Raw genomic sequence first — 60,948 nt, 5'->3', positions numbered from 1 at the left:
TTGTATACGTACGATTAACTTTTTTCATCTCACTGGATAATTAATGGCAGAGATACGGCTAGCTAGTACCCCTCTGCCTCCTCTTGCATATATTTGGTCAATACGAATCAGATATGTACGGTAAGTTTGTCGTCTACATATATATACGTAACAACAGCTATATAGTATTTGGCAGATATATCATGTGCATGCCAAAAGTAGTCGGTAACTCTTGCCTTCTCCACACACTGACGGACTGACTGACTGACTGACTGACTATAGCTTCAAACCGAAAGTAAGCCATTGTCGAATTGCGTACACAATTTATACTAGTCAACACTAGTCACTATAGTATAAATCCACGCGTCCAATCCAAGCAAAGCACCAATGTTGTCTAAAAGAAGAGGAGCCCTGGAAGGTCATCGTGGTGGGTGGGAGGGACGGATACGTTTTACTTTCAGATATCAGATTGCTGCCTCTCTCCCACAGCCAACTGGAGACTTAGAGTGAGGTCAAGATTTAAGTCAGGCAAACAGCAGCTTTTTTTGCTCATTATAACACCTGTTTGAAGTTGATTACCACCGTTAATACTCATGGAATCCGAGACGTCCACCTCATCATTATGATTAGGCGCACGCTTCTGATCCGTCCTCGTCGCAGGTGGCCTAAATAATATTGGATTTCTAGCATCAGGCTGCAATAGTAGTGGTACCTTGTTGTCGCGGTGATGGGATTTTTTCTGATCAAGAGCCGTACTAGTAGTAGTAGTGGTACCCATCTTTACTAGCTTTTTCCTTATATGGGAGTTCCAGTAATTCTTCACCTCGTTGTCTGTCCTTCCTGGCAGTCTTCCTGCTATCAATGACCACCTAAATTCATCCAATATCATAATTATATACATCCATGTTAGTAAAGTTCCTTTTATTAGATTCAGTTTCCATAATCACTTAAAGCCAATCGTTTTTTCATGGTATTACCTAAATTAACTTACTATTTATAACAATAAATAGTTATATGTAAAGAATGCTAGTTTTTTTTCTTTTTTTTTCTTTTTCATTCAGTTTGTGCCTCACACATAAAATCTATGTATTTAATGCAAAGTAACGATATTTTGCTTGTAATAAAGAGAATAAAGTGTTTTGAACACATTAAATACGGGTGTTGCTATTTAGACGATATTTACTGAAAATATTGATGACCACATCTCTAATATAGGTGGGTTCCACATACACTGATGAAGTGGAATACACGTAGCTAATATTCCTCAACCATCAAGTAACATTTTCCCATATACGATTAGTGTAATTACATATACATGTGCAGATTTTCTCTTATGCAGAAATTCAAATGTTATTACTGTGCGGATGCTATGTATTTTCTACTACCCTTCATACTTTCCTCCATGTTTACAATGGCGTATGCACAATAATAACGTCCTGAAAGGGGAAGAATTGTGTATATATATATATATATGATAGTAGGCATATATTTATACACATGTATTTGTAATGTTGTGTTACTGTAGCTGGCTAGGTATATTGAAAAGCAAATTAAGTATGATTGTTTCGTAAATCGATTAAATTACACCATAAAACTCTCTATATAGCTAGGTTGCTTAGGCAATCGTGTTATTGGGGAGTTAATTTTGGGGAAGGGGTTATGGATTGAGATTAGAGTAGTTTCATGTATATATACCGGTTCCCGAGGAGTGCATGAAGCCTGATGATGAGGTCCTCTTCATCTTCTCCAAAGCTTCCGCGTTTAAGATCTGGTCTCAGATAGTTTATCCATCTCAGTCGACAACTTTTACCGCAGCGTCGCAAGCCTGACCATAATCAACAATATTTTTCAATATATATATATATATATATATGTATATGTTTATGTATGTACATATTACAACTGTAGAAAGAAGGAAAAAGAAAAAGGAATCTACTACCAACATGTATCACCTCTTTTTCCTCGATTGAATTCATTCATCCGACAATAATGATCAATTGTCAATTTCATACATATATATCAGTAATTAATTGTTGATATCTTATACTTTTGCATATGTAATTATGCATACAGTTTCAAAGATAATACAACCTAAACTCTGATCGAGTAGTAGTAATCGAAGAAATTGATGATTAAGAAGATATATATATGTAGTAGTCGTAGTAAATTACCTGCAGCCTTAGGAAGGGAATTCCAACAACCTTCCCCATGTTTTTGGATGTAATCAATGAGTTTCTGATCTTCTTGCTTAGACCATGCTCCTTTAGTTATCTCTGTCTTCTCACAGCAAGGCTTCCTCATTGGGTACAAACCCTAGCTGAGCTTGTTATAGAACAATAGTAATCGGATGATGCAATTGCATGCAGCAGTAGAGTTAATTAGGATCGATATATGAAAATTAGTTATGGATGATATTCAGAGAGAGAGAGAGAGAGAGAGAGAGAGAGAGAGAGAGAGAGAGAGAGAGAGAGATTGTCTAAGCAAGGCCCCATGAATCCAGGATATCGGTAGAGCAACAGGAATATATAATGATATTTTATAAAGGAATTTGGGTGTGGGTGAAGAAGGTCAGGGGGAAGGGGGATTATATTATAATCTGTAGTGTTGAAGATGGTCAAGTTGTCTCCAAGTTGACATGGACTGGTTGTTTTTGAATTTTAGCCATGTTTTGATGTGTCTCCTGTGAATGGCAAAAATGTGCATGGTTTGGTGAGGTGAGAAATTGAGAATGTGCACCACTTACCTTTGACCTTTGTTTCCACCAGCTAACCCAATTGAGTGGGTAGGCCCCAACATTTTAAGTTCTCCAACGTCAGCATTAAAATCACACCTCTTTGGTTTCTTTAATTTAACAAGTCTTTTCACTACTGCTGGTGCTTTCTGGTTTGTCGTTGTACTAGTAACTAGACGGGAGACAGGCAATGACCAAATTTCAAGGATTTGTACGTAATTTATTTCCTTTGTCAGGAAAATCGACCCATATACATGTAGAGCTCAGTCTACTAGTCGGGACAATACTTTACGACTTCACTACCAAATAATTTATTTCAGTTTACAATTACAATTAGCCACGCACGAGTTTCAGTTAATTAACACACAAAGCAATGCAAGTCATGTTTACGAATCACTTCATGTCGGCCTTATAATTAGCTCTTAATTAAATAGAAAAGTTGCTAGTTTTAGGGTTTTCTCTTTAAATAGACTATATATTAGGGGTAGATATCGAGACTTAAAAATTAGAATATCTCGTCGCACCAGATAAAAAAAATCGTATTGACTAAAAAGTCATCAAATTGACACCGATTCAAACCGGTTTTAATTTCACACTTTATAAAATTAGTCTAGACCAATTGCCTATTTTTTATTTTTTTTTAAATTATTTAAGTCCAACGTTAAATTTCTAATCCCATAATTAATATTTCCCCAAACCCAACTTTAAAGCACATTTCTTTTCTAGGCTCAATCATCTATCTTTGTATGAAATGGGATCATTTGTGAAGTTTTAAGCCCAAAAAATAAAATTTTAGTTTGAATTTGTAAAAAAAAATAAAAAATAATATATGGTCTAAAATCGAAAAAAAGAGAAACTGCAGCCGAACTGATTTAAACCGAACCAACCAATATCGTAGATTTTTTTTCCAAAATCGGACCGAACTGCACAAATTAAATAGTACTAGTGTGAGGTGAAAATGAGACCGGACCGAACTGCTCCCACCCCTACTTTATATGAATATTTATATAATATGTCATGCTAAAATAAGCTTATTTATAAAAACCTGTTGTAGTTTTTACAAGAAGAAATTCAATTTGGTAACTCAAAAATAAATCTCAATCCTTCTAATTACAGTTTTATTATTTTTGTGCGAAAAACAAAACAAAGAAAAATATAATATTTTTTTTAAAAAAAGAGAGTTGGGGGCTTGCGTGGGTATGGTTTCACAGTCGTCTCATACCAAACAAGACTTGGACTCGACAATCAGGCCCTGTTACCGGGTTGGGCCAGGTCTGGACAGTTTTATTGGGTCTGGCTTGATCATGCAAGCACGCACGTATAAAGGATTAAAAAAATAAAAGTAAAAGGGAGGAGACAGAGACAATCTTTCTTCTTGGATCTTACGTCTCACACACTGACACGTGTCCTTGTCTACTTTTCCTTTTGAACATTTCCAAAACTCGCACTGAGCACTGGCCTTGATCAGGAGTTGCTGACCACGATCGCTTCTCTCATCAGTCTCTTGACACACAACACAAACCCCACCACCTATAAAAGCCGCGAGCTTTCAAATCCGCCTTCTCGCTTTTCCCAAAATCCCCAAAATGACCCAACTCACCGAGGCCTACGCCTGCGTACCGTCAACGGAGCGAGGCCGTGGGATTCTGATCTCCGGCGATCCCAAATCCGACAGGCTCCTCTATACCAATGGCAGATCCGTAATTATCATGAATCTTCAGAATCCTCTCGACGTCGCCGTTTACGCCGAGCACGCATACCCCGCCACCGTCGCCAGGTTCTCGCCCAACGGCGAGTGGATCGCGTCGGCCGATGTCTCCGGCACTGTCAGGATTTGGGGGACCCACAACGACTTCGTTCTGAAGAACGAGTTCAAGGTCCTCTCGGGTCGGATCGACGACCTCCAGTGGTCCCCTGACGGAATGAGGATCGTTGCTTCTGGTGAAGGAAAAGGAAAATCCTTAGTTCGCGCATTCATGTAAGCGTCATCCTTCTCATTTTTCATATTTTAAACTATAAATCGGGTTTCTCTTTTTGGTGGATTTTCTGGCCTTTTGTGTTTGGTTAGTGAGAAGTTGCTGGAATTTGAATGATTGAATAGGTGGGATTCGGGCTCGACTGTGGGGGATTTTGATGGGCACTCGAAGCGAGTTTTAAGCTGTGCGTTTAAGCCAACAAGACCCTTTCGCATTGTCACTTGTGGAGAGGATTTCTTGGTCAATTTCTACGAAGGACCGCCCTTTAAATTCAAGCTGTCTCACAGGTTTCTTCATTATTTATCATAGCAACTACTTGAGGCCTCGATGTTTGTGTTACCGTACTGACTCGAAGTTTTTCCCTTTTTTGTTGTTGTTGTTGTTTGTATGTTAGGGATCATTCAAACTTTGTGAATTGTGTGAGATTCTCTCCAGATGGAAGTAAGTTTATCACTGTAAGCTCAGATAAAAGTGGTATTATTTATGATGCAAAGACCGCGGAGAAGATTGGAGGGTTTTCCTCTGAAGATGGCCACAAAGGCAGTATTTATGCTCTTAGCTGGAGTCCTGATGGTAAACAGGTAAAGTTGAGATTGTTATTTTCTACCCAAAGATTTTGTTAATTTAATTGCTTATTGGACATTATTTAGATACAGGGGATTTCATGTAGGCCTAACCAAGTGTTATCTGCTGAACTGAACTCTATTATAAGGATCGCTGCTTTTTATATTTTATTTTCTCTGTATTGTAACATCTTTCATCACTGCTTGAATGTGCTGATCAGTTCCAATTAAAATATTAGGTTCTGACTGTGTCTGCTGACAAATCAGCAAAAGTATGGGAGATATCCGAGGATAATAATGGGAAGGTGAAAAGAACATTGCCTCCTCCTGGATCAGGTGGAGTGGATGACATGCTAGTTGGGTGTTTATGGCAGAATGATCATCTTGTTACTGTTTCACTTGGAGGCACCATTAGTATATTCTCAGCAAGTGACCTTGATAAAGCCCCGCTGTTGATATCTGGACACATGAAAAATATTACGTCGTTAGCTGTTCTAAATAGTGTCCCAAAAGTTATATTGTCTAGCAGCTATGATGGTCTAATTGTTAAATGGATTCAAGGCGTTGGATATGGTGGAAAATTACGAAGGAAGGAAAATTCTCAAATAAAATGTTTAGCAGCTGTTGAAGAAGAAATCGTTTCATGTGGATTTGACAACAAGGTGACTAGAATTTTATATTCTTTTAGTCTCATGCAATTTGATGGTTTCTACTTTACATTTTTATTTCGTAGGAATTTTTTTATAGTAAATTTAGATTTCACTTTATCTCAGTTTCTTTCCTCATGCATATTTCTCATAACTACCCAGGTTTGGAGAGTTCCTGTCCACAGTGATCAATGTGGAGATGCAGAGCCTATTGATATTGGCAGTCAGCCAAAGGACATAAGCCTTGCCCTTCAATCTCCTGAACTTGCTTTGGTTTCAACTGACACAGGAGTTGTCATGCTCCGTGGCACAAAAGTAGTGTCAACTATTAACCTTGGGTTTACTGTGACTGCATGTACTATTGCACCAGATGGAAATGAAGCCATCGTTGGTGGGCAGGACGGTAAACTGCATATGTATTCTATAACGGGTGATACACTTAAAGAAGAGGCTGTCTTAGAGAAACATCGGGGGTCTATTTCTGTCATACGCTACTCTCCTGATGTTTCAATGTTTGCATCTGGAGATTTGAACCGAGAAGCTGTCATCTGGGATTGTGTCTCGCGAGAGGTAGTGTGCTCATTGTCCTCAGCTACTGTTTATCATCTCATCATTCTAACACCATTGTTCTGGTATTATTGTCATTTGCGGTTTGAAAAGGATAGAAAAAAATTGTCTTTTTCTCCTAGTCATGTGTTTATGTGTGTCCATGCATGTGTGTGTAGAATCTGTAGATGTGTGCATCAGTCCATTATCAGCTGCTGTTCTTTGTTTAACCAAATTTAGTCAAAACGCATGAATAGACAATCATGTGAGGCAGTAAGTTGTTGGTTCTTTATATAAGTGTGCCTTATTTTAATTCGATGATTACAAAATCTCTCATGTAAATGGAGAGCTTCAGTAACATGTTTCTAGAGGCCTGGTTGTGATTGTTGCCTTCTTATTAATGTTGAACACCTTGCATTTTGACACATTCTATCCCAGGTCAAGCTTAAGAACATGTTGTACCATACTGCCCGGATAAACTGCCTTGCTTGGTCTCCTGATAGCAGCATGGTTGCAACTGGGTCTCTTGACACGTGTGTCATTATATATGAAGTTGACAAGCCTGCATCAAGCCGTATAACCATTAAGAATGCTCACTTGGGTGGGGTGTACGGCTTAGCTTTCACGGATGAGCACACTGTGGTAAGCTCTGGCGAGGATGCATTTGTTCGTGCTTGGAGGTTGACTCCGCAATGAAGAGATATGGAGGCCTTCGCGGGCATATGAAGGCGACAATAAGAAAGTTGGAGTTCTTGCTCGGTTTTATGGGTTTATATTTTTGTGAGCTTGCCATCTGATAGAAGGATGAGAGGGCTATTTTCCATGAATTGAAAAGTATCAAGAAGGTAAACCAACCGTTTCTGTTGTCTGGTGTGTTACAAACGGCAACTCATAAGCTATTGTCTTATTCCATGACTCATGACCTTGCAGCTTGGAGTAGGTGGTGATTACGTGTGATGTTTTTCTTATATGTCTAGTTTGGCCATTTGAATTTTGCAAAGGTTGAACCAGATATCTTTGCTTTGTAAACTTCCAGAGTTTTGAACCATAGAAATCATGGCGAGGTAGCCGCAGGCACAACAATCTTGATCGTGGACATGACTATCAATGCAGAACCAGAAGATCAAACTGAATTTCAGCTGTTTTTTTTTAATGAAACCTTTCTTTACTAGCTTTTTATGTGAGGAAAGTCCCAAGTCTCAAGTATTTCTTTGTTTTGTAATTACTTTTATATATGGTATTTATATTTTATTATTTCTTCTGTTTGCCAATTTGTTACACATGGTGAAATTTGTTTTTGTTGTCATTGTTTGCTTTTGTGAACAATGGGTTTGGACAGTTGGTGTTAAGGTATATTGTAAGCAGAAGAACAAAGGAGTGTTGTACGATATTCTTCGTCTCCAATATGAAAACAAGTTGTACATAATTAACAATGCTGGCTCCTGTAAACCAACATGGAAATATGACGGCCAAAAAATTTGAGATAGTAATAGCATACAGCCCTCTGTGCTAATGAATTGTGAAGCACAAACCATGGGAAAAGCAAGGAAACAAACAATTAAACGAAGCTACACTTTCAGAGTTCATCGTGCATCAATCTTTCTAGAGGTTCCTCTACTTTATGAACTGCATTGTCATAGACCTGGGCATGATTTAAGACATCTTCAACAGCTCCAGGTCTGAGTTCTGCTCGCCCACCCATACCAGCCTTAATGGCAGCTGTGACCTGCCTCTGCAACGCCAGTAGACCAACACGCTTTGAACCCACATAAAGAACCGCACAAGAAAACAGGAAAATTCCTAATACAAGTATCACCCTGTCCAGATACAAGTCAACATGAGACTCTGCATATATACATAATAGTTATACTACAATGGAAATCTTCTCTTCTAAACCTGTCAATGACATCTTGTCGTTGCATAGTGGAGAGTAGGTTTCTGGTTCGCATCAACAATGAACGGTGTCCCTTATATTCACTTTCAGCCTTCCGTAGTACTCCAGTAGAGTCCTCTGCATAATCCAACATATATAGAGTTAGTCTGGCTCAGGAAAATATCCTTTTCAAATCAAATGTAAGACGAACATTCATGTTTCAAATATCGCATACAATCATACTTTGCAAGTAATGTGTCAGAAAGATAGTCCTAAAACGGAGCTAGATCAATGTCATATACCAGATGTGTCTTCATTGACAACTTCTAAGACACATTGTGAATAGCTAAACCAGAATAAAGTAACATGAGAACGCTCAGAGAACTTTGGAACATGGGTAGTACGCTAGATCAGATGAGGTACGGTGCCTTGAGTACATTGATGTTCTCTCTCAAGAGCAGTGGGCAAGGCTATGAACTATTAGCAAGAGACATAAGGTGCTGAGAGCTAATCATAAGCAGCTCAACATATTACATCATTCTCATAGAACAAAATGTCTGCCAGATTCCAATGTTGAAACAATTTCATAGAGCAGAGGAAGTTAGAGCTGAGCTGTTATCCATGATTCTAATTGATCTAAAACCTTAGATTTCCATGGTCAATCTGTATAACTATTAACTAGAGGGCCCCAAGACAACAAACGAATTCTGATGATTGGAGTAGGTCGAATTCTCCATAAATATCTATATTTAATTTTTTTCTCCTTTTATTTCTATGACGTACCGCTTTAAAACACAATCCAGTATGAAAGTCAAACTCAGTGTTACAAGATAAGCTGTTCAAGAAAAGTCATAAAAATTGCAGTGACACGGTCTCAGCAAGGGAAAGATTGATTTGATGTGTAACGAAGGGAACTCACCAAAAGTCATGAGTGTGCCTGCAGTTCTTTCCACCTCCTACACAAATAAACAAGAACACCAAATGTTGCATCCCATCAAAAAAGAAATTCATGCTACCATCGCATAAAGATGTATTAATTAGAATAAATGGAAAATACAATGTAGAGCGACTAACCTGAACCATCAGCTGACGAGTGCGGCGAAGGCTCTCTGTGATGCTTTCTGCGGCAGATGTCATTCCAGCCTTTGTTCTAGAACCAAATGATAAATTAAATTCTCTAAATAAAAAATTCATGTAAAAGTATGAGAATACCGTATTCATGCTCATAAAGATTTTTCCCCAAGTTAAAGATGATATGTAAACCAATAAAAGCATACATAAACATGAATACTATTTTACCGAAAGCCGTTTAGAATAATTGATACATACTGTAAGTTCCGTCGACGAACTGTGGACTCTTCTCCACCTCCCAAAAGAAGTTCTCTCTGCAACAAACACAGCCAAATCAATCACAATTTGCTCCAAATATTTTTTTTTTCTTTCTCAATAACACATTACATAAATAAATTTCTAGACGGAACTTCTTAAGCTTATTATCATTAAGAAGGAAATTACAGCAACTATCTTATTTAGCTTATTATCATATAAATAGTTGAGCATGAAGATAATATGAATTAGTGAACAACCCTGATTTCACAATGCTAATGAGAAGCAGCAATGTGGAAGACAATAAACTAACCCAAATTAGTGCAAAAAGGAATTAATTACCTCTTTCTGAGCAGCTTTCCTCATGTTATCCTTTGCTTGCAAATTGGCATTCCTCATACTCAACCGCAAACTGATCAGGAAGACCACAAAACCCAGCGTTACCAAAAAATTTAAATATTAAATTCAAGTCAGCTTTAATTGGTTGCAACATATTGCAATATAACTAAATTAAGAACATTCAAAATTAGAATATATTGCTCTTTAATTCGTGATGAAGTTTCACGATTTCAACAATTTCCTGATTTCTGCTCTACGTTTTCAAAAAATTTCTCGGCAACCAAATAGACAGGGCTGGGAGCATAAAATTGAAATACCTTTGGGATCGGTTCTTCCAGGACTCAAGCAAGTTCTTGGCTGACTGGACCTGATCGTCGGTGGGCAACTGAGGGGCAAACAGATCGAGCTTGAACTGCAATGAATTAAGCAACGCCAAGCCGTCTTGGGCGAGCCCGTTCATTCTAGGCAGCGAGTCTCTCTGCGTCTCCGCAATTGTAACTCTAGGTGATTTACCATACTCCTCTATTGCCTTTATTTGCTCTACCACCTTACCGTACGTTTCGTCCCACTCCTTCTTCACCTTCTCCACTTCCTCCTCTACCTTGTCCATCTACACTTTACAATCTGTTTCACCGGAATCCTTATGGAAAATCGGGGAGGGCGATCACCGTTTGGTTTCTGAGAAAATGTCGGAAATATGAGATTTATTTATTTATTCTAGTGTTGCCCGCCTCTTTTTATTTTTTTTGGGGTCTGATTTGGGCCGAACGCTGAGATCAACAGAAGTCAGATGACCCATGAATTATGATTCATGTGCAGGGTACTATGAGCCCAATACATTACGAATCTAACTATTGGGCCTTTCTACTCACACACAAAGTACGATAGAGATGTCTTATACACTAATTTTGAACAGCGTAATGTGACTTTTTAGTCATAGCAATTTTCCAGTTTTATTATTTTTGGTCTTATTGATGTAGTTTTAAATTCAATCAATTCAATGACATGTTACAAATTCAGTCAAATTCTTTTGAATTCCGTTAGGTTTTGAGCTTGACGTTTGACATATATAATTAAGAGTAATTTGACAGAATTTATGACCTTATAGTCGAATTTAAAATTACATTGATAAAATTAAATTTTTTGAAATTATGAGAAGCAAAATAATAAAAAGAGCTAACTACCGGAATAAAAAATGACTTTTTGGAACCCCACAATAAGCAAATAATTGAGCAAAGACTATTTATTATCTTATTGTTATTTCGTCGGATTTCTTGGGTCGCAAAGACTTGGGAATTTGATAGTGAATTATTGAAGTATCAAGTAGCAGGCTCGATAAGTTGTCTGTTACAATCCAAAATTCAAGTTCACGTGACAAAGACATAATTCACGTACTTTTCAACAACAATTGGGTCTGCCTGCGTGCTTTCAAAATGGACCACCGTAACATCACCGATGTAAGAACCTGTGTGGCCCAAATCCTGGACTTTGTCATTGACTTGGCAACACCAACACCAACACCAAGTCCATAGATTAATCTACATGATGCCCTGTTAGATAAATTCAACGGAAACCATAAAAATCCAGAAAATTAAAATAATGTGAAATCCAAAGGAGAGAATGAAATATTGCATACAAGAGACACGGACAGAGGGACCATAACTTTATGTAGCTTTCAAGAATAAAATAAGAAAGAAGAGAGAAGGGATAGATGGTTCATTCCATTGGTCTAATCCCAATGAGATATTGTCATACAATGGATGGAGCATGGATCAACCCTACCTAATTAGTGGTTACTTGGGAAAACCAATGAAATTATTATTTTTCCCAAATCGAAGGCAAAATAATTATAATTACTATTTTAATATAAAAATGCATTATTATTTGTTGTGAATAAATGAGATCTGAAATGACAAAAAAAATATAATAAAGGAAGCATTTGTCACGTCAATTAGGTTCTCAAAGTTTATGTAATAATGAAATTGAGATCTCTAAAGGGGTGCTGCCTGCCACATGACGAAATGATGAATATCGACTTTTGACTAAATCATTTGTTTAGTAGAAAATCTTGACGAAAATGAATATTTTGAAGCTACTCTACTCTAATATCCTTCTATGAGATTTCATGATTTCAGATCGTTATAGAATGACAAGAACACATAGCTCCAGAATAAATTGTGCGGTTGCTGCTGCCGACGCATGAGAAAAAGACATTCCAACTTGCCCAATTTACCCAGCCTTTTTTTATTAGTAAATGAATGACAAATCGTGTGCATAATATTTTATTGTTGCCCTTAATCAATCACTGTCAATATATTGAGAGTGGGCAAACTCAGAGCCATCCGATCTCTTCCTATCAGTGCCAAATAGGTCGTAGGAGAAAAACAGGTCTCAGAGCCGGTTACAATGGTGGACAATCTAAAGACAGAAGGCGGAGACGGAACGCACTCTCGCCCAAAGACTCCATAAGCTGACGACTGTGAAGTGCTCGGATTATGTTCTAATTAAACCAGATATATTACGCATGAATTTGTCTGTCATGCGCAAAGATAAAAACTTATCTGAATACTGTATAGATAAAATTCACACGTGGAACTTACTTGTACGGATAACTTTTACGTGAATTATTTTCCATCTGTGAAATTACCACATATGGAACCTAACATGTATATTTTACATCTGTGAAATTACCACATATGGAACTTAACATGTATATTTTTTACAGTAATAATCAACTAAACTTTGCAGATGCCCTTTTCTTGTTGGATGGTCCCATCCCATCCCACGTAGGGGTGGTGTAGAGGTACCCCCAGCCCCAGCCTCAGGCAAGGACCAGGTGTGCGTGACTTGTGATGTGATACCACTCCATTTCCATTTCCAATTTTTTGTACGTTTCTTTTAGGAAACTCGTAAAAAATTATATTATTATTCTGCTCACTGCCCACTCTTCTTTATCTATAAAAACACCACTCTCCTCTCCACTTTTCATATCCACACTGCACTGTGCTCTCTCTCTCTCTCTCTCTCTCTCTCTCTCTCAGTTTCCTTTTTACCTTGTGCTGCTTTGTGTTTAAGATGAGAGCCCCATTGTTGTTGCTTAGTCTTCTTCTTGTTATCCAGTGCATCGCGCATGCAACTGAGCACAATGAAGCTCCAGTCCTTGATCCAGAGAGTCTCAATTTGGACACCGGTGGGCTGAGCAGAGCCAGCTTCCCCAAGGGCTTTGTCTTCGGAACGGCGACTTCCGCTTATCAAGTCGAAGGCATGGCCCACAAGGAGGGTCGTGGCCCCAGCATTTGGGATGAGTTTATTAAAATTCCCGGTACTCAATTTTAATTAATTCCACTTCTTTTATTTTTACCAGTTAATTATAATTCAATTTATTTATATTTGTATCTGAGATTTTATTTTTTATGGATATAGGAATTGTTGCCAATAATGGTACAGGAGAAGTCGCTGTGGACCAGTATCACCGGTACAAAGTAAGTTTTTTTTTTTTTTTTTTTTTCAATTCTCAGGAAAAAAAAAAAAAAAAGTTTGGTTTTTTCAAAGAAGATAGAGGACCGTGAGCCAACAAGTGCCACACATGCACAGACATAGACAGACAATCTACAAACACTTTATTATTTCTGGTTAAAAATATGAAAATGAAAAACTTTTATTGTTGTTACAGCAAGATGTTGATCTCATGGCAAATCTAAATTTCGATGCCTATCGGTTCTCAATATCATGGTCCAGAATTTTCCCAGGTAAATCATCCACTCTCTTTTTAATTATGTCACTTTTATTTTTAATTTGTTGATTTAATTCTTAATCTATGTATGTATAATGTAGATGGTACTGGGAAAGTCAACTGGAAAGGAGTTGCATACTACAACCGGTTAATTAACTACTTGATCAAAAGAGGTAATTAAATTATGTAAATCAAAACTTATGCAACTAATTAATTCATATCATTTTGTGATTTGATTCTTTTATGTGTTTTGTTTTTGCAGGCATTACTCCCTATGCAAACTTATACCATTATGATCTTCCCCTTGCACTCGAGAAGAAGTACTTGGGATTGTTAAATGACGAAGTAGTGTAAGTGCTATGACACTATAACTCAGAAAATCCATATCATATTTTCTGCTGCCCTCAGAGAATTAAATGGTCTGAGATGTGCTTCTAAACTTGGCAGGAAAGATTTTGCTGACTATGCAGAGTTTTGTTTCAAGACATTTGGAGACAGAGTGAAGAACTGGATGACCTTTAATGAGCCTAGAGTGGTGGCTGCTCTTGGCTATGATAATGGTTTCTTTGCTCCGGCACGGTGTTCCAAAGCATATGGAAACTGCACAGCTGGAAATTCATCCACCGAGCCTTATATCGCTGCTCATCATTTGATTTTATCACATGGAGCTGCAGTTCAGAGATACCGTGAGAAGTATCAGGTCAGAGAAACATTGACCTCAACTTGATTCTTGAAATTAGTTTTGTTCTTAAATTTGCTGCTTTATGTTTTCAGAAGGTACAAAAAGGAAGAATTGGTATTCTCTTGGATTTTGTTTGGTATGAGCCTCTTACCAGATCAAAGGCTGACAACTATGCGGCTCAGAGGGCCAGAGACTTTCATGTTGGATGGTAAGAAAACTTAATTAACATGGCAAGCACATGCTTACACGTTCGTTTTATGTTAACGAATTCGATGCATTCTTATCCTATTAACGAATTTTATCAGATAAAATTCACAACTGACATTGTGAGATTGGCTTTTAACTAACAGGTTCATCCATCCCATTGTGTATGGAGAGTATCCAAGAACAATCCAAGAAATAGTTGGTGATAGGCTACCTAAGTTCACCAAAGAGGAGGTTAAAATGGTGAAGGGCTCAATGGATTTTGTTGGCATCAACCAATATACTGCTTACTACATGTACGACCCACATCAATCAAAACCAAAGGTCTTGGGGTACCAGCAGGACTGGAATGCAGGATTTGCTTGTAAGATAAAGATACATACATACATACAGTCTTTACCTATAGATATGTTGTGATACAAATAATACATAAAAATGCTCATCTTATTTTCTTAACCATTCTGTATCTCTCATGCAATTTTCAGATAAGAAGAATGGAGTGCCTATTGGTCCTAGGGTAATTTACCATCCAATCCAAACACACGTTACTTCCATTCACTTAAAAAGCATTATTATGAACTCACTGGTTTAATTTGACATGAGATGAGCTGAACATCTGCAGGCATATTCTAGTTGGCTCTACCAAGTACCGTGGGGTTTGTACAAAGCTTTAACGTACATAAAAGAACATTATGGAAACCCACCAGTGATTTTATCTGAAAATGGTAGAGGATCTTCTCATTTCTTCTTTTTTTCGTTTTGTTTTGTTAGAAGATGATCAATTGATTTGTTGTGATTTTGCAGGCATGGATAATCCTGGCAATTGGACACGTGCAGAGGTATTGCACGACACCACAAGGATCAAGTTCTACAAGAGCTATATGATTCAGCTGAAGAAGGCAGTTGATGAAGGAGCCAATGTGCTGGGCTACTTCGCGTGGTCATTGCTCGACAACTTTGAATGGAGGTTGGGATACACTTCAAGATTTGGCATAGTCTATGTTGATTTCAAAACCCTCGAGAGATACCCAAAAATGTCCGCCTACTGGTTCAAGAAGCTACTCACCAAAACCAAGCACTAGCTTCTAGTCTAGTATTGTTGGTGGGGAATAATAACAAATGGAAACCCCTCGCCTTATGCTTCTTGTCTGGTATTGTTGATGAACAAAATGTAATCTTTTTCTGTCAATTTAATTAACTAAGAACCTCTTGTTTTGCCAAGTATAGATAATAAGGCCTCGTTTGGGAGAGTCGGATTGGTTTAAAAGATAATCCTACTTTTAGTGATGGTGCGATTTCTTTAATTTTTAAATCAAAGAAACAAGGCCTTAGATTTTTAAATTAAAGACACAGTCACACAAGGTTGAACTAGAGAGTTGAAAGGGGCCGCGCGAACGCAGGCCCCCACTAACACAAATTATGACGTTGGCTCTCCCACTTGGGGAGACCATAGGAGAGCACCCCTCCAAAGTGCAATGGAGGTCACCAACCTAGGCTATGGGCCTTCTTGATCGCCCATTGACCCCGTCCAGGTAAGTGAGAAATCAGGTTGCTTTCCTTGGCTTTTATATCTTCTACTTCCTGCTTCCCTTGCGTGCTTCTTCGATGTGGGATTTAAAAAACACATCCGAAGACACCGCGCTCATGATTTACTCGTAGATTAGCCTTTCAAATATAACAACAGCTCAACAAAAGTGGCCAAAAGTGCCCAAAATTAAAACAAGAGAATAGAAACAATAATTTATAGAGAAATAAAGTAATCATACACGAGAAAAGAAATTCAAGATACTGCTATTTTTATTCCCTGAACTCTTGAAGCTGCTTCTCTTCAACTTCTCATTTTTCACTATCCTTTTTCCCTTGGGAAGCTTAGAGTTTACACTTCCCTGGGACTCTGGAGTTACACACAATATGTCTGAAGACTCTATCTCTGTCACCACTGAAACCTCTTCCCCAATGCTTTCTACATGCTCTAAGATAATATCATTTTTCCTTTTTCTGGAAGGAACATTGTTAACAACTTTAGTTTTGATGTTACTGGGAGAGACATTCAAGGTGTCCGAAATTTCCACCTCAGCTTCACTTGAAACTTGTTTAGTTTTGCTCCCTATTTGATCTGAGTGAACATCATCTTTCCGTTTCTTGAATGGATTGTTGTGGCGAACCTTTAACGGGATGGTGTTGGGTGCTATTGTGCTCTCCACTGTTACATTATTTGTCGATGGCACAATTAGCTTTGCAAGTGCTGCAGATTCATTCAAATACTTATTTTCATTTGAAACAGGATTCTGCCTTTCTGTAGAACAAAAGTTTGGAATTTGAGTCAAAAACAGTAGATTTCATTGTGTTAAACAACATATAAGAAAGCGCAGGTGTGTTAAGTGGGGAAGAATTAAAGAAACTTGCCTGTAGGCCCTGTACTATCTTTCCTTCGGCTTTTATGGGAGGAAAAGCTTACAAAACAGCTATCTTCTGCAGCTACCACAGCAGTCTCAGGTCTCTGAATTTGACCAATATTTTGGCTCTTAATAGGTTCTTGATGATGTCTAGAAGCTGGGAAATGATCAAATGCCTTCATATTTATGGGGTCCAAGTTTCCTTCAGCAATTGCAGTAGCTACTGATGGAGGCATTTCTCTAGTGCAATTTGTAATTGGTCAAGGAAAATAAATGCAGATATGGGGCAAGAACTATTTAACATCGAAATAATAAGAGATTAGGAACAAAAAGATACGGTCCGAGGAAATCAAGTTCTCCATCTAGAGACTGCACAAGCTTTTCTGGAATGGCTTTCATATGTTTGACCTTTTTCTTTTCGGCATCAAATCTACATGGAAGTATAAAAAGGCCAGCAGGAGTCACTACTGTAAACAAATAGAAAAGGCCAGTATATTTGTTACTCAGTATGCTACTTTCATATTACTCACATTTGAGCATGCTGAAAAACTGCAAGTGCTTCTTTGAAACATTTGGGGTAATCTTCAGGCATTTGATTGCCCTTCTGCGATTTCAAAACTGATAGAGCCTGCAAGCGTGCCACCAAGAAATGAAGCATAAGGCATCATAAACAGTTCTAAAATAATAGGAAAATAAATTATAAACATAAGATATTGAGAAAACATGTATGTATACAATTAATAATTATGTTGACATTTTAAGAAGCTGTACTGCGCACTTACACGATCTAAGTTACGATACTTAGAAACCAAGGCATAAGCTTTTGCAATCCCAATACCATGAACAGATGGAAGGAAATCACAGCCTGCCAAGACACACATACCTGTAAAAATGCAAGATTATAAGCTGGTTCATGCCGTGGAAATGCTTATTAGAGCCATTGAGATATGTTCTATCCTCATGACAATAGAAACATGTTTTCAAGACTGTAGCAAGCCTAAAAGAAAATTTTGGTTGGAAAAAAGGGATGGCCCTGTATCAAGGGAACAATACTCAATATCAGTGTGAGGTGCAGAAGTTGCTTATACAAAAGTAATTTATGTTGTGCACATTTTGTTACTGTTTCAGATGATGGTTTATGGATGACGCAGCTACATAGATGTTTTCATTTAAAACATACGCATATAAAAGAGCTCCAGTGTCAGATTGAACTAACCCGTGAATAATTCCTGATCAAAATTTTGGAAGGAAGGTGTACGGCCCACTGGATTAAAAACATTCTCCAGCACCATCTCTTCACCGTTACCATATTGGTCCATCTTAAAGACAACCTGTTTGCAACCAATGCAAATCAAAACAAAAAAACAGCAGCAAATTCAATGATACATGATCAAAATGAAGTCATCAGGAGAGGATTTGACCTCTATCTGCATCATATCAAAATTTCATGGAGATTCTTACAGCTTGGCAACCATATGCCACTAGATCACTATCCTCTGTAATAACTGCAGCAATTCCACCCTTCTCTGCTTCGAGATTGGACAGGAATGCTAGCTGTGCATCAGCCTCATATGGAGCCACTACAAATTCAATATTCTCTGATCTCAGAATCTGAAAGGCCAATAGTGCACAAAATTACTCAGGACTCAGGGTTGGGTTTGAATCCAAGAATAAAAAAAGAAATGAAAAGGCTCTGGTATCATAATTGAATTAGAACTTTGCAGGAAAACAGAACATGCATCAAGTAAAGTACCTGTATTAGTTGATGTGCCATAGATGGAGTTACACTCACTGCCCTCTACAAGTGAAGAAACAAACACAGTAGATACTTCAGATATATACAACATTTAAGAACAAGAAAAACTGATGTCAAAGATGAATTAGTACTCAACATAATGCGGAGAAATTATGATCTCGTAATAGAACCCCAATTTAACTCTGAACACTTTCTATGCCTACCATGTTTTCTGAACTTCCCATAGAATCTTGAGTTAATAGTTTGGAGGAATGATAAATCACGTTAGCTAGTCACGATAATTGTAAGTTTCAAAACTAAGCAATGAGTAAAAGAAGACAAAGTAATACATAAGTCCTAGTGATGTCTTGGGCTCAAAGTTTATGCAGCTCACTATATCCAAGATTCTAAATAACACAAACCCAATTCATTTCTGAAAATGAACTGGCCAGAAGAAGAGCACAAACAACAGTAAATGATTTACGATATAGGATCTAGATATGCAACACACTTGGTGAACAAAATTAAATAAATACCTGGAAGAGCTCAGTGGCAGCTCTAATATCCCCTTCCTTAAATTTTGCCATTGCCAAATCATGATTAGTCTTTCTTCTCCTGAATCAGTAACAGTTTGTGCATTAATAACATGAACACGTTTAAAAAGAAAAATAATAACAAGATGGAGAAAAAAAAGGGGTATTGTGGAAACGTGCCTGTGGCGCTCCTCTGCAGTGGCAGCCTTACATGGTACATTGCCACCATCAAAGACGACTACTGGGGTTATCTTATGGTGACGAAGCAGATTTATTCGGTGCATAAAATAATCTATGTATTTCAATTTCCTTTCGCTATTTGAATTCATACAAAGCTCCAAACTACATGAATATGCTGCAGAAAAAAATAATAACATTAATAAATAGATAAACCAATGAAATCACATCATCCAACTGACCCAAAAGGAAATCGAAGCAGCATGTTTACCTCCTTTGTGAATCCATGAATAGGCGTCGATACCCACCTGCAAATAAATTTACAAAACACTCACATTTCAGTTTGAGAAATAAAATGGAATGATTATAAGAGAGACCCAATTCAGAATCAAACTGAGAAAATCGAAAACTAAAACATGGGATTGCTACTTACGCGCTTGCCGGCATATTTCTTGATATGAATGGGTGAAATATAAGGTTTCATGAATCTGAGAAGATCTTTGATACCCATTTGGTTGTTGCTCCTTCACCTCTGGGTTTAGGGTTTTTCCTTTTTCTATTTTTAGGTTTTCTGGGTCCTCTGATTATTTTTATTATTTTAAATTATAAATTTTTGCTTTGTAAGAAATGAAGAAACGAAGAGCTTAATGTTGAGAGAAAACGGCGGGAAGAGGAGCAAATGGCGAAGTGAGGAGGCAACGACACAAAATTGCAAATTTGATACTGAGAGCTAAACCCAACAGGTCTGTTGGTAAATGCTTCACACAAACCAATGAGAGATGGCCACGTTGGCATGAGGATCAAGAAAAGTTTCTTCAAGTTGAAGTGGCGGAATAGGATTGGTTCGGTGATTTTGGACGGCTTTCGGCTATTCTTCTTTTACCGCTAAATTTGGTTGAAAACTCCCGCGCTTTCTTTTGAAAAATGTTTCGTGTATGAGTTATGCCGAAGCCCAACAATGGAACGACGCAAAAGCCCAATAATCTCCAGGACCCCAAGCGTCCTGTGTGGGGTACTGGGTCGCGTATGAGCTACACAACAACACACCAAAAGTTTTGACCAATAACCGAAGCCCAAATTTACTTTGTTCTTTAAGATTTTGATCCCTTTTTTTTATTTTTTTTTTATTTTAATAAAAACAATAATTTAAACGAGCCCTAAGAGGATGGAGATTCAAACTTGGGTACAAGAGGACATACTCACTGCCTAATCAACTGGCCTAACCATCGTCTGTCCCGAATAAATTTACTTTTATAATTGATTCAAATTTCGGAAGCAATTCAAATTTACAAGAGTTTTAACGGTTAGAAACATGTGATATTATGTGATTAGATAGATTCATCAAAACACACAAGTTGAATAAGATAGACAACAAACTATCTGAGACTGGTATTATTTATTGAGGATATAAACGCCACATGCTTCCTATCCTTCCTATATATACAGATCGGTTTGAGCTCCCATATATTACACAAAACTATCTTGCTTCTTATATATAGCGAAATTGCACTATATATCACAAGATTTCCAAACTCCAGGAACCTTCATGACAAACATAATTATGGAGCTGGTCTCAAATATAAGGGTATATAGCTTTCTGGGTTTGGCTCCCAATCCCATACTGAAAAGGCACTTGAACACTTCATCCATCTTCTTGTCATATCAGGGAAATGCCTATCAATCACATCCTTCAAAGTCTCTGTCTTGTTAACCCATTCAAGGCCTTTCTCTGTGTATGTTTTGGAGTTGAAATTGGTTGTGAAGAAACGATCAGCTTCTAGCCTCCTAAAAGTACATCACCAAATATTCAGACACAAAAACAAAAGAAATGCAGGCATTTTGTTTAATTTGTAAGGTGAGGTTTTGAGCATGTATTATATACCTTGATGCAATAAGTAGAAAGATGAAGAAAGCTGTCTCACTAATGGCAAAGCCCTTTATCTTCTTCTCTGCATGTAGACCCACTTGCAAATCAAGCTTCTCCACATCATCTCCATACACCTCCTTCAGAGCCTCAACAACTTCTTTATCATCTGTCAAATCTTCCCACTTGTTAATAGGAATCATCAGCAGGTTCCTTTTGAACTCGTTGTACCGGGCAACTCCTCTCTCTCTGTCTCTATAAACTAATAACCATTCATGATTCAAGAGTTATGAGACAAATATTCAAACCTCTTAATAAACCGTGTTCTAAAATTAAGGCAAAAGGAGAATTGAAAGCAAGAAATATAGTTTACTTTCTAATGCAGCCATATCAACTGGATCGGCTCTATCTTCTCCATTAACATCATGTGCAATGAGGTTCCTCATCCATGATGGATAATTCCATAATGTGATAGCTCCACATGCCTGGTGACCCATCGATACGAGCATCTGCTCCATTCCAATTGTCGACAGTCTTCGTTCTCCCTCCTTACCCGCCATATCTCTCATAAGCACCCTGTAACATATCAGCAGCCAGTCATGCATATGCTTTCATTGTGGCCTTGCGACATTTAATGAGTACTCTACAATGCAGCACCAAGGAACAAAGTATTAACAGGACATATCAATTCTAAATGCCTATTTTGATATTTGCTTTGCATGAAATGCTAAAGCTAGGTCTTTAAACAGAAACACAAAAGAAAAAGACTGAGAAAACTTCACCCTCATGCTGCCTTATGGAAATACAGAGTGAATTAAGATGGGAAAGACAGATATATACTCTTCAAGTATTGGAGGACATTTGTCTTCAGAAGCTGTAGACTCAATGTCCCTAAGGATGAGTTTATCTGGTAGCAGGGCATGCATTCTGTACACACTTACAAACTCTTCAGTCAGCGAATAGGGAACTCCATGATCTCTGGGCTTCTTTAGGCCAACCAATCCATTAAGTATTGGTCCTAATATATGTCCATGTAAATCTTTAAATCTCTTCCCCAAAAATCCATACCTGCAACAGAAACAATCAATCAAAATCTGATTTTCAATGAATGCTGGGCTGGAAAGAAATAAACAGAAAAATTTGACTGCCCTGCACATCCATGTTGTAACTTAAGCTCTTTCAACAAGAGAAGGCAAGGCAGCCTACTTTAACATTGTTGCTTCCAAATATGATTCATTAAATTGGTTAGATTATATATCTTAATCAATTTCATTATTCACCAGTTGATCCTCATCCCTGCCAGAAGAGTATCAGTCTTTAAGAGCTCTACAGTCCAATCAATTGTGTGGATTTTAGCAATGACAGCTGAAGTGACCAGTCTTGCATGCCTGTACAGCTTCTCATCATCCAAATCTGGGTAATGTACCTAAACAATTTTACAACACATATGATTTACATTGATCAAATCCTGCTAGCAAATGTGTTTTGCAAAGCCAACAGACAAAACAAAATTTTGGGATAGACTCTTTTAGTTATATATATTGACATAAAAATAAGGAAAAAATAAAAGAGAATAATTAAATTAAGATGAACTTACTTTTAGCATATCACATACAGCATTATGTTCTTTGGCAAATAATGCTTGCAGGAGGGAGAAGCCAGCCCAGCAATTTCGAACATCACCGGAGATAGGAATACCATCCTCATCATGCTCTAGAAGGCCATCTCCTGAAATCTTCAACTTTCCATCTTTGAATGTCCTTACTCTTTGCATGCCCTCCATGTTATTCCCATAAATTACACTCCCATCCCTGTTCACCACAGAAATCAAATGCAGAAATTGAACGTTGGACTTAATTAGAGTTACAAAACAAAAAACAAACAGATCAATACTTACCACCAGGGAGTCCTTGCATTCAAGCAATCCGAGTCTGAAGAAGTTGAAGCCGTGGGAACTTTCTTGGTCTTATAAAACTTGAATGATTTCAGAGGGCACCCTGTTGCGATTTCTTCAGGAGCTTTAATTTCCACCTGTACTTCCACAACCAACCATAAAATGAGAATATTCTCTAGCAAGAAATTAATCAATCAATCAAAAAATTGTTCATATATATACCTGCTCAGTGTCCTCCAAATGATCAACCCAATCATGAATCATGAATTGTATCCATGAACAGGCTATCATGTTGAACTGCTTCCCATTGTCTACGAATTTCTTCCTGGCCAAAAGCTTGGAGGCTACAATTGCAGGGTGAGGCTCCAGCAACTGTGCAAAATTAGGACAATTATTTACCACTTAAAATAGAAAAACGGGAGAAGGCCAAACTAACAGAAGAAGCATGCATTAATTCAAAATATGAAGAGAAGAGAGTAGATGTAGTGAAGAGTTAGCCTTTACCCCATAGGGTGAGGTTGAGGGAGGCATGTTGCGACCGAAACAGGTTCCTTGGCTCCCGACCAGATGATCATGAGGGTGATTGCATGTCCCGTCAGCCGTTCGATAGGACAGTCTTTCGGTATCGTATTTCTGACCGTTGATTCTCCCTACATGCAAAAGATTGTAACGCTGGTGCAAGTGCCTTCTGATACCCAAGTAAGCAAGTCCCATGAAAACTGGTAGTCTGTGCCATATTCCCAGCTTGTCCACAAAATGAATAACCTGATTCAAATATATTCATCATGACTTCATTCATATATATATATAAGAGAGAGAGAGAGAGAGAGAGAGAGAGAGAGAGAGAGAGAATAGATTACATAGAAGAACAAGGTGTCAAGGAGAGTCATTTTGGCTACAATAGGCTGGAGTTGGGGATGAACGAAGTTAGAAGAAGAAGAGAGAAAGAAGGCCATATTTGCTGTTTCTATGTATGGAAATGGAATTAATAATATGGTTCTTATTAATTCTTTCTTCTTCTTTTCTTTCTCTGAAAAAAAAAAAAAAGATGCAGAGATGGAGTACTATTATTACTATATGGTGAAAGGTATGTATCAAAGAATTTAAAAGAGACGGGTTCTTGATTGCTGCATGCGCCAACCAACCAGTTACAGCTTACAGCTTATGATCCATCCCCTTTCTTGTCAATGTTCAGAAACTACTCTTCTCTATCTTGTCACTATCTGTATCCTTATATGGAAATGAAAATGAGAAAAGTTGAGAAGTTGAAGCTCTCTCTCTCTGTGATCACCTACTAGTCTACGCCATATCAGAAAGAAATGAAAATAAAATGATTTAAGTTTATGGAATTTCTTACTCAAATTATTTTTGAGATTAGATCATGTGTTACGACTCGTTTATCTAGTATCATGCTATTCATGCCTTATTCTCCCATTCACACACATATATATATATATAGTTGTGCCGTATTTATTCATCTCATTCGCTTACATAATAATAAATTAGGGCATTCTGAGATCGCATCTCATCATCATGTCTGTAAACTATGTAACTCAATAAATTCCACATGATCTTCTTGGCAATAATAAAATTCAATTCTACATAAAATCGAAATCAAATGTACAAAATAAAAATAAATAAATAAATAAATAAATAAATATGCCCCTCGTAACGTATGTAACGTTTCATAAATGCTCATACCTAACTGTATCTGTATGTTTGGTGCATTGCACACGGCTTTGGTCATCTCTCTGTTTCTCTGGGGAATAAATATAAAGAAAATCAGTTTCAGTTGAACTTGAGCATCAGCTTACAATCTTATTACGTGTGTATATTGTTGATGGTGCCAAATCTCATGACTGTTTGACATCACTACACTACGTGCCCTAATAATAAGTAATAGGAGTGGCAAAATATATTTTATTTTTTTCTTTTACCAAAAGGAAAATGTGTTCATCTTCCCCACCGACTAGCTATCTTGTTTGTTCTTTTTGAAATTTGGGCTCCATCTCTATTAAAAATGTGGCACACAATGTGGTATAAAATTGTGGTAAGTTTAGCATTGTTCTTAGAATAACTTAAACTTTATTTTCAATTGTCACAACTAAATTTAATTTGGGCTTCTTAGATCTAAGTCCAAAACGATTAGTTGTCATTCTATGTATCACAAAAATCAAAAGATTTTCATAAAATATTAAAAATAAAATAATAATAAAAAGATTTGGGCTTCTTAGATCTAGATACAAAAATGATTTTAAAAATAAAATAATAAAAAGATTACATCATAAAATATTTAAAAGAGAATGTAATTCTATGTGGCACAAAAATCAAAAGACTTAGATCAAAGTCACCAAATTCGAAGATTAAATCCAATCCTTAATAGAAATTTGAATCTATATCAACTTTTATAATTTAATTTTCCATTGCATAAAAAAGCGAAACAGTTGGTTGGTGTATATCTGCTTCCGCGCGGTTTGATGTTATATTCATGTCCCAATCCCATTAATCTTTAATTGGGTTCTTTTATTGTATTACCCTCATATAATAAATGGTTCTATTTCTAAATTATTTTTATTAACATAAAGAACGAAATTTTATTTTTTTGGATAATAGAATTTTATTTTTATCACTGGTTTGGTTTGGGCAGAGGAAGAATCCAAGATGAGGTTCGATTGCATCCTACAAACACAAGGCCCCAAATTAACAAAAAAAATAAACAGAAACTCAAAAGCCCATATTTAAACCCAGCATTTGTTGGGCCACAAACTCCAACTTGGAAAGCCGTCGCGTCTTTATATAACCCACAATTTAACTCGCAAAATAATCATTCGTTAGTCGTTATTACGCGGAACGCCCCCGCCTCTCAGACTCGCAATGTCTCCTCTCACCGGAAGCGAAGAGGACCAGTTTTCCGGCAGCGATAGAGAAGAAGAAGAAGAAGATGACGACGAAGATTTCGACGAGGACATGGAAGCCATAAGGCGTGCCTGTATGCTCACCGGCACGAACCCCGACGACCTCAACCCCAACAACAACAACAACAACCACGGCGGCGGCGACCCCCGCCACGCCTCCGGTTCAGGGTCCGAATCCGACTCCGACGAAGGCGACGATGACATTGAGTTGCTCCGGAAAATAAGGAGTCGATTCTCGAATATTTCCGATTTTTGCGAGCCTCTGTCTCTGAAGCCTTTGAGTTCATTGCCGCCTGCTGTCTCCGACGACGAAGAGGACGATTTCCAAACGCTTCTTTCCGTTCAGAAACGTTTCGCAGCCTACCAAAACGGTACTTGAAATTCAATGTATACGCATTTGTTTTGTTGTCTTTGTGTGCGTCAATTTTGCTGTTGTCATATTTTTGCAAGTTTTCATCTGCTCGTCGTCCACAATTTTATTGCACCTCAGAAAACTTGATTGTTTTTGGATTTTCAGATACTTGCAAACCAGTGAAGGAAACTTGCAATGAAATTGCTCATGAAAGTTCTCAGGGTACTGAAGATGTATGTGAGGCCATCCATCCACTGAGTGACAATGCTGAGGGACAGCCTTCCGCTTCGATTGAGTTGCAACAATCTGATTCTTGCAGGCCATCTACGTTGCCAGCCAAATACTCAACCTTCCCAAAGTCTGCTCAGGTGTTTATGGATGCCATTAAGAAGAATAGGTCCAGTCAGAAGTTTCTCCGGAGTAAGTTGGTCCAAATTGAAGCAAAAATTGAGGAGAACAGAAAACTGAAGGAACGTGTCAAAATCCTTAAAGACTTTCAAGTTTCTTGCAAAAAACGAACAGGGGAGGCATTGTCCCAAAAGAAGGATCCTCGTGTCCAGTTAATTTTGGTGAACAGGCCAAGGAAGTTTAGGGATTTAAAGGTTAGTTGCTTATTTGTTTACTAGCTTTCCCAATCAGTTATTAAGTTGTTTTTCTTTTTCTTTTTTGGTATATATGAACTAGTTATCTACTTTAGATTGAGAGGTAGCTGGTAGGTAAGTATTCTAAAGCTGCACATAATTCCTTCGGGATGAACAGAGGGAAAGGAAATACCTGCATTGGCTAGATTACTAGCTTTTCTCTATAGGATTTACTTCTTTGAGCGGACTTTTATAGGATTGCATGGGCATTTGCAATAGTGTTCTGATTGGTTTCTGCAAAACTTTTGCCTTGTACTATTCATATTTTTGGGCTTCCTTCTAATGCCGGGGTCACCTATTATTTCTGCAGGCTCATGACAAAAAGATCTCAGCTATGTTTTATGGCCCAGAAGAGAATTCACATGTTGCTAACTACAGAATGACATTGACGAAATTTCTGCATTCATTAGATCGAAAAAAATGGTCAAAGGCAGAAAAGAAAGCCCTTGAAAAGGGAATAAGACAACAATTTCAAGAAATGGTGCTTCAGTTTTCTGTACATGAATCGAGGTTTGTTCTGTCTTATTTCATCATTTTTTATGGCATGTTTCATTAATTTTTTAAGTGCTCTGTCAAACTTATTTGATTGATTATGGTTTATAGGAGAGTGGAAATGTAGAATACTTTTGTTTGACTTGCTCCTTCTTGGCTGAATAAGAAAGGAGATTTCTTTTTTTCTTTTGGGAAAAGAAAACATGACTATCTTGACTGCATTGTTGTATTTTTTATTTAATGAAACTTCACATTGTTTCTTAAACATGCCTTCCCTAACTGCATATAATCCTTGACAGTTGTTCTGAGGGACCTTATGGAGACTCTAATCATATCGATGACATTTTGGCTTCAATCAAAGATCTTGAAATTACCCCAGAAAAAATTAGAGAATTCCTGCCTAAGGTTAACTGGGAGCAGTTGGCTTCCATGTATATCGTTGGTCGTTCTGGTGGAGAATGTGAAGCAAGGTATGAGCTTTTGTAATGGTACATTTTTGTTATGCCATTAAACTTTCTAATTAATCTATTCACTTCATTTTTCAAGTCACGCAAGAGAATGTAAAATTAGTTTATTTGTGTCATCATGTTGACATACGTAAATACATAAATAGATAATATGTTTCTGAATCTCTTGTATGTTTCAAAGTTCCGATCAATATCGACACCTTATTGGCCAACACTTCTTTTTCCGTTTTTTATTTTTAAGAATAGTTATGATTTCAATTTTTTTTTTCAACCTTGGGAAGAGACCTTATGTCTAGGGGCTGGGCGGAGTATATGATTTGTCACACTTATAAACGTTGTGTTTACAATTTCACAAAAATTAGTCGGTAATCTATACTGAATCGAAATAATAATGTTCGTTTGATGAACGACTAAGATTGAGTGAGCAACTGAGTTCAAGGGGTTTGTCACTCCTATGCGGTTCATCTTCATTTTGTTTCACGTCTCAACCTGTGCGGTTCTTGACTAGCGTTTTTGTCTGTATTGATTTTCCTGAAGCATTCGTATACTTCAATGAAGCGAGTTTTGGCAGACGTCTATGGGGTCACCATCGCAGACACGTTTATCATTGTTGGATTTGATAAAAAATGCAAGGTCAGCATAGGTCATAAAAGGTGGGACCCATACATGACATGTGCTTTACTCAAAACAGTGGTGTTGATCACGTCTGTGATGATTGCCATCACAGATTTCTGTGACGCTATCAGTAACTTGTATTTATCTGACCACAATAACGATTATCACATGGTCATCTTTTCTTTAGTTTCTTTTAGCTTGATTTATCTGATTAATCCTTGCAGGTGGTTGAACTGGGAGGATCCTTTAATCAATCACAAATCATGGACCGCGAAGGAGGACAAGAATCTTCTGCATCTTGTCCAGGAGAAGGGGATTGATAATTGGTTTAATATTGCAGTATTGTTGGGGACAAACAGGACTCCGTTTCAGTGCTTGGCACGCTATCAAAGGAGCCTAAATGCTTCCATACTGAAACGGGAGTGGACCAAAGATGAGGATGCAAGACTTCGCTCAGCTGTAGAAGCTTTGGGTGAAGGTGATTGGCAATCTGTTGCTTCTGCTTTGGAAGGACGGACTGGTTCCCAATGCTCTAATAGGTTAGTTTTCTATGAATGTTTCTTATTCAAATTTTGAAGCTGTCTATTGCTGACTTGGGAAGTTCATTACATATTATTCTTTTGATATTGAAGAAAGAGCATGGTAATTCCCGTTGAGGAGATATGCAAGTTGAGTTACTTTCTGAATAGACATTGAATATTCTGTAATATAGATGGCTAAATGTTTTGGTGTTAGGTTGAAGTTTTATTGTTGCACCACCAAGGATTATATACTTCACTTGATAGTTCATGCTCTATTCTTTTTTCTGACACAAGTTTTCTGAGATGGAAAAGTTTATGTTTGGTAGATTTAAAAAATTTACTTTGTAGAACATTATTTTCTATATTATATTTTGCTTATGGCTTCAACTCAACACAAACACTGGAAAAGTCTTCTTGTCTTTCCTCCTGGAATATCTTATAAAATTAATCCATTCTTTGCATTCTTAATTTCCCTCAATTAGAATCTGGTTTTTATTCTGGCAGCATTTTCTGAGCCTCATTAATGGTAATGATAATTTTTCGTACTGTACAGATGGAAGAAATCTCTTCATCCAACCAGGAAAAGAGAAGGTAGGTGGACTCCAGAGGAAGACAAACGTCTGAAAGTGGCTCAAATGCTCTTTGGCCCCAAAAATTGGAATAAAACAGCTCAATTTGTGCCTGGTCGAACTCAGGCACAGTGTAGAGATAGGTACAGCACCACATTCTGAAGTTAAGCGTAGAAGCTACCAATTTGAGAAAATTGTTAATTTTCAATTTATGTTGCAGATATGTCAACTCTTTAGAACCTTCTTTGAAGTGGGGTGAATGGACTGAAGAAGAGGACTCAAGATTGAGAGAAGCCATTGCAGAATATGGATATTGCTGGTCCAAAGTTGCTGCATGTGTGCCTAGACGTACTGATAATATGTGCTGGAGGTACGAGGTCCTGATTATGTCAAATTGTTTTATTCATTTATTTTGTTGCCTGCACTTATTTGTTCTGACTTTCATTTTGAGCAGGAGATGGAAGGTGTTATTTCCAGATGACGTGTGCTTGCTCAAAGAAGAGAAAAGAATAAGAAAGGCGGCTCTTATGTGCAACTTTGTTGATCGGGAGACAGAACGTCCAGCCCTTGGCCCTAATGATTTTCATCCGCCAATTGTTACTTCAACCAAAACTTTAACTTATTCTAGGAAGCAGAAAGGAAAATTAAGGTATAATGTTCAAATACCCAGAAAATTATGTTTACCCAGTAAATTTTTACAATTTTCCCCTACCTATTTTATGGTGAAGCAAACACAACATATTTCCACGAGTTTCCTTAGAATTTTATATTTCTTGTATTAACAAGTGGAGAATGCATACAATATTGCCCCATTTCACTCCTGCTTTATTCATGCTTACCATATATACCTTTTGTGCAATGCAGCAAAGTTTCGAAGAAGATTAGATCCAGGAGGCAAAAAAAGGGTCAAAGTTGTTCCAAGGTATCTGAGATAGATAATTTTGATAAGGTTGAGACATGTGATGGACATGATGCCTCAAATACAAAGAATAAAGTTCGTAAACAGCGACGAATAAGGCACAAAGGTACTCATTGTGAGCAGGATACACACAAAGAACCTAGGGAAATGTCTTGTTCAGATCAGATTGTAGGAACATCAGATGGAGACGATACTACACTTGCTTGCTTTCTACGCAATAAATCAAAGAAGAGAAAGCTTGGCCCTGTCCCCTCAATCAATGGAAAAAAGAAGAGAAAGCTTGTAGCTTCTGATTCTGCTGTTCAGGAGTGCCCCGCAAACAGTATAGAGAAGGGATCTGAAGTGCATCCTGAAATGAATAAAGTTTGCGATGGAAATCAAATAGTCTCTTTCCGGAAAGATGATGAGTTTATGGTCCATTGTGATGATAGAATTTCAGAAAGAATGCCACCTTGCAGCGTGCAGTCTAGTCATTTGAATGGTAACATCATGGCTAGTGACAAGGAGCCTGATGGACTAAAGTTAGTCAGTGGGCGGAAGGCTGGCTTACAAGAACCTGTGAGGAAAGTGGTGGGCATTGATCCAGAAAGTGATGGTGATATTGATGATGTTGTTCTTGCTTCCTGGAGGAAAAAGAAATTGAAGAAGAGGCACCCTCAAACTGCCAAAAGCGGTCCTCACGCTTGCCCTCCCTCAGGTGTAACGACAAGATCAGAGCCGCTTCCAAAAAGAGTAGATCAGTCTAATGATCGAAGCCAAGTGCCCTTTGTGGCTGTTGGTAATGAGCCTGGTGCAGTAGATATAGGAAAACAACATAGGGTTGATCATTGTGGAACTGTGAGGGAAATAGTGAACATTGGCGCAGAAGGTGATCATGAGGCTGGTGATACAACACTTGCTTGCTTTCTGCGAAATAAATCAAAGAACAGGCAGCGTCAGTCTCGCAGAGGTGATAACCAGAAGCCAAGGTGATATTTGAAGTTTTCATCTCTGCATATGAAAAAGGGCCTTGATAGTAACCATATAAAAGCTAGTACAACTGTAGAATACGGAAGTCAAAAAACCGGTTATGCAATGTTTGGGACCATTTTATTGCAGGCAGGCAAATCATTGAAAAGGATTTCTAATCATCTTTGCTGGTGACAATGAGCCAGCTAAGTCAGTTTTGTTGAAGTTATCACCAGCTCGTGAGGACATAGAAAAAAAGGTGAAGTGTACAGTAGCATATACAGAGGATTTGGAACTGGGATTCTTGTGTTAGTGATGCTACTACGGCGCTTGTGTTAACCTCGATTGCTCTTTCGTCACATTAGCCAAAAATTAAAAAAAAATTGGAGCTTTTGTAGGATTCTATTTATCTGAGAAGTCTTGTAAGATGTACGTATAATTTTCTTTGGTTGCCTTGAGCAACCAATTTTGATGAGTTACAGCTGTATAGCGACTATTCATTGAAAATATAAATTTTCTTACAATTTGAAGAATGGTGCCATATTTGATGTTAGTAAATGCTTTAAGTTTTGCGTAGCAGTCTAACGGTGTGAATTTCGTTTGTTTGTCTCTTGAATGCGAAGAGAAAAAAGGAAAAGAATTCAAACTCAATTTTCAGCTTTTTAACCCTTTTTTATTTTTTTCCACTTACATCCCTTTTATTTTTTATTACTTTTTACTATAACAAAAAAGTTAATGTAAGTGAACAAAAGATACTTTTTACTATAACAAAAAAGTTAATGTAAGTGAACAAAAGAGGAGTGAATATATAATTTCTAACAAAGGAGTGTGAATGAACCAAAGAAAAGTGGGTAAATCAGCTCTCTTTCTTATTTAAGAGTTTTACCTCAGTGCTGAAACGTTCACTTTACATAAGCAGTATGGGGTTATTTTGGTTCAATTTCATTTTAAGTCTCTCACAATACGATCAGCAGCATATCATATGAGATCAGGTTAGTGTGTATTGTAGTGATGTTAAAATCGAGAATTCGCATCACCCCAATCTCCAAATGGAAACGTTGGCAGGCAGGGCATCGAAATATGTTACAGTGAATTAACTCTAAAAATAACTGACAATACATGCGCTAAAATGGAACAATTATTATGTTCTCGATCAGTTTAGCAAATAAGCTCAAAATTAAGCTTCACTAAAGATAAACTCGATCAAGCCGCTTGCAGGCAGCACTAAAATGCCACCTATAGCTAAAAACTTGACCCCGTTGGGTAAATGTTTCATGACATCTCGCCATGGCAGTAATCACATAAACATTGTTAACTAATATGGAATTTGATTATCAAATTCAATGCTTAACTGAGGATGAAAAGCCAATATAATATCTTAATTCGAAAACTGAAGCTCAAAATAACGAGGCCTCAAAGCCATATAGTCAACATAATGATAAAATCCAACATGTCCAACATTTCCAACAAAAACCTAAATAAACTTTGAAGCAACTACAAGAACAAAAAAAAAAAAGTAACTGACTGTTCTCGATAACATAGGTCCTCATGGAGAATATTACTCCCAAGCTTTTCTAGCGGCCAATGCCCCAAACTCTGATTACCCCATCGGAGTAGCCGCTGAACAGGGTGCTCCCATCGGCACTCCAGTTCAAACTTGTACAGTAAATAACCTGCAATTCGGAACAAAAGTTAAATCGACAGAATCACAAGTTATATAATTGTCTACAAGTAGAAAAAAACAAAATCGCTTGATAAACCCAAAAAAAAGGAGCCCTAATATTAACTATATGCACATTGCAGATGACATGGCCACTCTAGGATCCGCCTAGATTAGAGACATGGTAATAAAAAGAATGTACAACGCCTACTCCAGCAAGAGCCTAGAAGAACCTCACTCCAAAACAGCAGATCCCTTTCATATACGGAAACAACCAACCAAATTAACCTTCACTTGTTGATCCTTTTTCAATAGAAAAAAAAAACAAACAGTCAATTTAGCCTTCCCTAGTAGCTGGCTTGTCAATTTCAAAATTTGCAATACATTTTTCATAAGTATGTAAGTATGTACACAATAAAAATTACACAAACTCATCGCCTACGTGACCAACTTGCATTAGAACCCTATTTCTATAACCCCTGATCCCTCCCACTTCTCACAAATCTAAACCCTTTTAAATTCCAAACCATTTGTTTCTGTTTCACAAGAAACAAATCATCAAACAATGCACTGCAAAACAAGGTATGATCAAACAATCAACATATCTTCTAAAACAATGCACTGCAAAACATGACGAAAGGCAGAATACCAAATGGAAAAATTATCTATAAGCAACGTAATCATAACATATTAAAAAAGCATAATCGCATATGGAACACAAGGGAGAATTTGATCAATTAACAAAATTGAAAAATCAGAAATACAACCAGTATATAATAAAAAAGAACACGTATACCTTCTTCTTGTAAGCAGTAGCAGCATGGGTATCCTCTGTCTTCTCAGCCTCAGTTTTGAGATCAACCTTCAAATCCTCAACGATTTGCTTGCTCTCCAAATCCCAGATCTTAATGCTTTGTTCAGTTGCCGCGCACAACCAGTACCTGTTGGGACTGAAGCAGAGAGCGTGAATAATAGCACCAGCACCAAGTGAGTAAAGCATCTTGCCTTCTGCCAAATCCCACAGCAAAATCACTCCATCTTTCCCTCCGCTGGCGCACAATGAACCATCAGGAGAAACCGCCACTGTGTTCACATACCCATTGTGCCCTTCAAGGGTGCACCTCAGCTTACAGTTGGTCAAGTTCCACACTTTGACAGTCTTGTCCCACGAGGCGGATACGATGGTGGGCTGCAGTGTATTGGGGCTGAAGCGGACGCAGCTGACCCAATCACCATGCCCGTCTTGGTCCTGGATAGTGAACTTGCACTCACCAAGAGTGTTCCACAGTTTGATCGTACGGTCGCGGGACGCCGAGACGATCTGACGGTTGTCAATCGAGAAGGCCACGGAGAGAACGTCCTTGGTATGGCCCACAAAGCGGCGAGCAGAGACGCCAAGAGCCAAGTCCCAGAGGCGAAGCTCGCCGTCCCAGGATCCAGAGAGCGCGAACTGGCCGTCGGATGAGAGGACGACGTCCTGGACGAAGTGAGAGTGGCCTGTTAGCCTGCGGCGGGGAACACCGTAAGTCTTCTCATCCTTGGTAAGGTGCCAGAGGATGATAGACTTGTCGCGCGATGCCGAGACGATCATCTCAGAGTTGTCGATCGGAATGGCGATGGCTGTGACCATGTCGGTGTGAGCCCTCATGGTTCCGCGGAGAACGAGAGTTTCTGCCATGGCTTTGGCTTTGCTCGGCGGCTGAGTGGGTATCTAGGGTTTCGAGAGGCGAAGGCGCGGAGTGAGAGTGAAAGCGTGAGAGGAAAAATGAGAATAAAAGAAGTATATATAGCTGAATGAAATAGGGTTTTTGGGGAGAGTTAGAGAGAGATAGGGAGAGCCAAACCCAAACTAGGCCCTGGGGTGGGGTGTGTGTGTGTGTGTGTTTGGGAACCATAAGTTTGGTAACCTCGCTCAGAATAAGCAAGGCCCGGGAATAAATTTTGGGTCTAATTTGGAAGCCCAATTAGAATCTGAAGTCGGGCCTTGGATTCAGACAACACCACAGCATAGAAACCAATGGTTAGATGATGACTATACCCTACCTAAAATATCAAATATCCTTTTTTTAAAGATGATATCAAATATCCTTATCTTAAATAAGTTTAGTACGTATTTAAGGATTAGAGACAATGATATTGGCACTCTAAAAACGTTATTGTACTCATCCAAGTTGAATTTCTCTCTTAAATTTTTATACGTGATGCATAACTTTTTCGAAGTACTAATAACAGTTTCTTTTGATTCGATTAATATTTAATTTTATTCTTCATAATATGTATTTTTGCTCTTACTTTCAACATGTTGTGGGTATGTGTCTTTAGAGATAAATCGTCAAATATCCAGTCGAACATCTTAATATAAATAAAGTTATATACAAATTGAATGGTAAAGTGCATTGATTTTTCACAAGTTAATCCACTCCAATCAATCATATTGGGTTTTGAATTTGGACTTTCAATTTAATCAACCAAAACAAATCATTTATATTATTGATTTAAGCGAATTGAATTATGTAGCATCTCGAACCATACTAATTTTGACAATACCATGATTTGAACAATTGCTTGCATTATAATTATATAGTGTATGCAAAATTTTACTTCAATATAATTCAGATTTACAGAATTAGCAACATACGGGATTTTGATAGGAAGAGAGCATTAACCTAACCATTACTATTAGTAGAATAGAAAAGTTCATATAAAGCTAGAGTTTAAGTTAATTACCAAAACTTTCGGGGCCTAAATATACTACGCCCAATTGATCTCATCCTACCAGCCTTAACTTAACCCCACTTGCCTTCTCTACAAATCCTTCAAAATTCCTCAGATAAACTTACTCATAACAGAAGGGCCTCCTCGTATTAGGCTTTTACAGTCTCTTTGAATCCTCAAACTGATTTCCATTACGTGAAGAACCACCGCTACACTTGATTACGGCGCGGGTTTTCCTCGGACCGCTTGCGGCTCTGCCCGATAAACAACTTTTTTCCATTTTATTTTCCCTTTTCCACTCAAAACCATCTTCTTTCAAAACCATCTTCACAGAAAGGACTTCAGTGTCTTAAGGCTCAGTGATGGATGCTTGGCTCTCATAGCACCCACAATGCTTTCTTTAAGGTCAGTTCATCAAATTTACTGCGTTCTGTCATCTGGGTCTTTGTTGTGCGTCTCTGTTACTGATTTAATTGTCTATTTCTTCTTCTGGGTATTGTTCTACTTTCTCTATTATGGTAATTTATTTGAGATATTCGTTGTTTTTCTTTTGTTGTTATAATTGGTTGCTTACTCTTGCGGGCTCTTACATTTTGTTGATAAAATTTGTTAGTAATAACTGGTCCTTTGGTTTAATGGCTTTCCTGTTATTGTGGTTTGTGTGTATACATCTGGTTTACTTTTGGGTTTTGTAACAATTGACTTGATTTTATTCACCAACTGTTTACTTTCGATTTTGGTACGCCATTGTTATTTTAGGGGATTTTGGAGAAGGCATAGGAGGAAGTTGTATGTTACAGCTGGTGTTTTAGGAAGTGGATATCTTCTGTATAAACTGTATAATGCTCACAGACAAAGGCTTGCTGACCTGGATACCGAACTCGAGCATGAACGAGATAGAAATGAAGAGCTTATCAAGGCCCAGTTAAGAGAGATCCCCACTTCAATTTCTGTATCCAGATATTTTGTTGTTGAGTCCCTAACTACTTACTATCTGGGTTCTAACATTATGTCTTTTTGTTCCCAATAATAGAATGCAAGCCCATTTTGAGAACATACAAAGAATTGCTGATACAACTACGTTGCCTCATGCAATGCAATATTTAAATAGTCGGATAGCTGAAGAGTTAGACCTTTCTCACCTTACCGACAGGTTAATGCAAGCGAAGGGCCAATCAACATCTGCGGAGAAACTTGAATTATGGGATAGACTGAAAATTCTAAGTATGAATCTGACTTGACTGAATTTCTAAGTACAAACTTGAATTTATTTATATATTTGTCATCTATCAGTACCGTAGTTTATGAATTCTGATATTTATAATCAGCTCACCTTGTATAGGTCTTGTATTTTTCCAGGTTTCACGAGAATGGTGTTGTCGTTGTGGGCAATGACGATCCTTAGCTTATATATTAGAGTTCAAGTCAATATATTAGGGAGACATTTATATATTGATACTGCCCGTGGTCTTGGAAGCTCTCTTTTAATTGTAAGAGCTATATACTTTCCTACTTTCAGTACTTGCAAATTATTGATAACTCCATTTTGCATGTATTTCATGGTCCTATTTCATACTAGGATGAATTATCATTGCATATCAAGATGTGTGAACTTTCACTTTCTAAAAATGGATTGTTGGGAAATGTAGCCTCAAAAGTGAAACATCTTCTTCTAGATGTTCATTTGTAGGTTAGCCTGTCACCAAAATTTGGGATTGAAGGAATGTATGTGATCTAAACTTAATCAAAGTAAATAAGTTTCATTGAGTTATCAAATATGGCTGCAAGTTATGCCACTTGTAAATAAAATTTCCCAGGAGTTAGGGATATTCTAGCGTGTTGCAATTATACCTAGGGTAGTGGCTGAGTGGCATCACATTCACTGTTGTTAAGGAGATTTTAAAATAAAATGGTTCAGTTTTGGAGAATAACTTAGTAGATAAGTATGGTGAAGCCTAGACACGCAATTCTGTTTGAGAGTGTAGAAAAGGACTGGGATGCATTTCTGGTGAGGCTGGATATCCATAGAGGAGGTGAGGTATTAGTGGCAGGGGGGTAGATGGTTTCCAGGTTGTCTCAATCTGGAAATAATATATTTCAGATTACTATCCCTGATTACTGCTTGGTGACAGTCTGATTGGTGCTCACTCCCTAAATGTACCATTACATCTGTTCATTTCCCCCAGTAATTTAACTGACATTAAGGCTGATTTGCAACACCACTCACATGTTATTTTTACTACTGGTTCTGAAGTGAACTTTAGACAATATTACTGGTTCTGACATGTTACTTTTACTACTCTGAATGTATATATTTGTTATTACTATGTTTACAGGAGGATGCTGATCTCATTCATAGGGATGACCAGCAGAAGTTTCTAGCAAGTTCTGATTTTCTCGCCAGGTATGGCATGCCTGCTTTAATTTCAAACATCCAGGCAGCAGCAACAGAAGTTCTTAAGGGGTAAGCTTTGTCTTACCATCTATTATCATGTTGTAGCCATTCTGAAAATCAAAGGCAGGTTTATCTGTCAATTCAGTCGTTTTCTTGATTTTTTTTGTTAACTCCGTTAATGCTTATGAGTATACATGCTTCTCCTTTGTGACTATGTCATCCTTAAAAATGTCTTATATACGATGGTCAATGTCCAGGCTTTCAATCTATTCTCAGTAAGTGTTTAATACACGAAACTACCAAACTTTCTCATAGAACGTATTGATTATCAGAGATCGTATTAAATAGTTTGGATGCTTTTCATGTGCAGAAAGCAGCTAAGGGATTCCTTCAATGCCACAGTTCTTCGTGCAACTGTCATGCAAATACTTGACAAGTTCATGAGCACAGGAGATCCCCATCACTGGGTGAACTACTTGATGCCAGAGGATGCTCGTGCACTTGAACTAGCCACTGCCTTCAGCAATGATAACACACTTCTACCAGATGTCACCAAATTTGAACAACTTATGGTGGAGACACGGGCAGTAATATCAAGGTATGCCTGTGATGTTAGGGATGCAGCATTATCGGCCATAGTATACTGATTTTGGCTTTACCTAATTCTGACTTCTTTCATAAGCTTGCTAGAGGAGATCCATACATGTAATGCCTATTATACAAGTTTATTTTGTCATTGTTATCCCTCAAAATGCCACCTTTTCTTTTAGTAACTTTTTGTTCCACTAATTGGAAGTCGGTCAAATCCTTTTCATCTTCTATTGCAGTGATGAATTTGGGAGTGTTGCTGACATAGCATTGAGAGCAGTGGTGGATACTGTGATAGAGGACATGGGTGCTCAACCCGGAGGAGTTCAACTTGCCAAAGTTTTGGCACGGGTAGCACGGATGGGTCCTACAGTCCTTGAAGAACCAAGCAAATTCATCCAAATCATTCTAAATGTACCAGAAGTTGAGCGCTTTTTCACTCTCATCTATTCAAGTATGCAAATCTCATAGACTAGATGCGGACCACAGTTTCTGTTTTCAGTAAATTTTTGTTTGGTGTACAAGCAAGCTAGCAGTGGAAAACATGATCTAATGGTATTGGGTTCCATTTCAAGTTCTCAAAATTCAAAAGTTTGAAAGGAATAATAGAGAAATATTGCAGTGTATTTTACTGTTTGTAGTACTACTTCCACATTTCAAATCTTTTGTTGTGCTGTATTATCTACATATCATATCATGTGAGGCTTCTTCATTCTAACATGCCCAGTACTATTTGCTTGCTTTTTATTACTGAAAGTGATCATCACCAAAGTTGTGATATTGAACCCCAGGTAGTATTATATATTTGACTTTGTGGTAAATGCAAATTTTGAATTAAATAAAAGATTATTATTCTTCTCTTTTAGCCCTTAATTCACAATTAACTTTTGTAACCGGAAAAAAAATGAAATGAAATATTTTAATTTTTGGTCAGTAAAATGAAATTCACTCTTCAAATAAACAGGGCGCTTTGCCCACTAAAAATAAGGGGCCGGGTGCAAACGGGCACATAAAGTCACAATTTCACACGCTACCCCAAATTTACACCGTCAAATCAAATCAAATCAAATCCCCAATTTTACTCTCACTCTCGCACGAGTTCAGTCTCTGAATCGCACTCAGTGACTCTCGGTGTACAACAATGGCGACCAACAGCAACAGTGACATCTTAATGCTAGAAGCTCCGCCACCGCAAGGTCCAGCATGGCCAGGACCTTTAACCAACGCCGAAACCATCGACGCGTTGCCGTACATCGACGACGACTACGCTAACCCCGACGTCAAAAGAGAGGTCGACCGCATGGTGGAGGAGGAGTTGCGACGCAGCGCAAAAAAGCCCGCCGATTTCCTCAAAGACTTGCCTCCACTTCCCAAGCCCAATTTCCAGGTCAGTGCCCAATTTCCTAGGTTTTTCTCTCTTTTGGCTGCGGAGATTAGGGTTCTATCTCTCTGATTATGAAATTTTATACCTCAGGATCATCCGATGTTAGCTAGAGAGTACGACCGCGTGAGAGCTTCCAGGCCTCCGGCGGTTATTGATTTTTCCAGAGACAAAGTAGAGACGCCGCCTTTGAATAAAATGAATGATGAAACTGCTTGGAGACTTGCTCTTCAGAAAGCTCAGTGCTCTTTGCAGCACCAAGTCGTCAGGTAATGTCTACATACATACGTATGTGTATATAATGTATGCCATGTATCTGTATTTATGAATATGTATGTATGCGTATATATTTACTTGTGATGAATTGAGTGGCTGGTTTGCAGGTTAGAGAATTTGGAGCTGATTGACAAATATGGTCCTGACGCCTGGATTCAGAACAACAATCGATTGCAATTGGTTTTTTCAAGGTTCGTTTTTCAGATCTCATGTGAAAAATGCAACGTTTATGATTGTGAAACAACTGATTGAATTCCTTGATTCCCGCACTAGTTGTGCCCCTTTGGCGATTGCGCAGCAGTAACCTGTGACTATATGAAAAAATGGATTTGATAATACTTAGTATTTCTTTTTCAGAATGCAGAAATTAGCTCAGGAACAATTTCAAAAGATTGAAACAGTGAATCGTGAAAGGAAATATCACCAGGTGATTTAACTTTCTTGCAGCCGACCTTGCACTGTTTTGATGCTCAGTTGTACTCTGATCTGATAAATTTACTTCTTCATTGATGGCAGCAAAACACTGCATATGAGCTTAATGCTCTGTCTGCCCAATGGAAGGAGCTGTGTCAGAAGAATATAGAAATCCATGCTGCATGTGGTAAGCTTGAAAGTCATCTGGATGAATTGAGGAGGGAAGCGGCAGAGAAGTAATCTACCTTTTCCTATCTGGTGTGTTTTCTCTGGCATGCATTTTAGTAGTTTGACCACTAATTAGTTGTTACTCATTTCAGGGGCTGGAACTTGGAAGCCAATGCAGAAAATGGTTCTCTGTTGAATTCTGAATGAGATGTATGCTTTTGCACCTATTGGCATTTGATGCTACAACTCTGTTATCTTGTTATACGATGCTATGTAATATTCTTTTGCTTCGCATTATTCAGAAATGATGTATTCCTTCAATCCCTCTTTTGGGTTTCAAATGTAACGTTGAAGAATTAGTCACAGATGTTGGGGTTTCAACGCATTTGTGTGTTATGAAAGGAGTTTGGTCTTTCTTTTCCCTTCTTTCCTTAGTTGAGTTATTTAGGATTTGGCGCCTCAAATTCAAAATGTATGATGCATTACCTTTCCTTTGAGGACATAACAAGAACGGAGTAACGGATGCATAGATGTTTAGGTCATGCCTATACAAATATATGTGGTACTTTATGCTGGAACAGTTTTGGCAAATGTGTTGAACAACTTCTATGATTATATGCTTCATTACGATGAGTCTTCATTCCTTGAAGAGAGGATATTATGTGCTTATTATGATCGGCTTAAAGCAATCTGTATCAGGCAGCTAGAGTTGATTAGAAACTAGACTTTATTGCTTCTGCCCTAAATGGAGCAGCGGCAATACACATATGTGACGATCAGTTTTTGGATGCGATTATGATGTATCGAATACTACTGATACTGACTTTCACAGCAACTTCGTACATCAGATCGAATACTACTGATACTGACTTTCACAGCAACTTCGTACATCAGATCATACACTCTTGTTGTCATAAGCACAATTATTTATAGGTAATCTAATGCTAGCTAGCATCTCTCTTCTCGTGGAGATGAGAAAGAATGTACAAAAATGTAGCATACAGCAAAACAGGTAATTTGTTTTGCACACAGTACAGTAGTAACCACCAGTTTATGCTTCCCCTAGTGAAAGTAGGTTACGTAATTTATTTCGTTTCAAGATTTTCAGCTCTTGTATTTAAACATGTGTATTCTGTTTGGGCCCAGTATTTTGTAGTAGATAAGTTATTATTCATTTATTTTATATCAGCCCTCCAAGCAAAACCTAACAATGGAGAAAGAAGAGGCGTTCGTCCTCTCCTTGGTGCCCAAGTAATAGCAGCATCTATTACATGATATTAGACCCATATACATTTTGTTTCAATGTCTGTACTGCTTTTTGGGAACTCGCTCAGACCAAAAAAGGAAACTTATTGATATGATGATTAAACAAAGAAAAATGCTAGGCTGATCACATTTTTCATACAACATTGTGTACCACATCTTTAATAGAAGTGGGCTCCACCTCTATTAGAGAGGTGGTATACAATGTGGTATAAAAATGTGGTAAGCTTGGATCTCAGTAAGTGATAATAAAGTCCTTGCTTGTTGCCCAAACAAAGCATCTCTTCGCCCCAATTGTCTGTTTGTTTATTTTGGCCATCGAACTAGAGAGAGAGAGAGAGAGAGAGAGAGAGAGAGAGAGAGAGAGATTTATCCCTTCATTGAACTTGAAAATGGTTATGAGTATGATGAAACCTGCAGTGAAAATAGCAAAAAATCCTCTCTCCGCTGCCACTAGTTTTGGTCATTGCAAACAAAACCCTTGTCGTCAAACGTATTTCACAACTCACAAATGAAAAATTGGCTCCTTATTATGACAACATTCCTCCTCCAGAGCCCAAACAACATTCCCCTTGCAGACCCCAAACCCCAAACTCTGTATACTCCCAGTAAAGAAGAAGACTCTGTTTTCTTGGTTGCCCATTTCAACAATAATAATATTTCACCCACCCTCCACTTCCCGATTCTCTCCTCCTACGGCAACCCCTGCCTTGATCTTTTCTTCCACGTACACGTACCAAACGTAGAAGCAGAAGACGACAGCGACAAGCCCCCGGCCTCCAGTTCCTAGAAATATCTCAAGCAACTCCTCCCTCTAGCCTGGTCCCACAATCCCCTGACCACCCTCAAGCTCATCTGCAACCTCCGAGACTGCTCCAATGATCTTGGAAAATCCGATGAAGAGGCCTTCTACGCCGCCGCATTTTGGCTCCACCAGAACCACCCCAAGACTCTAGCTTGCAACGTCGCCTCTATAGCCGGCGAGTTTTCCCAGTCTGTCGCCCTTATGCACGACCTTGTCGAGATTCTGTACCGCCTTCTACAAGGCCAGGACGTCAGAAGGAGGAGGGAAAAGGAAAAGGCTGCTGCTGGTGGCAATCATAATAATAATAGTATTAGTAGGAGGAGGGACGGACCCAGGAATTGCCACTCATGGGGTCACAAAAATAGTGGCGGTGACGGAGATGGCTGTTGATGAACGGCAGCTAGCACCCTTGGCGGCGATGTCAAGGGATGAGATATTGATGGCGGACAGGGACGGACCCAGGAATTGCAAATCGGGCGGGCTAAATTTACCTTAAGTACAAATGTATTAAGAAAATTTGGTGAGTTTTGTAGATTTTGGTTGGTTTTTGTAGATTTTTAGGCTTGAACAATAGATTGTATGAACTGAGAACTAGAGATAACCCACAAGAGTGGCTTTTTTTTTCTTTTTTTTTTTGGGATAAATTATAAGCCCTTGTTGTTATATTTTTATTTTATATAAGCAATATTTTTTCAGTATATTTTCTTCATCATATTTAGAACTTGTTGTTATTATACGACATTTGAAATAGAGAAAATTATGGAATTATTTATAATATTGTTGAAATATTTGGAAGGAATTGAAAGGTAACAAAGAAAAAAAAAAAAAAAAAAGATATTTATTATATTTCCCCTCTCTCTCTTTTTAATCACTCCCTCTCTTTTTTATTATTTTTTCCTCTTTCTCGCTCTCCCTCCTCCCTCCTCCCGTCTCCCTCTTTCTTTATTCTTTTTCCTTCTTCCTTTTTCCCCTCTCTTTTTTTTATTCTTTTTCCTCCTTCCTCTCTTCTTCGTTTCTTTCTTCTCTCTCCTCCGTCTGCTCCATCTCTCTTCCCTCTCTCTCTTTCTTCTTGCTCCAGCTGCCACCACCGAAGCTTCTTCTTCTCCTCCATGGGGTCACTTCCATGGCTGCCAAGGGCAAAAACCAATCCCTACCACTAAACTCCAGATCTGCCGTGGGGTAGTCTGACCCCATTGACCCCATGGTGGATCCGTCTAGGAGGAGGAGGAGAGAGAAGGTCATTGATATAGCCATGGCCAAGAAGAAGGTTGTTGAGCGGTACGAGGGCGACCAAAATTACCAATTTTTACACGAACGCGTATCGGATCTTTTCGCGGAGAAGTTGAAGTCTGATACTGAAAAATTGAAGAAGCAGGACATTCACGAGATAAGCTCGACGTCCTATTTCTGCCCTTCCATCGACTCCTCCATGGAGCGTGCCACATTGCTGTGTGAAAGCGTTGCGAGAAAGATTTTCCCGCGAGAATCGTCCCCAGAATATCAAGTTGTTTCGGAGGCCCGTTACGCCTACAGAGTCCGAGACCGGCTCAGGAAGGAGGTACTGGTGCCCTTGATCAATGCCTTGGATTATTTTGATGATTCAGGAACAAAGCCCTGTGCGGTTAAGAAGTATTTGGAGGACGTCAAAGGAGGCCACGGAGGTGGCAAGTGCAACATTGCTGCGGGTGCTCTGCTTCGAAATGACATCGTAGGATATGCGGATGATGTGGATGTGGGGCAAGTGGCTGAGCTTCAGTGGAAGGCCATGGTGATGGGGTTTAAAAAGCAGGGGAAGCTGAACAACTGCTTGGCTGTATGCGACGTGTCTTCGTCTTCCATGGCGGGGATCCAAAACTACATGGATGTGTCGGTGGGTTTGGGGCTGCTGTTGTCTCAACTGAGTGAAGATCCATGCTGGAAAGGGAAGGTGATCAGCTTCAGTCTAAACCCTGAGCTGCATTTGGTAGGAGGGGATGATCTCAAGTCCAAGTGCGAGTTTGTGAGAAGGATGGACTGCGGCGGCAGCAAAATTGATTTGCACAAGGTGTTTGATTTGATTCTGGAAGCGGCTGTGAAGGGGAATTTAAAGGCAGAGCAGATGGTGAAGAAGGTGTTTGTGTTCACCAACACATGCTTTGAGGTGGCTAATTCGGGCAATGATAACAAGAAGAGCTGCTGGGAGAGTGATTATAAAGCAATACGGCGCAAGTTTAAGGAGAAAGGGTACGAGGAGAATGCGGTGCCGGAGATTGTGTATTGGAAGTTGGACATGCTGGTAGTGCCTCGTAGACGACCAGGGCTCGCCATCTTCGGTGGCTTCTCCGCGGATTTGCTAAAGCTGTTCTTGGATAATGACGGCCAAGTTAGCCCATACCATGTAATGGAATGGAAGCAGCCATCTCTCCCAAACACTATCAAAATCTGGGCGTAGTGGACTGAATTAGCTTAGGGTTTAGGTTAATAAGAGGAGAATCCAATGGTTTAATTTGACAATTCTGACTAGAATCTGATTTTGCTTCGAGGTGTAACACGAGATTGTTGGCATTCGCAAGTAACATGTGCATGCATTTCAAAATTTATATTAATTTCTTTTGAATTATATATATAGACTGTTAAGCAGAACAAAAGTATAACAGAATAACCAAATGAATGAATGTCAGGCATATTAAACGCATCTTTTAATAATATTCAACAGTTAATCATATTAAAATCGAGTACTAAGTTGGGGGTGTCATATATCATATGATGAAGATGCAGCTGCAGCTGCAGCAACCTTAACGAAGACATCCTCCAAAGTAGTGTCAACCACACCCCATGCAAACACTGGGAATCTACTCTTTGCAAACTCCACTGCTTGGAATACATCTGCAATTCTGACCTCATTTTTGGGCAGTTCAAACTTCTGTGTCCCAGACAGTCGGTATGTCTTGTTCGCGTTGGGTGACAACTTCTGTACTATCCTCTCCACTTCTTCCTCATGTTCCCAACTTGTTGTCATCGTAAAGACATACAATCCTCCATGTCTCCCCTTCAGCTGCATCATCACATATTTTCAATTCTCAAACAGTAATTAATCCAAGAATCTCATTGATAGGAGAATAGAAGAGTTGGGATTTGGTTACCTCTTTCGGGTTTCCTATACACTGCATCCTGCCATCTACGAAAATTCCTAATCGATCACACAGGACCTCTGCCTCTTCCATGGAATGTGCTGAAGATATATATCGGCTTTGTAAGTGAAATGAAAGAGCTAAACATAGATAGAGAATTAATAAGCTAACAAATAGATTGTGTGAGAGAGAGAACTGGTTAGGATGATTGCCCGGTCTTGTTTTGCAGTCTTTATAACATTCCATAGATGGTTTCTCGAAGATGGATCAAGTCCAGTACTAGGCTCGTCCATGTAAACAACCTTCAAGTACAGGAATTTGCAAAAGAATGAGTGCAATAAGTTGCATGATCTTGAGATAACATATCCAAAATAAAAAATCAAAGTAGCTTCAGCAGATGGAGCACCAAGACCTACTTTGGGGTCCCCTATCAACGAAATTGCGACGCTGAGCCTTCTCTTCATGCCTCCACTGTATTTCCCCGCTTGTTTGTCAGCAATCCCACCATCAAATAGCTTGACACTCTTCAAAGATTCTTCCACTGCCTTCAGCAACCAAATTAAACCACCCACAAATTAATCCTCCCAGCTAGCTAAACGTATCAACCCATCTTGAATGCTTACGAGTTTTCAATAACAATCCCAATGTCAAAAATAGTAAATTTTCAATTTACTTACTTGCATTAAGGCACGACCTTTGAGGTTCTTAAGTCTGCCATAAAATAGTAGATGCTCCCTTCCAGTCAGTGTTTCCCACAGTAGGCTAAATAATATCCAGTAAGCAAGAAACTCATAAGATTCATTTAAATATTTAAAGAAACAACCAAGAAAAAGAAATTTTGCTTAAAATTGATTTAGCTTACTCATGCTGTGGACAAAATCCCATGCTGGCATATATGTCGTTCATTTGCGTCCGAATGTCCATACCATGAACATATGCTGTGCCTGAGGTTGGTTTTGTGAGACCAGTCATCTGTGGAAAGAGGTTGCAATTGGTTAAGCATTAACTAGCCATTAACATATATGTTTGATAATTATATATTCTAAAGAAGTAGAGTGTGCTCTGCTCACCATACTAATAAAAGAGGTCTTCCCTGCACCATTGGGGCCAAGCATACCAAAGCACTCCCCTGGAGGCAAAGCAAGAGACAACCCTTTCACTGCAAATTTCTCAGGGTTTCCATCTCTTCCCAGATACACCTTTTTGAGGTTGTCACAAACGATCGCATGGCTTGTATTTTGTTCCAATACCAACCTCTCAACCATCTCGATCTGGAAATTATGAAGAAGTGGAAGCAGAACTAATTTATACCTGTGATAAAGACTAATGAGTATATAAGCTAGAGCGAGAGAAGAAAAGTTACCTCGTGACTAACATCAGATTTCTCCATCTGAATGGAAACTTTAGATCCCTGCCTTCGCAAACTAGGTCTCCTTAGAGATGCAAGTTTCTTCTTCCTAATCCTTTGCAAGAAAAATAAAGGACTTTTTCCACTTCCAGATGATACAACTTGGTCAATGCAATATGCAACAAAAAGCACCACAAACCACTCAATAACCATGATAATGAAGACCTCTCTCATCCCATTCTGGTTATCATTCAAATCGTCCCATCCCATCCCAACCCTTTTTTCTTGCAAGGGGTATTGTGCTAGCTCGTATAATCCACGATACAGAGAGAAGCCAGGATACAACTGTAAAAGAATGATCCCGCGTCCTACGTACAAGAACACCAATACAGAGTTGAGTTTCTGAAAAGTATAAACAAAAAGCAAATTAAGTTCCAAATGCTTCATTTTCATAAAAATTTCCACTTACTAGAGACTGAAGCATCTTCGATGAAGCTTCGAAAAAGATTTTCTGCCAAAAGCCCAGTTCCAAAGACCAGAATGTAACCTATAGCTGTTACCATCAAATCAACCATGTCAGTTAAATCATCTCATGAGATAAAACTTAAAATGTAAATCCCTGATCAATAATTTCAAACCAAAAGAAATCGAACCTGTACAAGCCTTAACGTTTGAAAACATTGAAGCTACTAGAAAAGCCGCTGCTATTTGCAAGTTCATATAGATGAAGTAAAAAACAAACTGGATGCTGTAGTCATTGATTGTGAAGAATTTTAACCCTGCAAGGATGGAAGTAAACACACTTGAATTCATTAGAGCAACTCAGAGTGAAACCAGTCTGAAACAGTTGGCAAGTAGTTAGATTGATACAAATATACCTATGATGGAGCCAACTGCCATAAACAGCAGCATGTAGATCAAAGAAACTGCAAGAAAATAGGCATAGGAGATCATCCAATACGGTCCATCACCAAGGCCATGCATTTTCATCATGATTCTCAGTTTTTGTTGTTTCTCGTAAACCAGTGACTTCAAAACAACCTGCATACACCATTAAAAAGTTGGGAAATTAAGAAAGCTAAGTTAATTAGCAAAAATCCATGCAATGAATATGGATGAACATAATCAATTTTACTTACCGGGAACAGCAGTAAAATGATCCATGTGAAGAAGAGTGGACCAATTAGAGAGGAAAGATCTGGTATGCTTACTACGTTGGTTACAGGCTTAGGCATTTCTTTGACAAACTCAAACAGCATTTTGGTACCAGGGCCTTGCAAAAACTGAAGGTAGGCATTGGATGCCTGGCAGCAAATAAAACAAATGAATGTATTAAAACTCATCCCTGCCTGATCAATTAGCAACATTCACATTTCTTGTTTTAAGATATCACCAAGTAAATTAACAAGTTAATTATGTGTATGTTTGTCTACCAGATTCACTGAGCGCCCAATCCGCTGCAGATCAGAACCAACACTCCTCCTCAAGCTTGAATTGTACCAAAGGATTGCATTAAAACTGTTCTCATTTGAGTTTAAGAAATCATAGGCTGCAAGAAAATGCACCGTCAATAGCTAATACATGATGATACTGTATGTATTCATCATATCAAAGTCAAGAAGTGGGGACAACCTGCAAGTATTTCATTAACTTTCCTCTCTGGGTTCCCCTTTGGGTAACCTTTATATAGCTCATTGTTTATATCAGAAGAATTGTTGCGCCACAAAGTCCAAGCTTCAACACATCTAACCTCTGGATTCAAGACACAGTTTGGCAAGCAAAAAGGTTATGCTGCGTGCAACATAAATTGAAAAGCATGTATGTGCACAAGTGATGAGTATGCTTTTCGTGCGCGAACATTGTAAGTGTTAGTTTTGTGAAACTTTTCTTTCTAATGTTTGAAGAGATTTCAAGTTTGAATTTCTTGCCCGTTAACAAAAATAAAATAAAATAAAGGAAATCCATAACATACAAGCACAAAGATTAAAAGTTGTTTAAAAAACAAAAAATACCTTGTTCATATTCTTTATTGGGTTGGGCCTTGGGAGTGAGGCCTGGATTGGGGGCTTGGGTTGGGCTGGAGGCTTGTTGTGGAGGTGGGTTGCGAGGCCGAGGAGGGGGCGGGGGCCGTTTGCGAGCTGAGGGTGGGGGTGGATAGCGGGCCAGAGGCGGGGTGGGAATGGGCTGGACAAGAACTGGGGGTGGGTTGAGAGTGGGCTGGAAGGGGACTGGAGGTGGATTGGGAGTTGGCTGGTAGGGTTCAGGTGGGTCGGGCGCGGGCCTAGAACGAGGTGGAGATTTAGAAATTGGGAGTTTTTTGGTTGTTAGGAGCATGTGAGGTGAGGCGGAGGCCAGCCTAACCACAGCGTGAGGAGGCCCTCCCCGTCCATGATCGAGTCTGGATGATACATGAAGCGTCGGAATGGAGAATGTAGAGTTGGGGGAGCATTGGCGCTGCACCTTATAGATGGTTTGTGTGAAGAAAGCTCTGTCTAAAAAGTTGGGCGCTTTAGGTAAGGAGCGAGATCCCTGCACATTTATCTCAAGTGGTTAAGAACATTTACTTTTATATCTCAAGTTTCTCAAGTTTCTAAGTTCGATTGCCTCATTCTCAATATCTCTTGTATAAAGAAGAAGAAAGAAAAAAAAGAAAAAAAGAAAAAGAGAACGAAAACAAAACATAAAGGGAGAAACGACTACAACTTACCATGACATTGTTGGCCAGAAAATCCATGACATCAGAAGAATTGAGAGGGAAATCATTGGAAAACAAATTCCCAGCCAGAACTATCCAAGTTAATGCAGAGATTAAGGTTAATAATAGTAATTAAACAACAAATGAATCAAAACATGTAATTAATCAAAACATGCATACTTTGGGCAAAAGACTGATTATTTCCAGTGACGAGTATAGTGAGAGGACAGGAGCCGTTAGCCCTGCATGACTCGTCGGGCAAGTCTGTGAAAGGAATAACAGAGTCACTTGTCACTGCACGAGAAGTAGCATCGGGTATGTGCAATACCGGAGGCCATTCTCGAGGCTTAGGACAGGGACAAGGGCTCCCTTCATCGAAACGGCTGCTGCTGTTATCGCACTTGTTTAAGTTCCTTTTGGATTCTTCCATTTTCATTTTATCTGTCGCAATTTGTAGACCAAGCAAAATCAAACACAGCAAACAAGGTATTAAAACCAGCGATAAATTCGAGCACATATTTCGTTTCTGCAAAATAATCAACATAATGTGATCAGTTATTGTCCAAAATTTATATTAAAAGAAAACTGAAAACTAGGATTAAAAAAATTGAGAGATGGACCTGAAAGGTTAAGTTCTTTCTAAGCAAAGCATTGGACTGAGTCAAGAAGCTAGCCCGGGCGCGTAAACGATCGGCCATTGATGTCTACAACCAGGGAAATTCCTTTAACTTGATACTCAATGAACCCAAAATCAATATGTCTGTCACCACCAAAGATTCAATATTCTAAACCTTCGAAAAAAGAAAAAATGAACTCAAGCAGTCTAAGTAATTTTAGAGATACCTGTAATGATAATGAATGAGACCAGTTTTGAATAAGCACTAGTGTATAATCCAAATTAGAACTAATTATTTATATTAATCTGCCAGACGGATCTTGATCTGCTCTGCTCTTGATTTACCAGTATGTAATGTATACATTTTGGTGAGAGAGAAAAGGCTTGACGCGGCTCATTAATTTTTGCCAGTTGCCACACTTCCTCATTTGATTAGTTTTGCGAGTGATTAATTATACTTACTCTTTTTTGTTAATTTTGGGGAGATAGGGAAGGAATTAACATCTTCAAGACATTTAAGGAATCAAAGAAATAAACACACGCAAAACAGACAAGGATCAGATCAGATCAGACCCCCAAAAAATAAAAGTATTAGTTTCATTCTATCTAATTAATATTTAAGCTGCTGCCAGGGAATTACTTATCCCTACATTACAGAAATCATCCCCTAAATCAAAGGAATTGCATACGCGCATGCAAATTGATTGACAAAAAAAAAAATCAGCATTAGTTATCGCAATAATTCGGAGAAAATCCCGTTGTTTTCCTGTAATAAGCTTAAACGCGGCGGCAAATCCTTAATACTCAATCGAATCCAGAACCAGTTTGGTAATTTAAACTCACCCCCTCCCAAAACTTAACGAGCAAAATCGCGCCTTTTAAAACAGTACGATCCTCAGTTCATCAGAGTCATCACTAGGAAGTATAAAGTATGAATGAATGAAACCAAACACACTTACTTGAAAGAAACCATGACTTTACAGAGCGGTTTTCCACTACTATTGCAACAATACAAGGCGTTGTTGAAGAAGAACCTCTTGCTTTCATGGCGGAGCAAGAGGGCTACCTTTATACAGCTCTTCTCCTCCTTCTTCTTCGTCTTCCTCATTTTCTTTATCCAGAGGGGCCTCAAGGCTCAAGAAGCCAAGTCCACCGACTACAAGACCCTCACCAATCCTCAACCTCTTGTTTCGCCGCCCATCCCTCCATGCGAACACAAATACTCCATTCAAAAGCCCTGCTTTGATTTCGCCTGGAGCGGAAATGGAAGCGCTAGGATTCAGACCATTGTCAATGCTATCATGGCTAATAATCCGGACAGGCCGATTCCCTCGTCCAAGGTACCAAAGATTTGGACTTTTGCGTTGTGTTTGGTTGTCGAGAAAATGCAGGGAAAAGTTGTTTGCTCTTCTTGTTCCTTTCTTTTTCTTTTCGCTCTGTTTCGTTGGAGCAACTGTCATGTGATAAGTCTCGTTTTGGCTTTTATTTGTGCAGGTCAAATCGTTTGGAACAAAAGATGAAGTAAATGCATGGCTGTACAGTAATCCTATGCATTGCTCAGGAGCTTTGCATTTTGTAGAAAGAAATGCCACTGTAATTAGCTATGGCATACAGACTAATTCTACTCCTGTTAAAGCACGAGGGCAATACGAAGATCCAACGTTCAAATTCCAAATACCGCTTCAGATTGCTGCAGAGCGTGAAATTGCCAGGTCTCTGATTGGAGGTATTATGTTTTGTTTCTCATGCTCTGTTCTTTGAAGAAAGCTTTATTTGCATGGTTGCTTGCCACCTTGACCTTAACACTAGTCTAATGATTTTGTACAGTTCCAAATTTTAGCTGGGTTCTTTCACTCAAGGAATTTGCACACCCTGCACGGGAGGCTTTCGCTGAGTTGACTGATGTAGTTCCAGTCATCTTTTTTGCGGCTTCCATGTTTGGTTTTGTGTTTCAAATGAGTTCTTTGATCACAGAGAAAGAATTGAAGCTTAGACAGGCAATGACAATGATGGGCCTTTATGATACTGCATACTGGTTCTCATGGCTCACATGGGAAGGAGTTATTACCCTTCTCTCATCACTTTTCACAGTTCTATTCGGAATGATGTTTCGGTTCGATTTTTTCCTAAACAACAGTTTTGCAATCTTATTCCTCGTCTTCTTTCTCTTCCAACTCAATATGGTAAGTCGGTTTGGTGCAATTAATTTTTACTTTATGTTTGTTCTTGCTGATTTCATGTTAAGCCTCTGCTTAGCATATAATTATGTCTGATCCATCCACTGGCTTTCGTTGCCAGATTGGTTTTGCCTTTATGCTGTCAACCTTCATAAGAAAGTCATCTACATCCTCAACTGTGGGTTTCTTCATATTTATTGTTGGCTTTATAACCCAGGCAAGATTCCACAGTTCAAGAATCAAGATTTGTAGATTATGGTTATTGGTTCAATAGTACTGATAACAGATTCCACTTTTTCATTGCAGATTGTTACAGTAACCGATTTTCCCTACAGTACAAACTTCAAATCCAAAAGGACTGTTCGAATCGTCTGGTCATTATTCCCACCTAATCTTCTTGCCAAAGCTTTACAGATGCTCGCGGAAGCAACATCCACTCCAAAGGATATTGGGATTAGCTGGAGTACAAGGACAAAGTGTGGGCCAAATGATGATCATGATTGTATGACAATTGTATGTGAACACATTGATCCTCAAATTTAAAATATTAACAAAAACTTTATAAGGTCTTTTTGAATTTTATTATTTATATTTACATTCGAATTTTGTCAGAACGACATCTATTTGTGGCTGGTGGCTACATTCTTCCTCTGGTTTATATTGGCAATCTACTTGGACAATATCATCCCAAATGTATCTGGTGTGAGAAAATCAGTGTTTTACTTTTTGAATCCAGGATACTGGACAGGGAAAGGTGCAAACAAGTTGGAAGGTAAATATAAGACTGAAATTCAGTTGGTGGTTGAGTTTCCCTTGTTGAATGGTACTTATGTGACGTAATGCTTTTTCCCCTCTCTTTCCACAGAGGGTGGCATTTGTAGTTGCATGGGTTCAGTTCCACCGCAGGAGCATTTTACGCCGGATGATGAAGATGTGCTTGCAGAGGAGAACATTGTAAAACAACAAACTAAGGAAGGCACAGTTGATCCAAACATTGCAGTTCAGATACGTGGCATTGTAAAGACATATCCCGGGACTACCACAATTGGTTGCTGGAAGTGCAGGAGGACTTCACCGTACCATGCTCTCAAGGTAACCAACCTTATCTAGTTATATATATGTCTTCATGGTCAAGTTTTTCTCTAGGTTCATTGTTATACTTTTTAGACCAAAAATCTAGTGCAGATGCAGGGTAGATGTTTCAGCCTTTCAGGTTTAGGAAAATGAAATAATATAGTAGCAAGCAACTGAAGTATTTTGAATAACTTTCAGGGTTTGTGGGTCAACTTTGCAAAGGATCAGTTATTTTGTCTACTTGGTCCCAACGGAGCTGGGAAAACCACCGCAATCAATTGTTTAACTGGCAACACACCGGTGACTGGAGGAGATGGTAATACTATCATTTTTTTTTAGTGCATTGATTGGAAAATTCCTGAGATTATGATGCCAATTGGGAAATGATAAATTTGCAAACTCCCTTGCCACAGCATTGATTTATGGAAATTCTGCTCGGAGCTCTGTTGGCATGGCAAATATTCGAAAAATCATAGGATTTTGTCCGCAGGTGCTCCTCTCTCTCTCTCTCTCTCATGTTGCAACAACTCACTTGAAAATTTTGACTCAACGTGTATGTATATTGTCTCCATTCATAGTTCGATATTCTTTGGGATGCCTTGACTGGGCAAGAGCACCTTCACCTCTTCGCTAGTATTAAAGGCCTCCCCTCAGCTTCAGTAAAATCGGTATGTGCTACACTAACTTGCATAGGGTATTTCACATGCTTTCTTCCTTGCACTATGTTTAAACTCTGCGTGTTGCAATCCTTCTTTTTTGTTCCGGAAATGAAGGATTATGATACGCAGAGTTCAAACCAGTGCTCATGAATTTGAGCAAGGATGATTGTTTTGTTCTGTATAAGACGGATGCTCCTCAAATGCAGGTTGCTAAGAAGTCATTGGCAGAGGTGAGACTCACTGAGGCAGCCAAAATGAGAGCTGCGAGTTACAGTGGAGGAATGAAACGTCGCCTGAGTTTCGCCATAGCCCTTATTGGTGATCCAAAGTTACTTATCTTAGATGAACCGGTACGGAAATGTGGACCAAACCCTTTACTATGTCTACTTCCTCTGGTTTTCTAATTTTTACTTTATGATCTGCAGACGACTGGTATGGATCCCATAACAAGGAGGCATGTATGGGACGTCATAGAGGATGCAAAGAAAGGTCGTGCAATTGTCCTAACCACTCACTCAATGGAAGAAGCTGACATTTTAGGTGACAGGATAGGAATAATGGCAAAGGGTAGGCTCCGTTGCATTGGAACTTCAATCAGGCTCAAGTCAAGGTTTGGGACTGGTTTTATTGCCAATGTGAGCTTGGGAAGCACAAATGGGCAAAATCCTCATCAGGATGCTGTGAAGCAGTTCTTTAAATACGTAGGCTGGTTTTGAATGATTTGAACTTATTTGTATTCACATGAAAGATTAATTTCTAACGTGGGGTAAGTTTTTGCAGCATTTGGATGTCTTACCAAAAGAAGAGAACAGAGCATTTCTGACTTTTGTTATTCCTCATGATAGAGAGGGGCTTTTGACGGTAATTTGCTTAGTATCTTTTTCTGGTTCCTATATAACTGCAAAATAAGAAGCATATCTGACGCACGAGGTTTGTGACCTAAATACAGAAATTTTTTGCGGAGCTTCAAGATAGAGAAAGAGAATATGGCATAGTAGACATCCATCTTGGACTTACAACTCTTGAAGAAGTCTTCTTGAATATCGCAAGGCAGGCAGAGCTAGAAGCTGCCACAGCTGAGGGGAGGTCGGTTACTCTCACTTTAACATGCGGAGATTCAGTTAAGGTAAAACACAATCAGTTTTCTTTTTTCCTTTTTACATTGACCATGAATTAAGCTTAAAGTTACTTTACGCATAAAGGGTTTGCAGATACCTGTAGGAGCTAGGTTTGTGTGGATTCCAGGAACGGAATGTGCAGAATATCCAAGTGGGGTTATGGTACAAGTTTTCTGGGAGCAAGATGAATCTGGTGCTCTCTGCATATCCGGCCACTCTCCTGAAACCCCAATACCTCCTAATGTTGAAGTGACCCCATCAAGCATGGATTCATTTGGCCCATCCGGCCATTCCCAACCGGTTCATGGAATTCTGATTCATCCTGGCGAACTCAGTAAAACAAATTCTCGTTCATACCTCTAGTTATAAGTTAACAGAGATATTATACACAAATTTTCTTGCATTTGTAATTTCCGGTAGTGCATAGCTTTTCACCGTATCCGTTCGATAATTATTCATTGCCTATTCAAAATTGTTGGAGATCTCTAATTTCACTATTTTTGACAACAAAATTTGAACCTAATGATTTGTCACAAGAATGTTTAAACGTACATAGGAGACGGCATTTGCATGTTGCTGGCTCCTCCCTCGGGGTGAAAAAAGCATTGAGATATTATTGGAGTAATGGTCAACGATCATTACTGCCCAAGTGGACCTGCGACTATCAAGCTTCTACACACTGCACTGCACATCTCCAGTGCACAAAGACTCGTTTGAAGCAGGCGCGTCTGATTCTTGCTAGGCACATAATCTTTTACTTGACATCAGCTGAAAAAATGGAACCTAGAATCGCAACCAAATGAACTGCGAAACTTATATAAAAAATAACAAAATGCGACTTGAGAGTTGGAAAAACATGCAATTTTTAAAACTACAAAGCCATTGATCTACATATTTATAATCATGTTACAGCGGTTTGAAATGTCAGTTAATACAACAAACAAAAAATAAAGTAAAAACACACAGATCTGAGTATTTTGAACCTAAAACTCTAAAAACTATGTAATTAAAGAATCAGTAAAGCAGCAAGGACTTGTTGAAAGAGCAATCATCGGTAATTAATTAATGAGCCAAAAGAGGGTAAATAATTAATTAAGGAGCAGTGAAAGTACAAATCAAAGTAAAACATGTAAAAAGAAACGTGTAAAACCTAGCTACTAAGTATTAGAGATGATGGATGAGAGAAAGGTGTAGAGCTCCCTTCAATCCAAACAAAGATCTAACACAGGTAATGCAGCTCCTGAGATATGCAAGCCACAAGCCTATTCCTCGGATGATCTGAGATAGGGCTGTGGGATCCATAGCTCAGCAGCTCAATCCACCCAGCAAGACCTTCTATTGGACTTCAAGGAGCTCTGCTCCGTAACCCTAGCTACCCCTACCTACCTACTACTCAAAACCCTAGCACCTATATATATATACATATATATATATATATATATACTTGGAAGGGAAAATCCAGATGATTAAAAACAAGATCAGTAATCAGTATACCCTTCAGACCAAGAGAGATCCAGGCCTCTAACCTGCAGAAGAACACTGATCGAATAACAGGTTTTGTTATCGTGAAAATAGTTCCCATGAATCATCTTATTACTACAACAGCAAGGATGTTATTAGTTCATACCACATATATCTAGATCCATGCATCCTTCATCGAAATCCATATATCTCAAGGATCCATGACTTTCCAACAAGCTTCGATCAAAAGGCTCATAAAGTCATCGCAAGATAGCTAACTAAAACCATTTCTCTCTCTCTCTCCCCCTCCCTCCTGGGAATGGGAACTACGTCTCTCTAACTAATTAAGCCCACCCATTAAGCCAATATATATATATAGAAAAGACATGTAAAACATTAATTAGATACCCCTGTCTAGCTACCAAAGTAGCGTACAGGCGCCAACCATTCAACCATTTTCTCCCCCTAAATAATGACCCTTCAAAGTTGAAACCCACTATGATGACCTTTGGTTATAAGATTGAAACTTGAGGTGCAACTTTTTATAATGGTTTTGGATAAAAAATAAAATAATGGTGGGATAGGGTCGGCAAAGCCTGTTTCTTCTATCAACCAGGTCTAGGGAACCGGCTTCTAAGATTCCCCCGCTGCGCGATATTAAAACTCTTCACGTGCCTGCCTGCCTGCCTTGTTTCCCCCGCTCTACAATCTGCAAGCCCTAACCCCAATTTATCGTTTCCTCATTTGCTTGCACCAGCTTGCGCCACAGCTCACATGCTTGCTTTCTTTCAGTTAAAAGATCTCGTGAGGTGAGAAGTTGAGATAGAGACCAATCCTAACAAATTCGACTTACCGTTAAAAGCAATCCAAGTTTTGATTTTGAATGAAGAGTTCGGCGAGTGCTACCGACACGTGGCAGCGATGCAGGGGGAAAGACAAAAAAGTCTGAGGTGAAATGAGTGGTAGTTGTTGAATTAAGATTTCCTTTTTGATTAGACAAAAGGGACGTCGATGTGACAATACAGCTCAGCCTGGTGGGACCAGCTGCAGCGTGCCCACGTTATCTCTGACGCGTGTTCCTCGCTCCTGTCTGCCCCCACTGCCTTGCTAACGCGCGCACTTTCGACTGATTTTTGTAATAAGACGCTCTTTCCATCATTCGATTCTGCCACGTAGGCTTATATCTGAGCTTGTTAATTGGATGGACGGTGGTTGATAGGCAGATGGTGATGCGCAAAGAAAGCAGGCTGGTGCGAATGTAGAATAGTATAACCACGAAATCCAGGGCTAGATCTCACTGTCCTGGAACATGTTTACCCTGCCTGTCTTTAGCTTTTATTGCTTTCTTCTTGTCTTCTTTCGCCTTTTTTATTCTACTTTTGTTCAAAATGATTTTATATATTAATACTGGGCTGGGTGCGGTGAAGTTAGGAATGGACAAACCAGAGTCCAATATATTATACCAATGGACTGGGCTAGGAAAGCTACAGAAAAACAAGCCAGGCCAGGCCCATGTTTTAAAGAGATTGAAATATGTTCTCATTCATATTTCTGGGCTTCAGCTCCCATCCGAGATCAGACCAATAATAAGAAGATATTGGATCAAGGCCTAGCCATTCATCTTCCATCTTGGATTCCAATGGACCACGGTGTGCTTGAGAGATGAAGAGGTTTCTAGTCCCAATAGCAAAATATTTTGTCACTACACCCACCATGTAAAGTTCTAATCTAAACTACGAAAAGGGGGACTCGAATTCGGTACAGAATTGAGAGCACAATTGCTCTAATCAACTTGGCTAAGCTCATATCTACTGATTTGTAATTTTGGACAAACATGGAATGATTACACTTATAGGTGCATTTTCTTTAAAACAATTGTGTTCATATATATAACATCAAATACAAATTTTGTACCCTCCAGGAGAAAATATTCGATTCTTTATACCCACCAGCATGATAAAAAGCATTACATCAAAGCCCTAGTATTACACAATTGGTAATTTTGTACAAGTAAATAATGAACCGGGCTGATAGAGCGCCGAACCGGAGCCCAACCTTACGGCCTGGACGGTGGAATAGAAAGATAGTGAAATAAAAAACTCTCACATATAAAATAGCACACCAACATCTGTACGCTAATAGTAGATTCCAGAACGCAAAACTAGTGTTCATTTTATCACTCCATTCTTTTTCGCTCTCATAAAAACCCTAGCGGGCGGTACAGAATCTCAGAGAACTCTAGCCATGGGTACGTCACCTTCAGTAACATATACATATTTGTTTATTTCTTTATCTAATTACTTGTGCATAACAATCTTGCTTTCCTTTTTCTTTTACATTTGTCTCTACCTCTCTAATTTTTAATTTTCGAAGATTTTATTTTCCCTTGATCAAACTCCGGTAGATCCACTGGATTATAGGCGATTATTAGATGATTTTATGAGTTATGGTCTGAATCTTCCTTGTGTTTATTCTACTTTGTCAGGGTTTGCCTTTTTTTTTTTTTTTTTTTTTTTGTTTCAGTTATTTTTTGTTCAAATTGATATTTTTGTGTGGTATTTGATTAAATTTTAGGATTGATTGACCTCCCGCAGTTCAACGCCGATATCAAGAAATAAATTCTTTTAATCTATTTGAATTCTCGTTGTTTCTGGGAAACTGAGCAATAGAGTTCAGAATGAAGTTTAGCGCATAACTATAATAATTTCGCTTGTAAATTATATATTTGCTCTGGTTACTAGTCGTTTATTTGAGGTTGTGGTGAAAATTGAGATATAGTTTTAATTACTTATTCAATTTTCTGTAAATGGTAGATATTGAGGAGGAAATCCGATCGTTACAGCTTGATTCGGCAGGTATTTCTGAAAGGACATTGGAATTTAGTTATTATGGTTCAGACAGATAATTGTTCTATGGTAAAATTTCAGTTTTGTATTAATGCTTTGTGTATATATTAGCAGAAGATAATGGAGTTGTTAACCCAGAAGCTGCACTGACGGAAGTTGAGAATTCCAATAAGATGGAGGAAGGTTTGTATTATCATCGAATACTTTATTATGTCATTGTTTTGTTAAGGAGAAGTTGTTTGAGAGGGCAGAGTGTGCTTGTGCTATATTAACTGTTATATGCTTAGTATTAACTGCTAACGGTTACTGTTTGTGATGGGTGATACCTTGAAATCTAGTGATGGTTACCAGATTTGGATGCTTGTCTGAAGAGAACGAAGAATTATGTTGCTAATCTAGAACCAAATGTTTGTAATAAATTTCTTATCTTCATATTACATGGAATTGGCCAATCATAAATCAATGACTACCTACCTTACTGTTTATTTATGAATGGAAACTTGTTTGGTGAAATTAATTATTTATGCAGACCTAAGTTTCCA

General features: G+C 38.6%; 14 protein-coding genes, 1 long non-coding RNA gene and 1 other non-coding gene across 22 annotated transcripts in view; 8 read left to right on the top strand and 8 right to left on the bottom strand.

The window, feature by feature from the left end:
* Positions 1–389: 389 nt before the first annotated feature.
* On the bottom strand, positions 390–2,316 carry LOC117627053 (transcription repressor MYB4-like). Its single transcript, XM_034358938.1, has 3 exons — positions 2,151–2,316; positions 1,675–1,804; positions 390–848 (listed from the first exon to the last, which is right to left on the bottom strand). The coding sequence occupies exons 1-3, from the start codon at positions 2,278–2,280 to the stop codon at positions 437–439; spliced, it is 672 nt and encodes a 223-aa protein (XP_034214829.1). The 5' UTR covers positions 2,281–2,316; the 3' UTR covers positions 390–436.
* A 1,840-nt stretch (positions 2,317–4,156) lies between these two features.
* Positions 4,157–7,722, top strand: LOC117627051 (actin-interacting protein 1-2). Of its 3 annotated transcripts, none has more exons than XR_004585709.1 (7): positions 4,167–4,688; positions 4,812–4,973; positions 5,081–5,267; positions 5,489–5,911; positions 6,059–6,466; positions 6,881–7,287; positions 7,479–7,722. XR_004585709.1 is itself a non-coding variant. In XM_034358935.1 (6 exons), exons 1-6 carry the CDS (start codon positions 4,297–4,299, stop codon positions 7,136–7,138), a joined length of 1,830 nt encoding a protein of 609 aa, XP_034214826.1. In that variant the 5' UTR covers positions 4,157–4,296; the 3' UTR covers positions 7,139–7,722. The 3 variants fall into 3 exon arrangements, 1 of the variants encoding a protein (XP_034214826.1); XR_004585708.1 differs by having other exon boundaries at positions 7,373–7,722; XM_034358935.1 differs by having other exon boundaries at positions 4,157–4,688; positions 6,881–7,722.
* Positions 7,723–7,808: 86 nt separating this feature from the next.
* Positions 7,809–10,703, bottom strand: LOC117627052. The gene is made up of 7 exons (XM_034358937.1): positions 10,298–10,703; positions 9,984–10,053; positions 9,645–9,700; positions 9,390–9,465; positions 9,235–9,271; positions 8,339–8,453; positions 7,809–8,259 (listed from the first exon to the last, which is right to left on the bottom strand). The coding sequence occupies exons 1-7, from the start codon at positions 10,588–10,590 to the stop codon at positions 8,019–8,021; spliced, it is 888 nt and encodes a 295-aa protein (XP_034214828.1). The 5' UTR covers positions 10,591–10,703; the 3' UTR covers positions 7,809–8,018.
* Positions 10,704–12,841: 2,138 nt separating this feature from the next.
* Positions 12,842–15,820, top strand: LOC117627723 (beta-glucosidase 44). The gene is made up of 11 exons (XM_034359930.1): positions 12,842–13,302; positions 13,404–13,462; positions 13,654–13,729; positions 13,815–13,886; positions 13,976–14,063; positions 14,161–14,413; positions 14,488–14,603; positions 14,746–14,963; positions 15,085–15,116; positions 15,222–15,324; positions 15,404–15,820. Exons 1-11 carry the CDS (start codon positions 13,056–13,058, stop codon positions 15,679–15,681), a joined length of 1,542 nt encoding a protein of 513 aa, XP_034215821.1. The 5' UTR covers positions 12,842–13,055; the 3' UTR covers positions 15,682–15,820.
* A 158-nt stretch (positions 15,821–15,978) lies between these two features.
* Positions 15,979–16,139, bottom strand: LOC117629425. Its single transcript, XR_004586087.1, has one exon. It is a non-coding gene; the product is annotated as a U1 spliceosomal RNA (small nuclear RNA).
* Positions 16,140–16,314: 175 nt separating this feature from the next.
* LOC117628406 (exonuclease 1) lies at positions 16,315–20,132 on the bottom strand. Its single transcript, XM_034360856.1, has 12 exons — positions 19,874–20,132; positions 19,712–19,748; positions 19,444–19,618; positions 19,267–19,345; positions 18,749–18,793; positions 18,457–18,606; positions 18,212–18,326; positions 17,778–17,860; positions 17,526–17,623; positions 17,333–17,425; positions 17,006–17,235; positions 16,315–16,895 (listed from the first exon to the last, which is right to left on the bottom strand). The coding sequence occupies exons 1-12, from the start codon at positions 19,949–19,951 to the stop codon at positions 16,360–16,362; spliced, it is 1,719 nt and encodes a 572-aa protein (XP_034216747.1). The 5' UTR covers positions 19,952–20,132; the 3' UTR covers positions 16,315–16,359.
* Positions 20,133–20,800: 668 nt separating this feature from the next.
* On the bottom strand, positions 20,801–24,206 carry LOC117628082 (alpha-dioxygenase 2). The gene is made up of 10 exons (XM_034360449.1): positions 24,059–24,206; positions 23,703–23,963; positions 23,421–23,570; positions 23,202–23,335; positions 22,902–23,115; positions 22,585–22,730; positions 22,145–22,372; positions 21,678–21,880; positions 21,323–21,566; positions 20,801–21,225 (listed from the first exon to the last, which is right to left on the bottom strand). The coding sequence occupies exons 1-10, from the start codon at positions 24,152–24,154 to the stop codon at positions 21,000–21,002; spliced, it is 1,902 nt and encodes a 633-aa protein (XP_034216340.1). The 5' UTR covers positions 24,155–24,206; the 3' UTR covers positions 20,801–20,999.
* A 1,834-nt stretch (positions 24,207–26,040) lies between these two features.
* On the top strand, positions 26,041–32,164 carry LOC117628452. Its single transcript, XM_034360910.1, has 9 exons — positions 26,041–26,484; positions 26,631–27,067; positions 27,417–27,616; positions 27,898–28,068; positions 28,905–29,219; positions 29,755–29,913; positions 29,991–30,140; positions 30,225–30,419; positions 30,635–32,164. Exons 1-9 carry the CDS (start codon positions 26,073–26,075, stop codon positions 31,659–31,661), a joined length of 3,066 nt encoding a protein of 1,021 aa, XP_034216801.1. The 5' UTR covers positions 26,041–26,072; the 3' UTR covers positions 31,662–32,164.
* Positions 32,165–32,963: 799 nt separating this feature from the next.
* LOC117627272 (guanine nucleotide-binding protein subunit beta-like protein) lies at positions 32,964–35,157 on the bottom strand. Its single transcript, XM_034359261.1, has 2 exons — positions 34,094–35,157; positions 32,964–33,310 (listed from the first exon to the last, which is right to left on the bottom strand). Exons 1-2 carry the CDS (start codon positions 34,973–34,975, stop codon positions 33,212–33,214), a joined length of 981 nt encoding a protein of 326 aa, XP_034215152.1. The 5' UTR covers positions 34,976–35,157; the 3' UTR covers positions 32,964–33,211.
* An 878-nt stretch (positions 35,158–36,035) lies between these two features.
* On the top strand, positions 36,036–39,707 carry LOC117628818 (peroxisome biogenesis protein 3-2). Its single transcript, XM_034361351.1, has 7 exons — positions 36,036–36,417; positions 36,772–36,936; positions 37,046–37,236; positions 37,372–37,502; positions 38,349–38,476; positions 38,778–39,005; positions 39,235–39,707. The coding sequence occupies exons 1-7, from the start codon at positions 36,404–36,406 to the stop codon at positions 39,464–39,466; spliced, it is 1,089 nt and encodes a 362-aa protein (XP_034217242.1). The 5' UTR covers positions 36,036–36,403; the 3' UTR covers positions 39,467–39,707.
* A 283-nt stretch (positions 39,708–39,990) lies between these two features.
* LOC117627795 (pre-mRNA-splicing factor SPF27 homolog) lies at positions 39,991–41,668 on the top strand. The gene is made up of 6 exons (XM_034360038.1): positions 39,991–40,382; positions 40,470–40,645; positions 40,760–40,843; positions 41,010–41,079; positions 41,169–41,302; positions 41,387–41,668. The coding sequence occupies exons 1-6, from the start codon at positions 40,137–40,139 to the stop codon at positions 41,439–41,441; spliced, it is 765 nt and encodes a 254-aa protein (XP_034215929.1). The 5' UTR covers positions 39,991–40,136; the 3' UTR covers positions 41,442–41,668.
* Positions 41,669–44,554: 2,886 nt separating this feature from the next.
* On the top strand, positions 44,555–45,733 carry LOC117629166. Its single transcript, XM_034361669.1, has one exon. The coding sequence runs from the start codon at positions 44,555–44,557 to the stop codon at positions 45,731–45,733; it is 1,179 nt and encodes a 392-aa protein (XP_034217560.1).
* Positions 45,734–45,952: 219 nt separating this feature from the next.
* LOC117629165 (ABC transporter A family member 10-like) lies at positions 45,953–51,153 on the bottom strand. The gene is made up of 18 exons (XM_034361668.1): positions 51,076–51,153; positions 50,636–50,981; positions 50,468–50,547; positions 49,773–50,289; positions 49,393–49,512; positions 49,194–49,309; positions 48,900–49,064; positions 48,639–48,801; positions 48,414–48,539; positions 48,230–48,313; positions 47,776–48,128; positions 47,483–47,683; positions 47,275–47,384; positions 47,090–47,174; positions 46,829–46,957; positions 46,609–46,714; positions 46,425–46,513; positions 45,953–46,336 (listed from the first exon to the last, which is right to left on the bottom strand). The coding sequence occupies exons 1-18, from the start codon at positions 51,151–51,153 to the stop codon at positions 46,034–46,036; spliced, it is 3,171 nt and encodes a 1,056-aa protein (XP_034217559.1). The 3' UTR covers positions 45,953–46,033.
* Positions 51,154–52,042: 889 nt separating this feature from the next.
* LOC117628213 (ABC transporter A family member 2-like) lies at positions 52,043–56,486 on the top strand. Of its 2 annotated transcripts, none has more exons than XM_034360607.1 (15): positions 52,043–52,411; positions 52,566–52,797; positions 52,899–53,254; positions 53,370–53,465; positions 53,555–53,761; positions 53,861–54,020; positions 54,144–54,340; positions 54,521–54,638; positions 54,736–54,812; positions 54,901–54,990; positions 55,188–55,331; positions 55,407–55,682; positions 55,762–55,842; positions 55,931–56,107; positions 56,193–56,486. In XM_034360607.1, the coding sequence occupies exons 1-15, from the start codon at positions 52,043–52,045 to the stop codon at positions 56,460–56,462; spliced, it is 2,850 nt and encodes a 949-aa protein (XP_034216498.1). In that variant the 3' UTR covers positions 56,463–56,486. The 2 variants fall into 2 exon arrangements, with proteins under 2 accessions (XP_034216498.1, XP_034216497.1); XM_034360606.1 differs by having other exon boundaries at positions 54,114–54,340.
* On the bottom strand, positions 55,784–56,313 carry LOC117628214. Its single transcript, XR_004585927.1, has 2 exons — positions 56,197–56,313; positions 55,784–56,081 (listed from the first exon to the last, which is right to left on the bottom strand). It is a non-coding gene; the product is annotated as an uncharacterized LOC117628214 (long non-coding RNA).
* A 3,058-nt stretch (positions 56,487–59,544) lies between the features above and the next one.
* The window catches only part of LOC117627384 (eukaryotic peptide chain release factor GTP-binding subunit ERF3A), an 8,674-nt gene continuing 7,270 nt past the window's right edge, over positions 59,545–60,948 (top strand). Inside the window, exons 1-3 of one of the 4 annotated variants that reach the window (XM_034359458.1) lie at positions 59,545–59,808; positions 60,374–60,415; positions 60,521–60,589. In XM_034359458.1, the coding sequence (XP_034215349.1) occupies positions 59,805–59,808; positions 60,374–60,415; positions 60,521–60,589 (115 nt within the window). In that variant the 5' untranslated portion in view covers positions 59,545–59,804. Of the gene's footprint in view, positions 59,809–60,373; positions 60,416–60,517; positions 60,590–60,948 lie in introns of all 4 variants that reach the window. The other 3 variants (XM_034359457.1, XM_034359459.1, XM_034359460.1) reach the window with 3 other exon arrangements.

The sequence above is a fragment of the Prunus dulcis genome, chromosome 5 (genome assembly GCF_902201215.1).
Source record: "Prunus dulcis chromosome 5, ALMONDv2, whole genome shotgun sequence".
Classification (NCBI taxonomy): domain Eukaryota; kingdom Viridiplantae; phylum Streptophyta; class Magnoliopsida; order Rosales; family Rosaceae; genus Prunus; species Prunus dulcis.
This window is presented reverse-complemented; position numbering and strand designations above follow the sequence as displayed.

Bases quoted from the DNA above. Each gene is read 5' to 3' on its own strand.
- LOC117629166 (XM_034361669.1), top strand. From the start codon at position 44,555: ATGGCCAAGAAGAAGGTTGTTGAGCGGTACGAGGGCGACCAAAATTAC.
- LOC117627051 (XM_034358935.1), top strand. From the start codon at position 4,297: ATGACCCAACTCACCGAGGCCTACGCCTGCGTACCGTCAACGGAGCGA. The intron at 4,689-4,811 runs GTAAGCGTCATC...ATGATTGAATAG, and splicing joins TCCTTAGTTCGCGCATTCAT to GTGGGATTCGGGCTCGACTG. The intron at 5,912-6,058 runs GTGACTAGAATT...ATAACTACCCAG, and splicing joins CATGTGGATTTGACAACAAG to GTTTGGAGAGTTCCTGTCCA.
- LOC117627272 (XM_034359261.1), bottom strand. From the start codon at position 34,975: ATGGCAGAAACTCTCGTTCTCCGCGGAACCATGAGGGCTCACACCGAC. The intron at 33,311-34,093 runs GTATACGTGTTC...TCCGAATTGCAG, and splicing joins CTACTGCTTACAAGAAGAAG to GTTATTTACTGTACAAGTTT.
- LOC117627795 (XM_034360038.1), top strand. From the start codon at position 40,137: ATGGCGACCAACAGCAACAGTGACATCTTAATGCTAGAAGCTCCGCCA. The intron at 40,646-40,759 runs GTAATGTCTACA...GCTGGTTTGCAG, and splicing joins TTGCAGCACCAAGTCGTCAG to GTTAGAGAATTTGGAGCTGA. The intron at 41,303-41,386 runs GTAATCTACCTT...TACTCATTTCAG, and splicing joins AGGAGGGAAGCGGCAGAGAA to GGGCTGGAACTTGGAAGCCA.
- LOC117627723 (XM_034359930.1), top strand. From the start codon at position 13,056: ATGAGAGCCCCATTGTTGTTGCTTAGTCTTCTTCTTGTTATCCAGTGC. The intron at 13,463-13,653 runs GTAAGTTTTTTT...TTGTTGTTACAG, and splicing joins ACCAGTATCACCGGTACAAA to CAAGATGTTGATCTCATGGC. The intron at 14,604-14,745 runs GTAAGAAAACTT...TTTAACTAACAG, and splicing joins AGAGACTTTCATGTTGGATG to GTTCATCCATCCCATTGTGT.
- LOC117628406 (XM_034360856.1), bottom strand. From the start codon at position 19,951: ATGGGTATCAAAGATCTTCTCAGATTCATGAAACCTTATATTTCACCC. The intron at 17,624-17,777 runs GTAAGTGCGCAG...GCACGCTTGCAG, and splicing joins AGTATCGTAACTTAGATCGT to GCTCTATCAGTTTTGAAATC. The intron at 16,896-17,005 runs GCAAGTTTCTTT...TTTGTTCTACAG, and splicing joins AGATAGTACAGGGCCTACAG to AAAGGCAGAATCCTGTTTCA.
- LOC117627052 (XM_034358937.1), bottom strand. From the start codon at position 10,590: ATGGACAAGGTAGAGGAGGAAGTGGAGAAGGTGAAGAAGGAGTGGGAC. The intron at 9,466-9,644 runs GTATGTATCAAT...ATTTGGTTCTAG, and splicing joins GTTCGTCGACGGAACTTACA to AACAAAGGCTGGAATGACAT. The intron at 8,260-8,338 runs GTTTAGAAGAGA...GTATCTGGACAG, and splicing joins CGACAAGATGTCATTGACAG to GGTGATACTTGTATTAGGAA.
- LOC117627053 (XM_034358938.1), bottom strand. From the start codon at position 2,280: ATGAGGAAGCCTTGCTGTGAGAAGACAGAGATAACTAAAGGAGCATGG. The intron at 1,805-2,150 runs GTAATTTACTAC...GATTATGGTCAG, and splicing joins TTCCCTTCCTAAGGCTGCAG to GCTTGCGACGCTGCGGTAAA. The intron at 849-1,674 runs GTATATATACAT...GGATGAATTTAG, and splicing joins CATGCACTCCTCGGGAACCG to GTGGTCATTGATAGCAGGAA.
- LOC117628818 (XM_034361351.1), top strand. The intron at 36,937-37,045 runs GTTAAGAGAGAT...TCCCAATAATAG, and splicing joins GAAGAGCTTATCAAGGCCCA to AATGCAAGCCCATTTTGAGA. The intron at 39,006-39,234 runs GTATGCCTGTGA...CTTCTATTGCAG, and splicing joins ACACGGGCAGTAATATCAAG to TGATGAATTTGGGAGTGTTG.
- LOC117628452 (XM_034360910.1), top strand. From the start codon at position 26,073: ATGTCTCCTCTCACCGGAAGCGAAGAGGACCAGTTTTCCGGCAGCGAT. The intron at 27,617-27,897 runs GTTTGTTCTGTC...AATCCTTGACAG, and splicing joins TTTTCTGTACATGAATCGAG to TTGTTCTGAGGGACCTTATG. The intron at 30,420-30,634 runs GTATAATGTTCA...TGTGCAATGCAG, and splicing joins AAGCAGAAAGGAAAATTAAG to CAAAGTTTCGAAGAAGATTA.
- LOC117628082 (XM_034360449.1), bottom strand. From the start codon at position 24,154: ATGGCCTTCTTTCTCTCTTCTTCTTCTAACTTCGTTCATCCCCAACTC. The intron at 23,571-23,702 runs GTAAAGGCTAAC...AATTTTGCACAG, and splicing joins CCTCAACCTCACCCTATGGG to TTGCTGGAGCCTCACCCTGC. The intron at 21,567-21,677 runs GTAAACTATATT...AATGGTTATTAG, and splicing joins TGATATGGCTGCATTAGAAA to TTTATAGAGACAGAGAGAGA.
- LOC117629165 (XM_034361668.1), bottom strand. From the start codon at position 51,153: ATGGCCGATCGTTTACGCGCCCGGGCTAGCTTCTTGACTCAGTCCAAT. The intron at 48,129-48,229 runs GTAAGTGGAAAT...TCTTGTACGTAG, and splicing joins CGAAGATGCTTCAGTCTCTA to GACGCGGGATCATTCTTTTA. The intron at 47,175-47,274 runs GTAAGCTAAATC...GATATTATTTAG, and splicing joins GGATTTTGTCCACAGCATGA to CCTACTGTGGGAAACACTGA.
- LOC117628213 (XM_034360606.1), top strand. From the start codon at position 52,043: ATGACTTTACAGAGCGGTTTTCCACTACTATTGCAACAATACAAGGCG. The intron at 53,466-53,554 runs GCAAGATTCCAC...TTTTCATTGCAG, and splicing joins TTGTTGGCTTTATAACCCAG to ATTGTTACAGTAACCGATTT. The intron at 56,108-56,192 runs GTAAAACACAAT...AAGGGTTTGCAG, and splicing joins CATGCGGAGATTCAGTTAAG to ATACCTGTAGGAGCTAGGTT.